Here is a 71,921-nt window from a genome sequence, read left to right as displayed (position 1 = left end):
CCTGTAGCTAGAGGGAGCAGATGGAAGAAATTCCAGAAACAGGCTTTTTTCTAGTTGTATGCTTCAACAAAACACTAAATATGGCAAGGAAGCCTTTTCCTTCTTTAATTTTATATATCAAATGAGGGTATCAGGAAGCCATAAGTGCCCATTTTAGTTTACATTCAGCTATGGAAGCCACCACAGCACAATTTCCTACTACCACTTTCATAACGGCCAGTGCACTAACTCTGTGATATTTTTGCTATAACTACAGTGAATCCCATCAACCAGTGTGATTGTGACTAATGTAGGATCCTGGGGTTCAATCAAGTCTCCTGCTGTGGACCTGAAGCTATGAACTCAAGCATAGTTCACAGACACAAGTCTAGAGACTATTACTTATTGATCCAGACGTAAATGGATACAGACTTACATCCAGACAGGCTGCAAGCTGCTGCCTGCAAGAACTACAATGCCCCTTCTAAACCAATACTACTGTCTTTTTCAAAATACTTTTCTCATAAACCTCACATTCACTAGGATATTAGCTGCTAGTCTCGATGAGGTCTCTTACAACTGCTACTACAGGAGAGTTAGCTTAAGAAAAAACTGTGGTATGGTGAGGAATATTCTTTTCCCCATGCTTTTAAGAGTATGAAATTGGCTGGACAGGGTCAGAAGAATGATCCATCTAGCCTAGGATTCAGCCTTCAAAAGAAGGTACTTTATGGTTTGCCAGAGGTAGCACTTTATATGTAGCACTTCTGGTCTCAGACATTTCAGTTTAGCTATGCTCGTCTTGGCAGTGACCTTCCATTTAGCAGGAGCATGAATGAACAGTAATTACCAGTGTCCAACATCTGATACGAGGACTGGTGTTTCTGGAAATCACAGAATCAGTGACAGATGAGATCCAATGAAACCCCTGCACCTCCCACATTTTTACTGCCTTTTCTCCCACCCACTGACAAAGCAGCACATCCAATGGAGCGGAGCAAGACTTTCTCCAATCCTGTGCCCGTGGCAGCAGTCAGACTTCAAGGGTGGCAGGAAAGGACAGTAATACCACTCTAGTTAAGGGGCATTTGGTAAAACACTCCAAAGAGCAATTTCTGGCACTCAAATCAGTACAACTAGTTTCTCTTGAGAAAATACAGTAAAATTTGGAAAAAAAAGAAAAAGGAAGAAAACAACAACAATGCCCAGGAACAGAGCAGTTAGCATGCTTGATACAGGCAATAAGAACAGCACACTCACTGCACTGCTTCCTCTAAATGCTCTTATGGCAGCCATCCAAAAAATAATCATTCAAGGACTTCCTGAGTCAGAGAAATTGTCACTATGTATATTGCAACTGTATTATGCAACTGTTTAATACAATTGTGGTGTACACAATAGGTATTTAAAACATATGTTGCATACTGTTGTATATTACTATTGCACATAACAAAATATATCCATATTTTACTTTGGTTGAAGTTTTCTTTCATGGATTTGTCCAGTCACCTTTTGAATTATGTAAACTTATGAAAATTTCCACAGCTTGGCTGAATACTGTATGAAAATTCACCTCTTTTGTTTGCTTTTACCTAGTCATCTGCTAGTTTCATGTGAAATTCTCTTGCTTTTGTACTGGATGAGACAGCTTCTAACGACAATTTATAATTGTCTTTTCTAGCCACTCATTTTCCTAGACCTTTCTACCCTTTCAGTTATCTCTGTCAGTCTACTCACTTTTCTATTTATTACTTAGCATAGTTCCAAAGTTCCATATCTTTGATTGTCCATATCACTCATCTCTGTATTTTTTCCAGTTTTGCTATCACCCTTGAGACAGAAGAACTAAAACTGTACTGAGCACCTCCAAGAGACACACTGTGCATATTATCTTCTGTTTAGTTTGCTGCTGCTTTCCCAATTATTTTTAATACACTAGTTGCTTTGTTGCTTAAAAAAACAGAACAATTAATAATATATTAGAGAAATAACAAGGAAATAGCCTAGATTATCCCTTAGCACCAATAAGGTATGAACTGATCTTGGCATCCCAAATGCAAGAGCAGCAAAGATGCTCAAGCTGCAAAGAAGTCACACATATGCTTATAACTTGTAGAAAGAATGCTGCCTCCTACTAAACCCTAAGGAACTGTTTTAAATGAGAGCTTTTATTAAAAATAATGCTTTGATCAACCTCATGCTTTTCTTGCCAGCATTTATTGCTCTATGGAGGGGCTATGACATTTCCAAGGTCCAGCATTTGAGAAGTATTTCATAACTTACTGCGCTGGAAGATCTAGATTAAGACTTTATAGTCCTCAGAAGGGGACAGCCTCCTAAGGAGCTTTAATTACCTGGCATGGAAGCTGGGAGATGTGAGGGGATCACTTCCTGCCACCGTTAGCTACCAGCACAGAAGGCTCCTCCAGCAATTCCAGGATTTTCATTTGGGAGAAACTACTTCTACATTTTATAATTACAAAGATCAAGACTGATTTAGTTTTGATTCAGCAAACGACCTTTGAATACTAAAAAAATTCTCTTAGCGCAGTGTTTTCCATACAGATTTGGTTGGAGTCAGCACAAATACATGGCACCATTTGGAGGACAGGCCCTGTGAGAAGGCTTCTTCTCAGACTTTTATGACTTTGACAGGTAATTAGGGTTTGAATTTTGAGTCATGACAGGCAGAATATTAATCAGGAAAACAAGAAAATGAGTATGAACAGATTAGCATCAACCAAACGAGAGCAAAACCAGAACTGCCCTGGTTGTGTTATCAGAGCTTTAGCGAGAAATGCTGAGAATTTTTACAGCATACATAAGAAAACTGGGAAAAGAGAAGTTATAAATGAGATACAGAGATAAAAGAGATAAATGTGTCTTTTGAGAATGACCAGTAAATAAAAAAGCAGACAGAGAGGAGAGGACTAATTCAGAACTAGGTACGGGTGATCCGTAACATTGCCAGTACCACATTAAACTTGATTTAGTAAAGTTATTCAGAGATGCTGATGCTGAAAGGAACACTTCCAGTTCCTGGGCCTCATCTACAGAACAGATCTGTTGTGGAGAAAATAGAAAAAAGTAAGGTTTAACAATATATGCACTTATTCACATGTCATTCTACATTTAGACTCTAAACTAACCTATCATGGCTCCATACAGATCCTGCAGCACACAGTTTTAAAATCACCTTTTCTGAAGAAATTTGGAACATTTCCATATAAATACTGCAGAATCCCATGGAACTGTCTGAAGACAAACTTCCCTTACCTTTGAATCAAGAAGTTCATTTCAGATCAAGCTGAGAGTTCGTTATTTAAGTAATAGCTCTCTAGACCTTGCAAGAATGAGGTGGGAAAGAAAGGAAACTAACCCTATTGAAAGAAATCAGCATTGGTGGAGTCTCTGGTCATATAGGACTTGTGCATGGCCTTCCTTCTTTACTGCACTGTAGCTTACTTCCCAACCCCACAATCTCTGAGAGAAGCATACTCTACTCAGGAGGAGAAGGAGAGAAAAGGTCCCTTGTTATTCTCACATTTCCATTTTTCTAATTGAGCTTTTTACTACTGTGTTTTGAGAGGGGTGAGAAAGATTGATTTATGAGACAGATTTTTTGCCTTCAGGCATTTAACAAACAGGTTTCCAGCTGTACACCTTTGGCTTTAGCTTATTCAGATAATTTTAGCTTATGTCTTTTTCTGAAGATGATTCTTGGCAATGCCAGTTGATGATTCTGGGACTCTTGGTAGGTGTGGCAAGGCAAATGACAGAGACAGTCTCTGTGCCACAAGCATTTCTGGGTAAGTACCAGACAGAACACGATCCAGTAGGTAAAACATACCTCACCCACATGAGAATGGGAAGTGAGAATTTAACACATTTTCTTTTCAAGAAATTTTTCTTGATGGCTCATACCTCATCCCTCCCTTCTCCTCCCCTCCCTCTTCTCTCTGAAGTACAGGTGTCTTTTCTACAAATAACCTCAAATATTCACAGCTAGAGCTGTAGACACAGTTTTCCTCAAACTAGAAGCTTTTACTCTATAATTTTGGAATGTATTCATTTCTTTACATGAATATCAGTATGGATTCTTATCAGATAATAGGACTAGAAAATAATTAGATTTCATACAAAACCTCCAATGGGAAAGCTCAGATCAAGAATCTTCTGAAGTACAATTTTGTCCAGTTTCTTGCATCTGGATCAGAAGTCACACGATGGCTTTGAAAGTTAGAAATGACAGGCTGCAGGGGACAGAGAATTGTGTTAATGTATGTTACACTTCTTGGTTCCTGCCAACTATAAACTCCTCAGCCAAGCCCTTCTGTTGGGAAGCCTTTCTGTTGGCGTATACACGGAAAGAGCAAAATGAAATACTGCTTTCAGGAGGGAATGGCACTTCAGGTATAAAAAGCTTCAGAGAGCGACCTTTGCTCTGAGACTGCTTTGCCCCTCCACGGTTAGGGCTGCCAGTACTAGCAGTGTCATGGGGTTGCCCTGCTTGCAATGCTGAAACTCTTAGGAAGGGTAGACAAAGAAAATTTTGCCTGTTTCTTCTACTTTCCCCACATGATCTGCAAAACTTGTCCCTCATCCTGATTATACTGCCGTGGTCTCAGCCTACTGGTGTGAGTACAGTCACTGCAGTGGCAACTTGTCTGTAAGAAAGCCCTCCTCTTTGTAAGCTCATTCAGGTTGGAGCATTGCAGGCACCATTTCAAATATGTAATTGTATATGAAGCTACCAGGCCTTTCTTTGCTGAGCCTCTTTTGAAGCATGAAGTAGCATCATTATCTGAAATGCAGCAGGAGATATGCTTTGCTCCATCTAACTGATACAAGAGAAGGCAAAAACTCCCAATCTGGCGTCTAATGTGAAGAAATCTGAAAACCCTGAAGAAAGCCCCAGTAGTTGCACAGAAGTGCATTACTGCTACAACAGCACTAAGCCATATATAAGGAGATACTCAACTGTCACATTCCAGCTCTGCCCCTCTTAACGCTCTTGAGAGGATAACACAGACAGCAGTGCTGACCACTGTCTTGCTGAAGGAAACTCCTGTGAGTGAGTACAGGGAACAACTCAGAGGTAATAAGGAAAGACGTGGAAAAGAAGTTTCACCTTTGCCAGAGTGAGGAAGATATGACCTTACATAATGGAGGAATGATCTTTCCCCAGAATACAAGGAAAGAGAAAGAAATATCTGCAAAACATCTTTCTGCTAGACTTGGTTTGCCCAGTATATTTAAACAATAAGTAGTTTTGCAAACTATTCTAGCTAGTGTGACTGAGCTCTATGGCCCTTGATATTAATAACTTGAGTACTATCAAAAGTAAAATTTATGTTACCCATAGTTGAACTGAAGGTGGTTTACAGAGTTTAAAATGAGAAGGGAGTATTACATTACCCAGTTTGAACCCCTAGTATTTCACAGATCATTTCACAGCTGTATCACCCAGTTCTTCTATTACTGTGCTATCCTGTGTTTGGCTAAACATATTTTCCAGCAATTTAGCTAGGCTTGAATCCAAGAAACAGAGAGCTGGAAAATCTACCACTGCTTTATTAGCTTAATCCAGTGGTTAATCAGCTTCACTGTTAAAAATTTGTGCGTAATGTTCCATTTGAATCTGTATGACTTTAGTTTCCAGAAACTGTTTTTGCTGTGGTTTTCCCTATTTCATTAAATTTAAATGAAGTCCCTTATTAATATTTTCTCTTTAAAAGTGTACTTAAAATTGTGTCATGTCTTAGGTCTTCTTTTTGAGTGAACTTGTGTCTCACTCTAAAGCCATCCCTGCACTTTCCTTAAATGTCTGTTGTGAAGGGGGTTTTGCATATATTCCATTTTTTATAAATCTATTTTAAACCAGAAAAACTGGAATTGTTAGTAGTATTTCAGAATCAAGTTTCACCAGTGTTCTATAAGAAAACGAACTTGTCTCCCTAACTGTGAGTACTGAAAGTGACATTTTTACTGAGAATCACAGCAGCAGTTTTTGGTGTGATGCTTGATGCTTGCACATTGTGACCTTTAAATCATGTTCACAACCACGATCTTGCAGTGAAAGTTCACCATTCCGTAAGCTTGGCCTGAATTTCATGTTCGTAGCTTTGCACTGTGGTAAACTACATTTTCTGAGGGTGCCAGGGACACAGCCACAGCCTTATGGTAATTTACCACACTATGTATCTTCATGCAGTCTGCAAATTTCATCAGCTCTTTGTATTTACTTCCACGTCATTGATTCAAATGTTAAAAAATAACAGGATTAGTAAAACTCTATGTAAAATCCCACTACACGCATTCATATTCAGTTATGACTCTATGTGGACAATTCATTACTGGCATCTGTTTAAAAAATCACTTCCCAGACTATTATTGCACTATTCCTTTACTGTTCATACACAATACTGATTTTTATCAGAATGCCAAATTTCTTACCAAAGCCTAAATAAATTACATTTTGTACTTTTCTCAAACATACCTTACCTCAAAAAATACAGTTTAAAACCAAAACAAAAATCAGTTTAATTTTAAAAGGCCTCTTTCCTATGATGAAGAATCTTCATTGGCACTTACTTTGTGTTTGATATCCAACTCTTTAATAGCTATAATTTATTTTGAGTCTTCACTACTGAAGATTTATATACCTGTGACTTACATCAGGATGACCAGTCTATACCACTTTGAGCCATCATCCCTGTTTCTGGAATACTGATGCAACAGTCTTCCTGTCTCTTGGAACAGCTGTGTTGTTCCAAGATATATTAAAACTGAATTTCAACAGACAAGAGCTCTACCTGGCCAGCTCCTCAGGTCTCTGGGTATAAATTATACAGGCCTGTAGACTACAATTTTTTTCTCTTGCAGAAGTTTAATATCGTCCTTAGTTGCTATGGAACTGGAAAATACTTTTCATTTCCTCATATGATGGAAAAAAAACATTCTACATTTTCCAATTAATTAACAAAATATTTATTAAACTTCTATTCTTTTTCCTTAAAAACTTTATCATCTCCATTTAGTAGGGAACCTAAGAAGAATTTCTTTTCTAATAATCTTCAGCTTCTCATTTCTTTTATGTGATGCTCGCATTCTCTAGCGATTTTTCTGTATCTCATGACTGTATATGGCTCCTTACCTGTTTTTCATTACATAACATTTTTTATTCACAAATCCTGAAGTGGCTTCACCACTGTGCCAAGATTGGCTCTAAGCCAAAGTTGTCCCTTCTGATAGATTGGAACTGTCTTTTTAACCATCTAAGAAATTCTTCTTTTAAATCAACTGGGGTTTTTTGCTACACAATTTTGCTCACAATTTCTTCTGGTTTAAAAACTAACTGTGATACCTATGCTGTGCATGTTTATGCGTAGTACATGTTTTTATAATTACTGTTTAGGGTAATCTTTTTTCCACAGTGACTGTAATTACTGGTCCACCAATCTTTCACTCTGTGATTAATTCTTCTTTATCATAATCTGGCACTAAACAGTGCAGCACCTCTCATGTAAGGAAATTAGTGTCTCAATTTTTAGAAAGTTTAACAATGTCTCAGCACTGGTGGTCTGAGCTGCCCCTCCTTGGTGTTCTACACTTTTAACACAATAGCATGATGTATTTGTTATAGAATAAACTGTTGAAAGATCAAAAGTTTTGTTGATCTGCCTGACTAGGACATGCTTGAAGGACCATTACTTTAAGTACAATCACTTTATTATGTGGGAGTAAAGAAGCACATATAACACTAACAAGGCTAGACATGGGTTAAAGAGCAACTCTCATGGATTACATTAATACACTAAGTAGTGCTGACTGTCTTGCCTGTCAGCAAAGCTACCAAGAAATTAAGGATATTATATACAAGCTCACGTCTGATGCCAGTGGATATAGGCCAAATACAGCTGCAATTGGTCATGTCATTGTGAACATCTGACACACACTTGTAACAAGAGATCCAGGTCACGGGCAAACTAGGAAGGCTAAACACAGTAAAATAAATTATTAGCCTTCAGGGATATCATTGCAGTCAGTAGTGGTGACTGATTTTTGTGTTAATGATTCTTTTTCTTTTTTTTCCTACAACCAAGATGGATCTTCCAGACACAACTTGAATAAGTAAAGGCATTGTGATTTCTTTGACAGGAAGGCCTGAATCGTAGAAGAGACTGTCAACAAATAAACGGCTTGTAGGTCCAAATTCTGCTTTGAGTGGTATTTGCATCGCTATGTGAGAATTAGCAGGGTTGACTTTGTTCTTACCGATTTCAGTGTGGCTGCTTAGGCTTTAAATCAGAGCTGAATTTGGCAATTAGCAGTCCTTCATATTAGTAGTAAACAAACATATATAGACATAGGGTCACTTTATTAATACTGTTTTAAAAGCAATCAAACCAATAGTGCCTAATTAAAATAGATGAAAAAGAGGGCAGAAGAGCAGACTGTAACATCTGGATTCTGTGCACCTAAAAATCATAATACAGACAGTTTCAGCAGAGCACAATGATCTAAACTTCCAGGTTGTTGATTATCTAAACCACAGCATTTGCATTTTTCACCTCCACTAATGAAGTCCAAAATCTGCATCTCTGTGTTTTTTAGCCTGAAGACTGTCAAATAGCTTTATCCTCAAAGCATTGGCCTGAAGCTACTGGCTCAAAGCTACTGGCCCTCCTCATTTCAGGGTAAAGAAGAGTAGAGGAATCTCTTGGTGGAGTGCCAGTGCCATAGGGAAGCAAAGAGGAACAGACTGACAATTTTCAGACTTCTACATGTTTCTAAACATGACTTAAAATTGTCTGAGAAAAAGCAGCTGAACAAGAATAACCTGGTCCTTAGTCAACTTCCACACATTACTTGAAATAAAATTATCTTCACCAAAACTCTTGTGTGAAGAATAATTTATAAGAAAATAATACCACCAGAATCACTTTCTTTATTTCACAGCATTGTACAACAGCAGCTATATGGAGGAACATTTAGAATTAGTGAGAATTTTTTTATACAAACTATTCTGTTGAAGAGAGAATAAGTCATAATTATCCTTATGTTAACATATGGGGAGGTAAACAAAATTCCTCAATGGTTTGAGCATGTTCAAATTGCATTTTGAACTCCCTACTCTGCTTTCAATAATTTAAATGCCCAACTCATTAGAGAATGGACAAAATGGTCTAGAAAACTGAAATCAGAAGGCAGAAAAATCTAGGTTGCACATTTTTCCCTTCCGAACACAATCCAGCAAATGATCAGTAGAGTCTGACTGTGTGGCACAGACCCCTATAAGAGCGCTCATAAAATAGTACAAAAATGGATGTTGAATGCTACAATTCATTAATCCTACAAGACGCCATGTATTTAGAACATTAAATAAACTTCATAATTATATATACAAAGTCCTTAGGAAGGACTTGTCCTTAATTATCTCAACATTTAATATGCCAGGACCCCTCAGCACTTTTCCCATGTTTCCCATATAGTTATCCATGAATCCCACTACCTTGTAAGGTAGACTGCAGACTCCACAACTCATTTTCTCCTCTAGGAGAGTACCTATGCCCTTGGGAGCTGAAGAATCCTACTTTCATGAAAGTCACTTGCTCCATACCATTCATAATATTTATCACCTATCATCAACTCATAAAACACCTTACATAGCAAGCCACCACTGCAGTTCAAACAGCTTGGCTTTCCTGTGCTGAAGAGAGATACTGAAAATGTGCAGCAGTCGGGGTTGCACTGTTCAAGGGGGAACACTGTGCTCTACTTTAAGGAGGTGCTCTCTTTCGAGTGCTATGACTTGAAGTAACACAGTAACTCCTTCAAAAAGCTCCATGAATATTTGCTTCTACCTGGAAAAACTTATGGAGCTGATTGTCTCCAATGTACAAAGCAACATAATCTTCACTGATTTTCCTGTACCAGAATATGCAACCAGTAGCATTATTCAGCATAGCCATTAAGTCCGCAGTGACCAGATTAACTTCTAGATTTCTGTATGCCAATAGCTGCTCTGCCCAGATCTGGACAGAGTCTCAGTGTCTACTGAATAGTACAAGCCATTGGCCTCAACTGGGAGAAGTTCAGCCTGTGAATCACAACATTATCCTTCTGGCTGGAACAGGGAAGAATTACGCAGAAACACATGTGCCTCAAACAAATGTGTTGGCACTCTACAGGAATTTCAGGGTTCACAAAAAGCTTCTGAAAAAAATACATGGAGCTCTTTTGCCTATAAATGGCTTTTGATGCTACAGTACAATAAAATCTCCGATATGCCTCCAGACATACTTGCATCAGGTGTATGTAGCTGCAATGCCAATGCGGTAAAAAGGCTGTAAATCGATACAAATGCTTGAGGTGAGGTTGCATGAGAGGACCAATAAACTAAATGTTTGAGAAAAATGTTTCTTGTGAAGCAGCAGTCCCAGGGCACCTAGTAACTAACCAAGGAGCTGGCCCTAGATCTCTGAAAGAATAAAGGCAATTAGAATTAAAAGATATAAGCAAATGATTAAGCAGTGTTCTGACAGCTGTTAATGATTCCCTTTTAAGCTGAGGGCTGGCCTCAGATTCCTGTATTTGGAACCAGTTTTATCCAGCTGGAAGTCTGGGTCCTGACTCCTCCAGCATTGAACTGTTTAAACATCCAGCTTTAATACAACGGCTCTGAAAACAGATGCGTCCCCAAGGACTTTCCAGTAGGCTGTTAATCCTGGATGCTTGCAGGCAGGCATTCAGGTCCAAATTAGACATGTTCTTGGTTGTCAAGATGAAAGGCAGAGAATAGCTGTATGCACACAGTACAAAGACAGCATACTTGTCTAGAAAAATGTAATTCCTGATCCTAAATATAAAAGTCTTGTAACATCAGTCTGAGAAAGAAGAAATAGATTCTTAGGCACAGATTCATTATTTTCTGAGGATCTAGCCATGCTTCAGTCCTGCAGAGTGCTAATTCCTTCCCCTCTTCCCTGCAAAAATGAGTCCTTTTTGATCTCTGACAGTCTGAATCTGATCATACTGAAGTCCCTGTATATAGGAATTGCCTTTGTACCTGTATTTGCCAAGCTTTTCAAAAAGAACAGGAATAAGTTATTGAGCAGAATACAAAAAATTGTTAAGAAGCTGCTTCTTCTCTCACTTTCTGTAAAGGTGAACGGTGGGCTAGAAAAGCATGTAAATGAGTAGCCTACAAATCTTACTCTCTGACAATTCTTAACACGCAATTTCATAAACCAGGGCTTTCTTGTGACTTTCTTGTGTCAGGAACATTCTATGCCTCTGTCCTTCCATTTCTCCAAGAATGGGTGCTCTATCCATCACTGCAGTACAAATCATAGAATCATAGAATGGTTTGGGTTGGAATGGACCTTAAAGATCATCTAGTTCCAACCCCCTGCCATGGGCAGAGACACCTTCCACTTAGATCAGGTTGCTCAAAGCCCCATCCAGCCTGGTCTTGAAAGAAGACAAAGGGATTGTGATTCTCTTGCTTTGTAGGGAATGGTGGCTTAAACAGAACAAATCAAAACAAAAATTCCCACCTTCATATTGAAAAACAAAACATAAACCCCTCCATGACTGTGTAGAAGAACTGTCAAAGTTGCTACTTCATGGCTTCAAGGAAATGATAGAAAAATGTGCAAAAATAGCTCCAGTTCAAGAAATTCATTCCTGTTAATGGATTAGAGCCATCCTCATCCATGAAAAGGACTCTCAAGTGTGAAATGCATCTTTTAGAAAAACCAGACACTTTTGATGACATTTGTATATGAGAAATGTGTGGCATTAAGTAAAAAGTAGAATATAGATATTTTGCCATCCAGATAACTATACCAGGAGTAAAATGACACGTAAAACCTCCTTATTGAGAACTATACAAGAAATACTTTACTGCTTGATTAAAGGGAGAAAAGACTCCTCAGAATACCACCGTGTGAGTAACTCTGCGGTAGGATCAACCCCAAGGCATGACTCCCTTCGATCACGAAAGAATGTCAGCACGAAGGCCAAAAAATGTGAGCAATGTTACCAACTGTTATAAGAAAGGAAGGCAAAGATGCTGATGTACAGATACAGGTATGTGTGGCTTGTATTTGGCAGCCACAGATGTTAGCAACAGATGGAGCAGCTAATCTGACGTATTTCCCTGCCAGCAGAGGACTGCTTCCCTTATCTAGAGCTTTGCTTCCATCTAGTTTTAACTTTCTTAATAAGCAAGGCTCTTCCTATTTCTACTGGAAGAGAATATTTCATAGCCCAGAACTCAGCTCATTACTTTTTTTAATTATTTTTGTAAAATTATCCCATTATTTATGTTTACCGCTTCATTAAGCAGAGTGACTATGCCTACTTTTGCTACAGTTAGCAATTTTCTTCTCTGTTATTCACGCTTCCTTGGCTATAAGGAGAGAGATGTTATTTTAAAGTAGGCCTAAATCGAATGATTTAGATTGAGAAGGAATCAATCTGTGAAACAGTAATAACTAGAATTAGCAGATACTGACCTCTGACAAGGTGATAACTGTTCCATACCACAAAGGCATACATCATGACTCATACAGAATAGGAGACATTGCAGGACACGTTCAAGGATGCTGGCTCTGCATGGGGGGAGGACATCCAGAATGACACCAATCCTGCTCAGCTGCTAAAAGCAACAATCACCTACCCATTCACTGTGAATGGAAATCACCTAGACTAACAAAATGGGCTCCAGGTAAGGTCTACTTCAGCAATTGAAAAGGGCATCAAAGAGATTTGATTCCGAGATTTAGAAGTGTTCTAGTAACTAAAGCTCTTGGGAGCACAGGAGCTAATAAGTGTCCAATGTGAGGTTCAAGGCATATTGTAACTCCTGTCCTGCACACTTTCATTCAGCTCTATTTTTGATTGGTTTTATTACATTGCGGATGCTATTTTTATTTATAAGCTGATTCATTTATGTCTAATTAAATGTAAATCAATGAAAGGAGAGACTTATTTTCAACAGACGTATTTATCTGTTGCCATGGGACAAAGGTAACCATGCAAACTGAGAAAGAGAAATACATGAATAGTGTAAAAAGGGATGTTTTTAAGATCTGTTAAGATTGGCATTGATTGGTTGCACATGTATCTGAAAAACAAGTTTTAACAAACCGACCACAGTAGCTTGAAGTCATTTGCTTTGCTCTTCATGGTATGGCTTCAGCACTCATTGTTACCTGGAAATTCGTATCAGTGAGCATACTGATCCCTCTACACTTGGCCTTCCTTTGAGAGGAGAGCTGTTTTAAGTCTGCTGACCTTTAAACCTTTCCATGACTGTTACTGTGCAATCTGACTTGAACCCCGAGCGTAGGAGGAATAAATGGGGAGAATGCTAAGCAGTAAGAGGTACAATAAAGTAGAAAAATCTCTCTTGACTATATACTCACATTTTGATTCCCTCATCAAATGATGTGTTTCTCAAGAGATGCACTTTAAGAATTACTGGTTCCCAGCTTCCTCCAGCAGTCTTCATTCCCCCATATCTTTCAAGCATATTTCACAGCTGTTTTAAACACCCAAATGCTCTCCTCGAGTCAACTTTTTCATTTTATAACAGAGCAATAAGGCTACAAGATACTCTGCATTTAGGGTACATTTTCTTTCTAGGGATAAAACAACACAGGAGATATGAATTTCATAGTCCCACTTCTCACAGAACTTCTTAGTATGGCCTGAGCTCTTAAAACATATGATAAAGGCAAATGCAGTTCTGTGTAAAGACATGTAAACAGACTGAGCGAACAGAATTTGTACCTTCACTCATAGGAAAATGCTGAAATAACTTTCACAATTTGAAAGTATTACTGCAGCTGTAATCATTAGTACTCTCTTGGCCTGTAAGTAGGACAGATCAGCCTCTCCAATGATGATTACCTTCCTGAATCTTATCCTGTATCTGTTTTTTTTAAGATACGTTTTTTCCTGAGACAATTAAGAACTGGATGTTAAGAACTGGCACAGAAATCTAGAACATTAAAATGAACTATTTCACAAACACAAATGAAAGAGACAGCAGAAAATTACAAAATCTATTTAAACAAGCTGTCAGCCTAAAGACAAATGAACTTACTACGTATCAATAATCAGATTTGGCATCACCTCTTAATTGCACCTGGGAAGGCAAAACATGATGCAGCTGCTCCTGGCTGGATGGCAATGACAGAGAGATCAGTGACAGAATTTCCCAAATATGACCTTCTTTCCCAAGAGATGGGTGCCAGAAATGCAGCCCAAGGAAATGAATACTTCGCTTGATTTTCTTCTTCCCACCACAATGTTTCTCTTTTCTGAACAAACCAGGCAGGGGGAGGGTGGGGGGGTTGGTGAGTATGGGGAGGGAAAAGCATCGATGGCAGCTTTTTAAGAGGGCTTCATTTGTTAGTTCACTAATTGTCACTAATTTAATTCCTGTTCATGTTTCTATGCCCTCAAGCAAGCAGGTGATAAGGTTCTGGGGTAAAAAGAACTGCATAACACTTCATTACAGTCCACTAATAGGCTCATTAAATATCAAATCGATTTGTTAATTACTTAACCCCCTCAATATCTTTGTAAGGGGTTGTTCATTGTTCTTTTTTCCTCAGATGAGGAAAATGAGAACTAAGGAGTTGAAGTATGTTTCCAGGCACACGCTCCAATGAGATCCCTGTGTGTTACCAGGGTGTCCAAGCTACAGCCCAACTGATTCAAAACAAGAGGGAGTTTTCAGCAGAGCTTTTGCTTGGAAACTTTCACTCCACAAATCATTTTCTCATTCAGCCTTGAACTCCTTCAATCTCCCAAAGTCTGTGCCAAACCTACCTGTCTCAGTGGGGCTTCAGAGAAGTGGTGGGGAACTCTTCTTCTGGGGATTTAAAGGGTATCAGCCTCTTATTTCTTATTTGTATTTTAATTAGATATAGTGTGGATATGTGTGGAGAAAAATGTTATTGTTTTTGATTCATTCTTACACTGGCTTTTATTTTGGCTAATGTCAGGAGCACTTAAAATTGCAAGTAGGCATTCTTTCAATATGCATTAATTGATAAATAAATAAAAATTACTTCAACGGAACTATAATGTGAAAAAACCCAAGCATTCACTGACAAGGTCTGCATCAAGGAGCTCACATCTGAAGAGATAAGAAGCAGGAGAACAACAGGGCTACATGTAATTTTTACACGTTTCACTACTGGCACAGATGCAACGTTGAGTCCTAAAGAGAGAGTCTTGTAAGTTGTCCCAGCAAGGCTATGGCAGAGATGAAACAGACACTGAAGCAGGTGTGGGAAAAGTAAGTCTCCACTGACAAAAATGAAACTCTGTAATTCAAGTTTGAACAGTAAATCTAGGAGTCATCTTGCCCATATTAAAGGTGCCTGGTCAGTCAAAGGCGATGAGGACAGTTATTCAATTCACTGTGATTTGTCTGGGACTATACCATGTCATTACCTATTCTGACAAACGAAGGAGAACTGTATTACAATATGATCAAGGGTGAAACAGAATGGCTACACCTGTAAACAGCATAATCATTTACCTGAATGACAGGAAAAGGGAGCTGTGTCAACCGCCAGAGAACAAATGGAGTCAGCACTGCTCTTTAATATGGGATGAACCTATGTGTGCCATGAGAAAGGCAAGCACCCATGAGAGTAAAAAGGTAAAAAAAATGAATGGGGGTAAACAGCAGGTGACCAAGGAGATGGAGGTCAGTGGGACATCTCTGCACGAGTGAGGAAATCCAGTGCCTGACACAAGAGGAGGAAGTAGGAGGAAAACTAAAGAAAGGCATGGTAGTTGAATTACAAGTAATTTTTTCTTGGAATAAAATGTAAGGCCTTTTCCGAAAAAAAGAACTAGATTGAGGAGTGAAAAATGGCCAAGATTACAGATACAGCATTTACATTACAGAATAAAGATGTTACTCAGGAATAACGTATTTGTATGGCACAAATGGGGTGAAGGTGGCCTTAGCTGCTCCGATGAACCTTGTAGCACAGAAGAAACATCCGAAGAGCTATGCAGAAGTGAGCCAAGGAGAAAAATGATACCTAAATAAAGAAAGGACAAGGAGCAGTAAGCTGCAACCTACAAGAGGAAGAGAAGGCTTAAGGCAATAAAAGGGTAAGTGGGAGAGGAAGTCAAACTGCACCCCCATGTCCCCACTCCGCAGCTGACAGAGGTTGGGGAGCTGCAGCCTGTGCAGAGGGAACATGCACAGCCCAGAGACGGCACTTGAGAAGATCAGCGGTGGGAGAGCTGGGTTAGTGCAGCCATGACAGGGCGAAGACGGGACAGGGGGATGAGCAGCTGACTGGGCCAAAGCACGCTGGTGGCTGTGACATGCGCACAGAGGGGTCCTCTGCACTACGTTAGACACGACCCCTTCGTGCCGGCGGTCCGAGCGCAGCCCCACTGCCAAGCCCCCCAGGAAGCCAGCCGCCATTAACGGTCCCGCCCCCTCGGCACCTCGGGCACGTAGCACCGCCTCCCTCCCCTCGCGCCCGGGCACGCTCAGCCCGCGCACGCGCGCTGGCCGCGCCGTGCTACCGGCGGGATGGCGCGCGCGCGCGGCGAGCAAGCACATGCGCGGTGGGCGCGAGGGGCGGCGCCTGCGCGCGGCGCGTGCGGCGCGCGGGGCTGAGGTGCGCGGAGCGGGGTCGGTGGCCGGCGCCCTGCGGGGCAGCCCCGCCGCCGCGCCCGCCTCCTCCGCCTCCCCTTCCTCCTCTTCGCCGCCGCAGCTGGCGGTGCTCGTGATGCAGCCGTGCGGCGGCGAGGAGGAGGCGGCGGCGGCCGGAGCGGCGGGGGGGGTGCTGCCACTCCCGGTCGCCGACCCGTCGCTGCCGCCCTCCAGTAGTGGCGGCCTCATGTTATTCTACGAGCTGGGGGTGCCCGGCGAAGGCGAGGCCGAGGCAGAGGCCGGGGAGGAGGCCGAGGCGGCGGGCGGCGAGAGCACGGCCAGCCCGGAGGAGCTGGAGGAGGAGGAGGCGACGGCGGCGGCGGCTTCGAGCGGCGAAACGGCGGCGGCAGCTGCGGGGGGCAGCGGCTGCAAGAGCTGCACCTACCAGGGTTGCAGCGAGACCACCACGCAGGTGGTGAAGCAGCGCAAGCCCTGGATGTGCAAGCGCCACCGCAATAAGATCTACAAGGACAAGTACAAACGCAAGAAGAGCGACCAGGCCCTAGGGGGCGGCGGGGCGGCCGCCGCGGCGGGAGGCCCGCGGGCTGAGGTGAGGCACCGGCGGCAGAGGGGGTGCGCCGCGTCTGGCCCTCGGCGGGCGGCGAGGGGCTTCCCGTGGAACCCGGTTTCCGTCGGACGGCGTCATAGAATGGTTTGGGATGGAAGGGACCTTAAAGCTCATCCAACCCCCCTGCCATGGGCAGGGACACCTTCCACTAGAGCAGGTTGCTCAAAGCCCCGTCCAGCCTGGCCTTGAACACTGCCAGGGATGGGGCATTTGCCACTTCTTTGGGCAGCCCGAGATGGGACCTTCCCGTTCAGAGGAAAGGGAAGAAATCTAGTACAGACCTAGAGCTCGCTATTTCTCCAACACTGGTTCTTTTCTCTTACCTGGTACAAACTGTAGCAACTTACAGCTCCACCAGAAGATTCCAGGAAAGCAGTTCTTGCCAAAAGATGCTTTGCTGTGCACCGTGTGTTTATTTCACTGGATGGAAGATGAAAGTATAGATCTAAGAGTGATGTCAGTCATCTTGCCCAGTTGGTACTGAAAGATAGGGTTTTAAAGTCAAAAAGGCCGTTGGGTATTACATTATATTGTGTATAAAAACCGGTTTTGTAGGTTCTTCAAGATACTTGTTGAGATAGATATATATATGTATAAAATGGCAGTTAAATATTTAGACCACTGGTAGGTCATACTTATTTTGTTAAGCTTAGGTATATTGCTTACTTGGGGAAATATTGTCAGTGGGAGAACTGATGCTAACCTTTAACTTTTTAGTTACTTTTTTCCTACGGTTTGTGGCTCAGCCAGGATAAAACAGTTTCTGATGGTCACCTGTACTAAGTTAGCATTTAAGATTTTGTATTAATTATCATCTAGAAAGGGGGAAATTATTTTATTTTGAAGATGCTGGCTGGTTTGTGCTCGAAGGGACAAGTATAAAATAGTGGTTACTTTTAGAATCAAAAAATCATGCCTGACACTCCTGCTAAACACAACCCTTTTTTGTCAGCACAGCTGTCTCTGGAGTTATGTGGCTGGGAACTGATATAACTGCAAACTAGCAATCAAAAAACTTCCCCTTTTTCAGTTTGTTTGTTGTTTGTTTGTTTGGTTTGTTTGTTTCATATAAATACAATGGTAATTACGTTGGGTGTCGCACCAAACAATCTTTTTTGTCTAGCTGTAAAAGCTGCCATGAAGCAGGTGCATAAGAAAAAGGCAAGTGTAGGTGATGCTGCTAGGGAATATGTTCTCAGCTTTTTTCAGCTCGGAGGACTTGCTGATATAGATGTGGGTTTTCTCATGTATTTTGTATCTCTAAGTAATGGCTGTCCCATATACTTTTTCAGACTTATTGTTGAACCTTTGTAAACTCTCAGCATCCATTACATTCTGATAGTTTCTTCTATCAGAAGAATCTTGCTACCTGGTTTGAAAGATCTCCTCACTGGTTTTGAACCTGGCTGCTAACTTAATTTGCCGGTTAGCATTTACATTAGAAAATACAGTAAACAACTAATTTGTGTTCAGTTTGTGACACTTACTTGGTCGGCTTGCCTCTTAAGTTGTTTCTTTCCCGTAGTCAAAATGTGTAGCGTGCTTATTTCCAAGTAAAAAATTTAAGTACTTTTATCATCCTTATTAACATTCTGTGAACCTTCTCTAGTTCTTTTAGCTACTTCTCTTTTAGGCAAGAGAACAGAAACTGCACACAGTATTCAAGATGTGGGTGAATTCTAGATTTATATACTGGCAGGACTTCACCTTTCTCTCTTTCCTAGTAACTCATTGTGCTCAGTTCATGATGTGTATACACAAATACTTGTGCTGATTTAGAAAAGAGGACTTTGAGAGAAGGGTAAAATTGCTGCATTTTGTAGTGATGAATTAAGACTTTTTGGTCAGTAACACAAAATAGTGATCATTGCATGTTGGAAGAGAGTGGGCTTGCTTCTCCCAGTTTCTGCAAGTGCAGGTTGCTTTGAATGTTGCGGCATTGAAGCCTAGACTTGCAGAAGAAAGCAGGATATTTAGTGCTAAACTTCCTGCACTTTTTTGCAGTGGTGTCTATCAAGACCCCACAAGATACCATTGTCTTGTAGAGTCAGAGTTAGATTCCCAATAGAAGTTTAATTTTTCACTTCTGTGGGCAGGATTGAAGTGAAAGATACTGGGATACTTTGTTGTTGTTGTTCTTCCTTGAACTGTTTCAGGTAAATGGAAATGTCAATAAGTTGTGAATTTAATACACACAGGATTCGACATTGATTGAAATTTTCCAAACTATGAATGTTTTCTCTACAGCAGATTGTAGAGCTACGTTGTTTAGAAGACATTTAGTTTTGCTATTAAAAGTATTACTGTCATTCCTACCCTATTGCATATGTTACATATCATTCACTTCCTTCAGAGTGAGATGTTGTGAACGACTTCTTTTTTAAGAAATGTAGTCAAATAAATTCAAACCATTAACTAGCCATGGTAACCTGGTTAGTTTTGCAGTTTAGAAGACTAACTCAGCTGCAGTGCTTCACTGTGACTGGTGAAATAGTGAAAGAAGAGGCTAATTCTTGAATAGATCCATTTCTGTTCTTGTGCTGCTGTTTTCCTCTGCAGATTAATGAAGCAAACATTTACTCTTGGGACTTTCTGTGGTGAAAAGTAAATGTAGCATTATATCAGGGTTTATAGCCTCAATTCTCTGTATTTTCTTCCATGTGCAGGATAGTGTTGAAGGTTCAGTTTCTGTTACAAAACAGAGAGCCGGATCCATTGGAGATCGCCCAGCAAGACCTACTCTTTTAGAACAAGTATTGAATAAAAAGAGGCTGGTAAGTTTTGTTTTCTTAGTGGTTTTGAACTGAAATTAAGTAAAGACAGCGTAACAATGTTTAACTGTCACTCTTGCAAAGACAGAAATCAGTTTAATGATCCTACACTACATGTGCATATTTCCAAATTTGAAGTGCACTGCAGAGCAGATGTGTGTCTCAGCTTCTGTGTAAAACATACTAAGATGACTAAATTTAATGATTGCTGCCATGTTAACTGAAGTTGAGGTTTTTGGTAGTGTTAAAGAGATGTGGTTATTCCTTTAGGGTAAACGGTGCTTATAGTATAACAAATGTTTTTAACTTGTTAAACCAACTTTTCTGTAAAGCTCTACAATGCATGGGCTTTAGGTCTGATGCAAGCTTTAATTACTGTAGTGTGTTTTAAAAGTTGTAGACCTATCATCACACTTAAAATTGCGTGTATGTTGATAAAGCAAACTGTGTATGCAAACAGTATGACTTATAATGTTTGCAGACTGCATGAATGGTGTGTTGTAAGTTTTCAAACACTTTTGTGTTTTGCTCGTTTGAGTATATTTGAAGAATTAAGCCCAATGAAGGGAAATAAGTCAGTACTTAGTGTTCCTTTGATGGCTTCATTACAACTTTCTGTTCCTGTTTTTTCCAGTCTCCTTTCTCCAAAAGCTGATGGGACCAATTGTATTCTCTCTGTTAGCTCTGCAGACCAATTTAACAAGCCTCATTAAACTGCTGTAGTGTTTGTTCAGAAATTTGAAAAATCTTTAAAGAAACTGGGTCAGTCTTAAGTATACAGCTACATACATTTACTTTCTTGAATTCTTTGTCAATGATAGCGCCTATTTAATGATTGTGTCTAAGGCTGAGAGGAGTATGTGCAGCTCTTCAGTTTGTGCAAGAAGAATACAACAAACTATGGAATTTATTTTTCACATGTATTGTTCTTCATGCCCCTCTTACTGAATTGTTGTCCCTTTTCCTGTCTGTTTCTATTCATGTGGCTTTTAATTAAATTTGAAAGCTATTTTATTAATGAAACTTTTTTTTTTTCTAGAAATATAACATCCAGAAGCTCTTTACATAGATGAGAGCTTTTGCACAAATTATGTGAAGGCTTTTCAAAAATTGTGGTTTCCTTGCAGTATTCTGGTGAAGTGAGATTCAGATTCTCCTTGATCTGGTTCTTGTTTTTCTCTCTGCTTTGATTTGGTTTCTCTCATTCAGCATTATTTCTTCTAGAATTTCTTCTTTGTTTTGTGCATATCTACACAACACAAGGCCTGAGGGTTACATGGCGACCTAGAAAGATCTCGCACAGCCTGTTGCATCCAAGGCTGTTCCATGTCTTGCGTCCTCGCACATGAAAGTTCCTGCATGTCACTGGCAGCTGCCTGCATGTTTATCACTTAGAAGTGCCAAGTCCTTTGTGCTTGCTCGTAAGTGTCTTGCATATGGCTCATCTCTGTGAGGAGAGGCTTTTGTGGCGGTCCGTGTGTGCCTGGATATGCAGCTTGCACTGGATAAAGATGTAGGAAGCAGAGGCAAGGGGCTCAGAAGCAGCAAGTTGTGGATGGAAGAGCCTGAAGCACTTTAGTGTCATAAAACAGTGCCAGATAAAGAACTATCCTGTGCAGTGAAGTGACTTGGTAAAGCAAATGTACAGTAAGGAAAAGGTGGCTGTGCTTCTGTTCAGTGAGCTAGTTTGTTGTTAGTAACTGCTTTCAATGGCTGATTCACTAATCTTGCCTGTTCAGTGTTGCTGTAGGTATGAGTTGTACGCAGAATGGTTGTCTTCGGTGATAATCTCAGAAGAATTGCCCCTAGTAGCATAAAGTTCTAGACCCCTGGAAGTTGCTGGTCCTTTTGAATATAGATCTGGATTACAGAGTTGCAGTACCTCTTTGGTTGCGTCGGTGAAGTGACCATGCATAATGAGCAAGCAGGATAGGGAATTAATTCAGCTGAAAAATAACCTTTTTCTACATTAATTTTTGAAAGGATCTGTTCCCAAGCTGATTTGCTGTTTGGCCTTGCAAACACTTGTGCTGCCACCATGCAGGAATGAGAGCGAACAGCTAGAGCGGGATCGCAGACTGCAACTGTTCAGGCCAGGAGCCAGATGCAAATAGTTCTAGATACAGTTGTCTTTTGACTGAAGGCAGAGGGGTTTTTTTAACTCATTCCTTATGGCTGGACTGCTGTTTTGAAATGTTGTGGAATTATTGAATGCCCAGCAAACACTGTATCATAGAGTATCTCAAGTTGGAAGAGACCTGTAAGGGTCATTTAGTACAACTCCCCTTGCAGGACTACCTAGAGCTAAACCATGTGACTAAGAGCATCATCCAGATGCTTGGACTCTGAGAGACACATGACCTTTGCTGTAGAATTACAGTATTTTATTTATTTATTATAGTATTTTGAGCTATCCGCAGGGGGAAATTTAGAACTCAAAACTGAAGCACAGTTGAAAAGTGTTTGTTTCAATATGTCATAGAATCATAGAATCATAGAATCGTAAGGGTTGGAAAGGACCTTAAGATCATCTAGTTCCAACCCCCCTGCCATGGGCAGGGACACCTTGCCCTAAACCATGTGGCTCAAGGCTCTGTCCAACCTGGCCTTGAACACCGCCAGGGATGGAGCATCCACAACCTCCCTGGGCAACCCATTCCAGTGCTTCACCACCCTCACTGTAAAGAACTTCTTCCTTATATCTAATCTAAACTTCCTCTGTTTAAGTTTGAACCCATTACCCCTTGTCCTACCACTACAGTCCCTAAGGAAGAGTCCCTCCCCAGCATCCTTGTAGACCCCCTTCAGATACTGGAAGGCTGCTATGAGGTCACCACGCAGCCTTCTCTTCTCCAGGCTGAACAGCCCCAACTTTCTCAGCCTGTCTTCATACGGGAGGTGCTCCAGCCCTCTTATCATCCTCGTGGCCCTCCTCTGGACTCGCTCCAGCAGCTCCATGTCCTTTTTATGTTGAGGACACCAGAACTGTACGCAGTACTCCAAGTGAGGTCTCACAAGAGCAGAGTAGAGGGGCAGGATCACCTCCTTCGACCTGCTGGTCACGCTTCTTTTGATGCAGCCCAGGATACGGTTGGCTTTCTGGGCTGCAAGCGCACACTGCCGGCTCATGTTAAGCTTCTCGTCAACCAACACCCCCAAGTCCTTTTCTGCAGGGCTGCTCTGAATCTCTTCTCTGGCCAGCCTGTAGCAGTCAGTAGATTACTCTTGTTTTCTATTTCTATTTTGTGTGTGTGTGATGACGTGTATTCTTTACATTCTGCTTTCAGGATGTGTGTTAATGCTGTTTCTGGTTACCTGCTGATGTCGTGGAACAGTTTCTAAATGTTTTTTGTGAGCATGCTTTGTAATTTTTCAGCATTTATTTGAACTTTCATTTATATGGGTGTACTGGTTTTGGCTGGGATACAGTTAATTTTCTTCACAGTAGTTTGCACAGGGCTGTGTGTTGGGTTTGTGATTGAAAAAGGTGTTGATGACGCAGTGATGGTTCAGTTATTGCTGAGCAGTGCTTCATCCCAGTAGGGGGTAGTGAGCAAGAGGCTGTGTGGAGCTTAGTTGCCTACTGGGGTTAAACCACAACAATGGGTAATGTGCAAATTGATTTAATGAAAAAATATTATCATATAATCACTATGGCAGCTATTTAATACATGTAAGTTCTTTAAAGTCTGCTTTCTCTTTCTTGCAGTCCTTACTCAGAAGCCCAGAAGTAGTGCAGTTTCTACAGAAACAACAGCAGCTGTTAAGTCAGCAGGCTTTGGAACAAAGGCAGCAACAGTTTCAAGGAGCACCCCGGTAATTGGAACAGATCAATGGCCTGCAGATGAGTCTCCTGCCGAGGGAGGAATAGGGTGTGTATTTTGCAGAAATACAAAGAATCTCAATGTTTAAAGGAAAGCGGAAGTTGCTGCTGTTACATATTTTACTTGTTTCTTGTTTGCACTTTTGAGGTGTTGAGTTGCTTGGGTGTCTGCCAACTTGTGAGTAAATATGGAGGAGTCTATTCTTTGATTCTTTTTAAAATTAATTTTAATGTTTAGGGTTTTAATAGAAATTTGTTTATATCAGTAATGTTTAGCTGTACACCCTTTTCTTACCAAAGTCTTCCACTATATCAGCATTCTTCTATATAAGGATTTACTGTTAAACAAGTCACTCTTTGATGACAATCATTGAAGGAAGTCAGTTACTTTCTATGGAAGTTGTGAATTTGAGCTGGTCCAGTGGCATGACCTAACAGCCATTGCTCAGGGATGTGAGAAACTTTAGTGCAAAATTCATTCTACTGGACATATGGCGAAGACAAGATGCCATCAAGAAGTTGATCCATTGGCTCAGAGAAGTGCAAATCAGGTGATCCTCCTGCTATATATTCATCATGTACAAGTTAAGTAGGTTTGAAATCATTGTCTGTGCAAAGCATGTGAAAGAATTTGTGGTTAAAAGTTCCAAAAAAGGTAGATGTCAAAAACCTTGAGAAGAAGTAGGCGGAACGTATGCAGCTGAAAGTTTGACCTTGTTTTGCGGAGTATTCGCAAGGACCAACCTCTTATACGTGAAATATAACTTAATTACAGGTGAGAATATAACTCATTTTTCAGTGACTAAATTAAAATCTAAAGCTTTTCACTCAGAATAGCAAGTGCATCCAAACCCTAAAATGTAATTGTTCCTTCCCCCCCCCCCCCCGCCTTTATGTAGTCTGTTTCTTCTGAAAAAGTATAGTTAAAATTCTCCAAGACAACTGGTATCTCATCAGCTCTAGTGCTAGACTTTCCAGGTCTTCAGCCAGTTCAGGTGATCCTGCAAGTGATGGGGTTAAGACTCCAAGCACTGTTATGTAAGTGTTGAATCCCACCTTTTGTTTTCAAAAGTGAAAGTTTCATATTAAACCACATTTCTGAATAGAGGTTATCTGAATAGTGTAGGCGCTTATTGAAGTACTACTTTGATATTGCAGCAGTTCAATCCGCTAAATGAAATCTCTTCAGGAGTATTTGTTAGTCTTATCATTTTTTACAAGCTGTGCTTTGTGTTTGTATAGAACTTGTTCAGTAAGGATTTATTGTATTTAGCATTGTGCAAGTTGTTCTTTAAAAAAGAAAAACTTTGTATCAACAGTTCTGGACCAATAACTGCTTGAGTAAAATCTTTGATTTTCTTTAAAAAACAAAACCAAAGTCTGTCTTTTTTTTTTATTCTATTAAATTTGTATGTTGGATGTTTTGCTATACTAAAATGGCTAGCTCTGACTAGGTGTAATTAAAACTTTCGTGATCCAAGGCTATTGTTTTAGTTTTAAGTAAAATCACTCCGGTTAAAACCTGACTTCTGTAACAGTACATGCTTACTATGTCTCTCTTTTTATTCCTTGAGCAGTTTGAGAACCTGCACAGCTGCAGGTCTGTCTCCAAACTAATGTCTGTCTGGTCCACAGCTGGGTTTCTTTGCTAGGGCAGCATTACTGCTCACAACTGCCTGTTGGATCAAGGCTGCCTCCTTCCATATTAAGATGATCATCCCCTCGAACCTTCAAATATACCGCGGGATATGAGGAATACATATACTTTATAACATGCATACGTTATGGAGTATTAATTTCCAATCCATTTTATAGTGTCAAGCATCCTATTCTGCGGGAAGTATTGCTTCATCCCATTACTGACTCGGTGAAATCAGTGATTCCTCTCACCGAAGACTGACTTGTATGAATAAATGCTTTCTAAATTGTCCTGGGTTCAGCTATAGCAGTCATTTTTCTCCTGCTTAGTAGCTGGTGCAGTGCTGTGTTTTTTAACTTTCAGCCTGGGAACAACGCTGATAACACCGATGTTTTTAGTTGTTGCTAAGTAATGTTTATTCCAACCAAGGACTTTCTCAGTCTCATGCTTTGCCAGGGAGGAGGGGAAGCCGGGAGGAAGCAGAGACAGGACACCTGACCCAAACTAGCCAAAGGGGTATTCCATACCACAGCACGTCATGCCCAGTATATAAACCGGGGGGAGTTACCCGGAAGGCCAGATCACTGCTCGGGTCGGGCTGGGTATCGGTCGGCGGGTGGTGAGCAATTGTATCCTCTCCCCTTGTTATTTCACTAATCGTTATTATCATTGGTGGTAGCAGTAGTGGTTTTGTGTTATACCTTAGTTGCGGGACTGCTCTTATCTCAACCCGTGGGAGTTGCATTCTTCCCATTCTCCTCCCCATCCCTCCGGGAGCGGGGGGAGGAAGAAGGGGGGGGAGTGAGCGAGCGGCTGTGTGGTTCTGAGTTACCGGCTGGGCTCAAACCACGACATAAATGCTCTGGTTCCCAAGGTCACCAGTGATCAGATGAGGACCTACATCTCCCCAGGGCCAATCTCTTTCAAAGAGAAAAATCGGAGACAACAAGGGAAAGAGCTCTTAAATCCGAAATATCTTTATTAACAGTAAAACACAAGATGTGAATAATCCCTTTTACAATAGAATAATTCCAGCCAGAGAAAATTAAGTTGTTGTTCAAACATCAGACTAAATATGTTGACTTCAGAATGCCTCAAATGCATCAGGAGGAATGCTTGTGAAAATGTCCACTTGATGATTAGTTGCTTTATCTTTCTTGATACAACAGGGCATAGGCCAGAGTAGTTGGGCTGGTGGGAGGACTCTGAGCTGCCCTGATCTGAGGCTCCTGAAACTAAATATGTCTGAGATTTTTCATGCCCAAGAGGCAACAGTCCAGGTAGCATTCTTTACGCAGCGATCTACACTGTTTTACAGAGTATCACTAACTGTGAATAATACTTTCTTGTAGGTGGAGCAGACGTTTTGCTTTCATTCTGATGAAAAAGAGAGGGCAGAATTGTTCACGGACAAAAGTGACGCTATTAAATCTATCTATGATTCATAGTGCTTTTCTGCACCAGACTGTAGCTTGTACTTAACACAAAAACCTCCACATCTTGCTCAAATCCACCATTTTGGCCCCTTGACTGCATTGAACGTTGCAGCCTTATGGCTTCACTGATGCACACAAAAAGGCCTCTTTCTTCACTTTCTTGTCTTGCTTCTCAGCCCCATTCATATCATTCAGCGGTACTGAAATGAGGGATTAAATTGCTAACACTGACTTATCTGCTGAAAGTATGCTGTGGTACTTTTAATTTGTACTTAAAAACTATTTTAAATAATTAAAAACTCCAATTGCTTGAGTTTTTAAGCAAAGAAAATTCATTTGAATGTGCATTATCTCTGCTCATCGTTTGTTCCCTTGCTCTCTTGTTTGCAAAGCTTCTCACGGACATAACTGTGAATTAATCAGATTTAACATACACTTTAGCATCAAAAAACACTTTGAGACATGATGTGCTCACTACTGTGAAAGTGCAAGGGGTCAGAGTTTATCAAGGTTTTTCTAGCTTTTCTTTGCTGAGGAGGTCTGTGTTTAAAATTATCAACTGGTTGGTCTATTTCTTCTATGCTATTCATATGCAATATTATTTGAATACTAACACAGAATATAAAATAGCAGCATCCATGGATAATAAAAACACTATGACTGAAGATCTAAAAACTGTTCACAATTAGCTGCAACCATTCACATTGGCTATAATGGAAGAGTAGCTGACTGGAGGGTGTACGTAGTGGTTCTGTCTGCATTGCAGAGACATGGTCTGCAAATTAGATTCATCTGTACAGGCACCAAGTTGCAAGCATGGCCCAGCTGCAAATGGAGGTGTCCCCTCGGCAGGACGCTCATATGCCTCACCTCCCTGGCAGGGAAGCATGGCATCAATATGGCAGTACAATGTAAGGCACACCCGGGCAAGCTGTTGGAAAGCCCTGGGGTGATCAGGTAACAGGATTCTGGCTGCTCCTGGCTGCTCTGGAGCTTCTGATGAGTGGATGGTTGGTACAAACCAAAGGCTGTGTTTTGTGCTGGTGCACAGCACGGAGAAATGTTCGTCTGCACTGGAGACACAAAGAGATTTCTCTTTGCTGAACAAAGACTAAATCCCCTCTCAGGCTTTTGGTACCTCCCAGGAAGGTACTCCCAGAGCTGCCACTAGGAAGAAGCCTTGTTTCACTGACTACAGTGAAGCCTCCAGGTTAAGAAGCTTTTTATTCACAGATCTAAAGTCTCCTATAATCTCTCTCCCTGCTGCAAGATGGCGACCAACCCTTACCAGGCTCTTTTTTGATGGTGACCTGACCTCGTAGTCACTCTCAGGGAAGCACACTCGTCTCTTCTTAGTTCCTGTTCTAAATATGATTTCATAGTTAGGAGTCCCTGTGAAGGCTCCTGCTGATTCCTTCTTCCCAGCTACACATAAAGTGAGTTGCCTTACTGCAATTCCTAGGTAAATGCTCTAATAATCCGTGTCTTTCAGTCATGCAGTTTCTGTTCAGACTGCAATTTTCTTTGAGGAGCACACAGTAGAAGTGCTTAGAGTGCTCTTGAATGATTGTCCCAAAGCTGAACTCCTCATTAGTCCTGCACTGAGGCAAAGAGTAACCTTGCAAGTGCAGTTCCCAGATGCAACCACTCTGCTCCCCAGATCACACAGGAAACCGCTTGTCCCAGCATATCTAATGGCTTAATCAGGAGGCTGGCACACTCAGCCAGTCTGTGTGTACAGGAAGCACCAGATTAAGGATTATGGTACTCCAAGCTGTCCCTAAACCAGGCCCTGATGACTAGTTTACATGTGAATGTCAAAAGCCTGAGTGAACACAACGGCTACCTAAGCATGTACTGTCTTATACCTCCAGCAATCACCACTGAGCATATCTGGTCACATGCTCCCTCCTCCCCAGTCCCTTCATGTTCTCAGTGCACCTCTAGCTACTCAAACCGACTATGAGCTAAAAGTCCTCTACAAAAATCTTCTCCGCCCCTTCAGTGGGGTTTCCACTCACCCAGAAGGGCTTGGGTTTAGATGTTCAAAAGCCATCCCTCCAGGCTTCTCCAGAGCAAGGAGCTCTCACCTTTGGCTTGGAGAGCAGGTGGGACATGTTACATTCAGTACATTTCTGACTATATAAATCTATATTCTGGGCAGCACTGCTCAACTTTGAAAAATTGTATTACCCTATGACTGATTATTGTGTGGGGGTTTGCTTTACTATGTGAGTTTAAGGGGACCTGGGGCAAGAGGCGAACAGTACAGAGGATATAATGTTTCTTTCCTGTGCTGAGCACCATGTAGTGCTCAAGTATTCCTGAAAGCTATAGCTGCACCAGAGAAGTCTCTAAGAGCCAAAAAACTTTGCTTTATATTTGAGACTTTTTTGAAGTTACGGAATTTGTTCAAGCTTCTTTATAAATCCTTTCTATCCAGCCAAGAACCAGTCATTGCCCAAGCTGCCTCTGCAAATCCAGCTGTTTGTGCAACTCCTCAGTCACTGATGAGGCTTTCTGATTCATAGAGCTTATAAGAAAAAGTGAGCATTGTAAGCCAGAAAGAATAAGGGCAGATTAGATAAAGTTACAGGCACAAATGCCTGATTTTCTCCATTTTAAGAGTTCTGTGGTGCAGATGATATTTACAGTGAGAGATGTTTGCAGTGTTGATTTTATGCTAAGGGAACATTAATACCTCACAACTCTGTCCTGCACTGAACTCATGCAGAAATAGCTGAGGATAAACATGCTTCATCCTGAAACTGTCTCTCCTAACAGAGAGTCTCTGCCTGTGGCAACCAGTCATCACTGAATCTCTGCAGAGCCCCACAGAACAATGTGAACTGGAAGCGATCTCTGCATGGCATCAAGTCTGACACCGTGCTCAAGGCCAGGACCACTCAGAGAAGGCTGCTCAGGACAGTGAAAGTCTTGACTCAGTACCTTCTGCAGACATGGAATTTCATTGATTCCACTTGATGTTACTTGGGGTCACAGTTTCCCTTCGTGTTGCTGATACATTATCAGGAAGGCAAACCTTAAAATCTTCATGAGGTGTAGACACTTGTGGCGTAGCCTCTGATGGGGAGGCAAAGCACATGCTGCACGTCTGAATGCTACAACCATTGCTTATGGTACCTGATCAGCTGTTTACAGTGCAAGGTCATGGGGCTGAGCCATCCAAGCAGCAGTGCCACGGAATGGCTCCATGCAGCCAGTGTGCTGGATTTGCTACCGTCACCTCTGGATGCAAATGGCACATTAATACTGGTGCTGCTGAAGAAATGGCAGCAATTAAGCAGTCTGCTTGTCTTGACCACTTAATAGGAAAACAAGCGGTCTCCGTACCATGATGAATGTGCTTTATGCCACTGCCTGATCAAACTCTCACTGCTGCCTGCTGACGCATGGTACTTCTCCACAGAAACCTTCGAGAGGGTTTGAACTGTTGATGGCTCAAAAAACATTTAAAAAACTCTGCCTTCAACTAAGTAGTCTCCCTGTAAGTGGTTTTAAATCTCTCAGGAAGACTATCTCCAAATCTTGAAGTATTAATGAGTACATTTAAAGGCTTTAAATTGACTACTGGTTGATAGGTTCATGAAGACCTTTCAGCAGAAAATGTCGCCCTCCAAAACAGGGAGACATTAGAGAGAGATACAAAGTTACACTGCTGTAAATTATGAGAAACCTGAATTTTTAACTGAGCTCATATAATTCACATATACTAGAGAAGCCTGTAAGAGAGACTTTGTTCAAAAAGAAAGGGGAATAAATGGCTTATAGTCTTCCTTTTTATCTTGTATGTGGGCAGGGGTCATCTTCCTGTTTGTTTGCCTCATCTACTGCTACCACTTATCCCTTGTGATGTGAGCTCTCCCCTTCCCTTGGTAAGAAGCTGTCAGCTGCTGTGTGTTTGCACAGCATCTCATACGGTGAACAAAGCCCCTAGAGGCCACCAAAATAGGAAGAAGTTACACCGTGATACCAGCCTTCCCAAAAGCTAACAACTCTGAGATGGCTGTTGGCCTGGGTTGCCCAGAATCAGGTGCTTCAGTCCAACTTTCAGCAAATAGTTAAATTTGCTGAAATTCATCTCATCCTAATGCAGACATTTTAAATAGGACAGAAAAAACATGCTCCAGAAATGCCTCTTTACTTACTAGTAAGGGAGTATTAAGGTGACTACCTTTAATAAGATGTAGGTATGGACTGCATTAAAGCCAAAACTTATTGATATGAGGATTACTATAAATGTAGACATACAGAAAATTAAAAACTGCTCTGAATTTACCAACTGCCATTTAAATAACACAGACACTTACTGAGAAAGCATCACTATTCTGGGAAAGCCATCACACCTTCCCTAGGTCCCATCTCACCTGCTTGTGGTAATGTCCAATGTAGCAGTCCACATTTGAGCTGAGTGGCCCTCAGTTCCCCTGATAGTCAAAGGGGAAGACATAAGCATGCTCAGAGAGCAGTATATTTCACCTACTTGAAATGCCTGCCTTATGATGAAATGAATGATGCCCCAGAGGAATCTGCTTCCCTTCACTGCCCATCCAATTTTCCTCTGCAGCATTGGCAGGAAACGATTCTGGAGCTGCCCAAGAGCAGATGCACCTCAGAACATCCCCCTTTGCTATCTGTGAGGAAGATGACAATGCTGGGAATGTCTAAAAACAACCCCTAGGCTTCTCTCTGTATTAAGAGGGAAGGAGGTTTCAGCCTAAAAGGCAAGGAGGAATCTAGGATAAATGACAGAGCTAAATCCTGGACCGGAGAGGTGGTTTTCTCTGTCCTTAGGTCCTAAGAAAGCAAAGGGATGAGCAACATGAAAAGCACAGAGAAGTTATTGGAGAAATGGTGCAATAAACATGCTAAAAAATGTACTACCAATACTTCAGGACAGTGACACTGACGACAGAGGGATCTGAGCAAAATGTCTTTTTTCCTAACTGATCTCTCTCAAGTCTGCTAAACCATAAATGGCACACCTGGACTTTCTGTGTAACATTATTGTTGGAATTCATTGCTGCAAGAGACTGAAAAGCTTTTCTATCCCACGGTGACACTGCTGATGTCAAATGGTGATGGAATAGGGTTCTTCGTATTTACAAATTTCCTATACAACTTCCTATTACTGCTCAGACTTAACAATAATGTATCCTCTGTGCCCTATAAATTCTGCAGGCAGCTGAAGATGCATTTAAATGAAGTAACTCCGCTAGTTTACTGATTCTTCTGCTCTGTTCATAATTACCACTGTTACAGGTACTTCACAGCATCTAAAACATATGGGAAGTCTTTCTAGTGAATGATATTTCCTTTGGATTATGTGATGTAGATGAAGATTTCAGGCATCCTCTTCTAATTATGCACTAAAATGTGTAGCACCAGATATTGTGTGAGAAGAAAAGAAACATTCTGTAAAATGTTTGGTTTTGGTTTTTTTCTCCTCAGGATAATTCTAGTATGTTCTAAGGAGGAATGAGATTGGAGAAGTTATCACTCTTTCTAGCCCTTAAAGCAAAACAATTTTCAGTGGACTGTTATACCTGAAAGAAATAACCCTCTACCCCTTAAGGAAGGTAGTAAAAAGACCATCAAAATGTACTAAGAGTATCACCTGCCTCCTCAGAAAAGGTTACAAAGTGAACTGCATTTTGCAAGGCTGGCTCTGTGGATGCAGGTGAGGGCAGTAAGTTTCCTTGCTTACAGAAGGACCAAAGACCCTTTAAGAAAGGTTCTGCACATAGATTCACTCTTGGCTTATTCGTGGCTTGTACTGCCTCACCATCCTTTGCTGTGAGGCAAAAGCGCTGCAAACGCTGAAGCCTGTATCTAAGGTGAGGAACCATCCATGCGGATGTGTGAAGGGACTGTCAGGGAAGCCCTCTCCATCAAACCCGAGCGCTGCAGTCAGATCCCAAGGATTAGCCCAGCACTGGGGTGGACATAGCTGACTCCCGCCTCCTCCTCACTGCATCCTGTGAGCGTGGGGCTTCTTGTTCCCAGTACAGAGACTATCCCAAGACGAATGATAAAGTAATTATTCAGTTCTTCACTGCACATTTCATTTCTCTTCCCTGAATCACAGTTCAAGTCCCTTTCGGACGTACCCTTGATATCAGCACAGTAGTCTAACTACAGACAGTCTTAACTTTAAAACAAACTACATCAATACTGTATAATGGATAGGATTCAGTTTACATGCCGGATACGTATGCAAGTATGTATGTACTTTGCAAAAAAGCACTGGAATTAATTAGTTTTTAAAGTTACAGGCATATATTTCAAATTTTCTTTCTTTTTCTTTTTTTTCCTTAGAAGCTTGTTGCTTTTCAGTGCAACAGTACCGTACACTACTGTGTCAACAGTATCAGACTACTTGGATGTGTCCAGAATGCTCTGATAAGGCTCCAGTGCTGAACGCGTCCCGAGGGCTCTCTCCTCCTGCCAAATCCTAGGGGAGAGAGGGGTGCCTCAGCTCGTCAGAGGATCTGTTGTCCCATCGTGCTTTGCAGTAGGGAGACAGACTGGAATTACAGTTTAGTCCTTTGGTTCACTGGATAAAAGTCATCTCTATGCATAAGTCCTGTGCACCACCTAAGGTCCTCTTTTAAGACCTGACATTAGGATGAAAAATGGATATAAATGGTGCAGAGATCAGACTTTGGTTGCCTGCAGAGGGGTGAATTTCACCTACTAGGAACAGCTACAGCCAGGTTTCTGAATCTGCATGAAAGTGCTGACAATTTGCACCGTTTACTGGCTTGGCTGGGGAATGAAGATGCTCACAGGAAATGTCTGACACTTTTGCAGGAATTTGGCTTATTTTGTACTAGAGAACAGATATGCTATACCTGAATTTCTAACCTTACTGTACTGGCATCAGAGTAACTAGAAACCACAAAACGTAACATGGAAATAAAAAAGGAGCGTAGACTATGTATAGGTATATTTACATCTACATACATCTACATATAGAAGCTTCTGTTCACTGGAAATCCTATAAGCCACTGCCTGCAATAGCATCCATCCTAAGGGAGTTCTAGAGATGATTCTTAAGAGACTGAGGAGATGGGGTTATGAGGTGATCCCATCTGTGTCAGCACCTTATCCAGCCATTGCAATGGTCCATGCAGGTGGATCTCAATCCAGCAGGGCGTGCTTGTAACATCTTGGCGATGATACTCTGCTCCCCAGCCCTATAAAAGCATGAAAAAGGACCAAAAAGTGAGGTTTCTGGGTTTTTTTAGAAAGAAACATAAAGTCATCACAACTGCAGTGCTGACAGTCTAAAACACAGCCACAGGCAGTCCATCACCCAAGTTACCAGGATTTAATGCTTTGTCCTAGGCATAATTTTCTCTAGAAACTTTGCTCCTTTTCAAGGTCATTGTTACCATAGTTATATGGGAACTCTATACTATTAGATATTAAAAATGCTACATTTTAATAATGCTATTAAATGAAAATGTTACACTTCCAGGTGCTGAAACCAAATAGCATGGAAAGGCATGTTTCCAAGCTTAGGTCGCTGCAAACAGCCCATAGCCAATGGTCCCTGCTGCTCACACCCCGGAGACGTGCCCGGGAGAGTCTGCCAGACTGCTGTCTCGCACAGACAAAAAGCAGGGCAGGCTCTGTCATAACACTTTAAGAGGAACTGGGAATGACCCTGGGCACTGCTTCATTTATTGGTAGAGATGCATCCTACGAGTCTGAGACTAGAAGTTCTAAGTATTCATCTGAACCTCTGGAAACTTGTGACAAGGTTCCTATGTACCATATGTAACCTATGTGTAGATCTTTCCCATAGTTTTTCTATCCTTGAAGGTGTCCCTGCCCATGGCAGGGGGTTTGGAGCTAGATGATCTTTAAGGTCCTTTCCAACCCAAACTGCTTTTCCCATGGGAGTTCCCAGCTGCCTGCTGTAGGAAGTCCTGCAGTAATTTCTCCAGCTCTTTCAGGGAGATAAGGGATATGTAGTGTCTAACAGAAGATGGGGTTGTGATTCTGGCAGGGAGAAAAGAGAACCAGAAGTCCCTGGGCCTCAAGCAAGCACAGTGTCTGCTTGTGAAGTGGGCAGCCTGATTTCACAGCAACACAAGACATCCAAGTCACAGCCCAAAGTCTCAAAGCTCAACAACTGTTGCTGTCTCACTGCCAGAGCTGAACTTGGATTTCCATTGGGCAATATGCAAAACATGGTCCCACTGGAGGAGGAGCCTCTTCATTTGTGGGCCACTGATCAGAAAGACTGAGCCTTACGTGCCATAACGCTAGTCAGGGGGGGTGATATTCATGTCATGAAACAAGGACATGGAAGTATATGAAGACTGACATCTGCCAGAGGTGCGTGCATTGTAGAGTGCTGAACAACTCAGACAACTAAGGCTGCTAGAACCCATGTCTCCAGACAATCACCTGCAAAACTAGGATCAACACCAAAACTAGATGCCATAATAAGTAGTCTGGATAAAATCCATTGCTACTTAATGAAGAAAATGGGCAAGAAAGCGGAAGAGTAAGATACGGACCCACCAAAGCCCAAAGAGTACTTTTGAACAGGCGGCATTTTTCTGATCTGCAGTGCACTTATCAGGCTAGAAAGGGCCTGTGTTCCAGGCACCTCAGATTAATGTTCTGGGAATGTTTGCATAAAATCTTTAAATGAGCCCAATCAGACTTCTGAGGTTGTGAAGTCTCAAGCACTCAGCTGCAGGGAAAATACACAGCTAGAAGGACAAGTGCCATAGGAGCTGGTGCGCCTCTGTGACTGGACAGAAAAGCTGGAGGAATGGGAATGGCAGGTTGGAAGCACAGCCTGCCTGGTTTGGAGAGCCCGGCAGTGCAGGTGGCTGGGCACCTCCCTCTGCTGGCAGCTCCAGGCAGGCAATCGCGGTGCTGCTGCCCCAGGCTGCCGGATGGAGCTCCGGGCAGGGGACATGCCAGCAGGGCAGCACCCCCGTGCCTCACTCGTGGGCCGCAGGTAGCCTCCTCCATCCCCAGGGCTGAAATGATCCCGGAGGTGAAGCTCTTTTAATGAGGGAATAAAATGAGAACCAGTTGCAAATCTGTGGTGGTGTTTTGCACAGATGGTGGGAAGAGGATACTGATACCCCCACGGGGAGACCAGAAATGCACCTTCTGGCACAATGGAGATCAGCTGAGCAGTCCTGCTGCTCCTGCCAGTCCTTTCCAGCTCCTGGGGGCAACAGCTCTCTCCAGCCCAGGCTCCAGCCACTGGGCTGCCTCGTGCAGTGAAGCACAGCCAAGGCTATTGGGTTGTCCCCTCAGCCCCAAGACCTGGGGAAATGTAGGAAGAAGGATGCTGGGTTCACACCTCAGCTTAGAGAAACTTTGTGCTTCAGCTGCCTCATCTGTGAAGAGGGGACGACAGCCACTCAGTGGATGGAAACTGGTGTCTGATCTCACTGATGATAAACTCATATTTGCCTGAGGGTGAGCTCCTCCTAGCTGCTTCATGGGCACAGGAAGGTTATCAGAAAGGACAAGACTTTCATGTCTCTCCGTCCCATGTCCTGCCTCCAGAAGATTATATAGTCCCAGCAAGTTCTCATGTCTTAGTCCCTGCCCATCCCTGCCTCCCAGGTGGTAGCTGAAGCATCAGTGGGGTAGGAGGCAAGGCTTGCCTTGTGGGCTCTAGGTAACCAGAAGCATCTGAACACGAATCAGAGGAGAAGCCACAGGGCTGTTGTGCACTTGAGAGCTTTTGGTGCATGGCTCTGACAGACAACATGCTCCTCTGTGCACTGCATATCCAACACCCAGGGACATTCCTGTCCCCAGACTGAATACACCAGGGCTCACACCTTAGGAGAGAAATAATTGGAGAAGACCGAGTACAGGAAAGAGTTTTCACAGGCCAGGAAGAAAGAACCAAGATGAGATTTGCAGAGCCATTTTCCAAAGGTCATGGGAAAAGTTTCCAAATAACTCCTTGTACTGATTTTCTGGTGCCCGAGGCACTATAGTGGCTGCTGTTGTTTCAACAAAGCAAGGTGATAATACAGCAGCAACATTATTTAGTGCATCAACATCACCATTTGTGCTGCCATGCTGCGCATGGAGGCAGATAACACATCAAAGAGACTGCCCCTGAGTTGCTGAGATAATGAAAATATTGCATAACTGGCTACACTGCCTTTACAAACAACATGCCCATTCACGTCTCCCATTAAAGAAAATGCTGCTTGTTGGGTTTCTTGCTTTCTCGTTTTCCCTTAACACTTTTGTGTGAACAAGATGTCAGTTCCTTCTCAAGAACAAAGTAACAGCGTGGTCACGGGCAGGGAGATTTTGGCTTCGACTCTTGCGAGAAGTTACAAAGCACTCTTAACGCTCTCATAGAGTTAAGGAGAGACGTCCCCAAGAATGAACAGAAAGAGTCAGATCAGAAAGCTGTGTGGGACTCAACTCATCTACTTTTAGAACATAAGGGAACTGGGCTCGAGCCTCAAGCAGTTTTGTAGTATCTTAGATGTGAATTCAATCAGCTTGATTCAGTCATTTGTATAGAACCACACCTGCAAGGCAAAGGGACATACTCAAGCCACTTCTTATGGGACCTAGCAGGATCAACTGGCTTCTAATGGTGCAACTTCTCTAGTTTGCAGGCTGAATAGTCCCCTGCAGCATTATAGGAAGTAAGTCTAGCACATCTGTAAACAGTCTTGAAATACTCACCATTTTCTGGGTTTTAGATGCTATGACAGGCACCTAAGTAAATCCTAAGTGCAAAAAGGAGTTAAGATCTCATTTGGGTGAGAAGGCCATTCAGAAGATTTAAGAAACTCACTCTTAACACTGATAGATCACACACAAAACAGACTTCAAAGTTCACATATGAATGGTGACCTCCTGTTTCTTCCAAACAACAGAGGGGAGGTCAGATGTTCTTTTGGGGTTTGTATTCTGCTTGCAAGAAGCCCTTCTGGTCCTGTGGCTGGCCAGAGTGAATGTCATCAGAAATTAAGACAATCTCTTGCCAGGGATGACACAGGTGACAAAGAATAACAATTCCCAGCAAACTCGGTGGGGGCTGAAGGAGAACCCAGTGTTTCTTTATTGAGACTATATTTACCTGTCTATAGTAATGGCGAGACTGTAAATTAGTCTACAGACATAAGGACGTTCTTTTCAGATCTATGGCTCTACCAAGCTCTATTGCAAATCAGTAATAATAGAAGAGATCGCAACTGCCTAAGATATGTGCTACATTTACATGTTGCTAAACCCCTCTAAGTAGAGCTCTTTATGCAAACAAGGGGGAAACATCACCATGCAATCTCTGCTTATTTTCCACAAAAGCTGGCTATGGAATACCTAGTTTTTGGAAACTAAGAAATTTCCAGGTTGACCACAAAAGCTACTGATTTTAAGCACCTAGAAGTTTAAGGCAGTAGTGGAAAACAGGCAGTCTGAATTGTTTTTTACAAGATGGGTGTCTAAATCCCCACTTGGGAAGGATTTGATGGGGTCTAGTATTGCACCAAAGTGATGGGATTTGCCTTTCAGAAATGCAAGAGAAAACAAAGAATCCTTACTTTAACAAAGCTCATTCGAATAGTACACATCTTGGTCAGCTCATACACCACTTCGAAACCATGATTGACTGACTGAGCCAGCAACTGGGCAAAAAGCTGGTTGTTGAAGATCTTGAGGCTGCAGCCACTGGGGATCTTGCAGACAGTGGCTGGGTGGAAACCATGCTGGTAGTTACAGTTACGGCTTTGCACAAAAATACTGCTGTCACTGACACATTCAGCATAAACTTCCCCACCAACATAGTAAAGATGAACACCTTGAAAAAGGAAAAATAACATGTATTATTTCTCCATTATTCACAGCACGCTTTGCACCGGTAAGTCTTACTGGTGTGGGCATACAAGCCCAGGAACCAGTGCCTATACACTACTTTTCAAAAGACAGTAAACTGTGTGCATATCCATGTAACTGTACAATGAACCCACCAACATTAAGAGGAAATTGTCATAAACACTATTTTGAGGTACTGGTCTAGGAGAAAAAAGTCTTAGCATGTGATGTTCTTCTTTGTTTCTCAGTGGAAGGTTGGTTTACTTCTTTAACCCAACAGCACAGTATAACAAGACACACACATACACACGTAAGTATCAAACAGATGTCAACCATACACAAAAAATGGATCAAAACTGTAAGAGAAGTGACAAATCTGTTATGCATTACACATCTAAATGTATATTCACTGTTGAGCACATGCAGGCTGACCAAGACCAGTTTCATTGCATGCTAGTTTTTTACTACAGGATCCTATCTCATGCAGTTGAAACACAGCATGGTGTATGCTTAAAATAGCTTTTCTGCATTTTGCTTTACCCACCACATCAAAACCACGTATTTGCATTTACATGACATGACTTACTCATCAGATCCCGTTCAAAGTGACCTTTACCAAGAAAATGACTGATTTCCTTCTGGACTTTCAGTGCCCAAGTAAGTGACTTACTGACACTAACTCTCAGTTGTTTTCCTGTGCCTTGGGGAAATGAAGATGGAAGCATTTCTATCCATTCAAAGACTCTGGTCCCTCCAGGATGTTGCTTGCATGAAAATATACCTAAATTGGTGAGAGAATTTATCTTAGCCCAATTCAGCAACTGTAAAGTTAGGGATCTTGTGTAAGCTGTGTAGATGCCTTCCCTAGTTGATAGATGATGAGAAGCACTGTGACCAGATGACTCACTCCATCCACTACAAAGCGCAGGCTCACAGCCAGCTTGAACTGATGGAAGTCTATGCAGGTGCTGAAAAGGCTTGCTCATTCCTTGCCCCTGCTGCTTCTTCCCACACCCGCTTTCATGCTGTCAGTGATGGCTGGGGATTGGGCAGCCATCCAGATTGGGGAACTGAACCAGCTAATAAACTTAAAAACAAACAAAACAAAACAAAAGAAGATTTATTTGAAGTGAGATCTTCATCAGTGCAAGCGTGGCAATGGGGACCCAGACTGCTTAAACTTGTGCATGAAACCACACCCTGAAGGGGGCCAAGTCATCCTGTGAAGATGCCTAGACATTCACCCTTCCCATGGCTAGATTAGGTGAGACGAACCCCTCCCATGGCCAAGAAAGGTGGGAGAACTCAGTTCTTTGTTCTCATAAAAACCACCACTAAAGGAAAAGAAAATCCTCCTTTCTAGTCCCAGGTATGGCAGTCAAACCCTTACATACAAATGCACATGTTCACTGAGTCTCAGTAGCCTGCCTGCAGAGCTAGTGATAACTACACTTTAATAACTCAGTTGTAATTAGTTTTGTTCCTGTTGTCTTTCATACAAAAAAGACTGGTTACATATTCCCAGTCTGTTCATCATTCTGTGGTCATGACAGCAAGGGGCACCAGCACATCCTTAGGATAAAACCAGCTTCTAAACATAAGTGGGAAAGACTTGAGGAAAAGCAGGTTGAGTGGGAAAGGAATCTGGGAAAAGTACACTCTCCCATAGACTTCCAGGATGACTCAGATGGGAACCTTAAAGTCTGTCTTCAAGCCATCACTTGACTTTTACTTCTATGCACCCACGAGATCTCAAATTAGACGTGAGTAGCGGGGGTGTGGCTCAGAGCACATGGTAGTATTGCCCTGGGAACACGGGTGAGATGACAGCTCATTAGACCATCTGTCAGCTCCAGTCCAGCTGCACCAGACATCATGGGGAGTTGCACACTGTGACTGCTATTACTTGACTTATGTCTCCTTTCCCTTCTGTGGAAGGTGGGTAAAAGAGAAGGACTGAAAACACAAAGGTCCTAGCTGACCTTAATGGAGTCCATATAACTTTCTGAAATCACAGAATCATTAGGCTTGGAAGGGAGCTCTGGAGATCATCTAGTCCAACCCCCCTGGCAAGGCAGGGCCACCTAGAGCAGGTTACACAGAAACACGTCCAGACGGGTTTTGAATGTCTCCAGAGAGGGAGACTCCACAACCTCCCTGGACAGCCTGTTCCAGTGCTCTGCCACCCACGACGTAAAGAGTGAGAACACAAGGTAGGGAAAGAAGAATAAGGATATAAATATTCACCACATTCCAAATCTTCAGGTATGGCTACTGATTTAGGGTGACCACATTTCTGGGTGCTAAAGTGAAAAATTTTAAAGGCTGGATTTTTAAGTATACTGAGTAACTCAACTTCTGAAAAAAAATGAATGATTTCAAAGGCATTGCCCAAACTCTGTACTATAATAAGAAAAATGCCAAAGTCACTTCTGAAAGCATAGGCTACAATTTGCCTTTTCCTTGTGGACCTTTAAAAGCAATAAATAAAGGAGTAATAAAATGTCAGTGTGTATTTCCATTCTTCCGGTATTCATTCACCAGAGGCAAGCATCCTCAAGGAAGGATACACATTAATAATTGTAGAAAGCCAAATCAAGGATCCATATGTTTTAGTGGGATTTCACTGCTCTCTGCAGAAACCGAAAATTCATCAGTCTCCCAGCATCCACATCTTTTTGATTCTCATCAGAAGTCCCCTTTTTGTCCTTGAAGTCTGACTGCTGAAACAGGTCCAATTGCTAGTAGATGTTGCATTGTGTTCTGGATTGTTTTTAGCTTTGATGTGGTATTTCCAGGAAACCGTTTCACGCTGATACACTAGATGACAATTCAATCACATATCCTTATCCTACTGAGCTAATCTTGTTTACTCACTCTTTTTTCTACCCTGTTAACATGTGACAATTGCATCCATTTCAGTAGCTTTCATCTGTCTAGCGTGCCTTTGAACTACATACTTTTGGAGCTGCTGTGTGCTCTTCAGCAGGCCTGTACTGGTGCCACCTCTACTCCACTTGGACATGTTTTTTTAACATTTGCATAAACAGGGAAGTGCAGTAAAATTAAGGATCTCTGATATAGTAAGCTCCTCTCTGGGCAACCTGCTCCCTTCCCTTGGGCAGATTCCTAGAGTAAGACTTTAAAGGACTTTTAACCAATGAAGACAGATCTTCAGATTTGAATGGATGAGGACCATTAGCATTCACCTCACTTTCTGTTCTGTCTCTTCCTCTTTTGGGGCAGAAGGTCACAGGATGTAACGTCCTCAAATGACAGCTTTAACTGGGATCTTTTGTCAGTCTTCTTTTAGGGCTGGGCTCAGCTTTGACCTACACCCCTCTGGCAGCTTATACTGACAGAGAAGCTTTGCTTTATTTCTGAGTAAGTTAGAACTAGGTGTACAACCCATTTCCACCCCTCACAACAAGCTACTATGATAGACACTTGTAGCATCATACTGGCTTCACACAGTGCATCTGCAACACAAGTGCTTTCCTTTCCAGAGAAAAGTGCAAAAGCTAAGTACAACATCTCCTGTGCTAGCCTACAGGTTCAGTGTTGTTTGTAAAAACGATGCCACATTCATCTCAGAGCTTCCTGGTATTCAGTCATTCAACACTAGACTATCAAGAGCCAATTAAAATACTGCTCTAGGCCTGGGAAATGAGGTGAGGTTGACGAGATAATAGGAGTGGAACAATTAGAGTTAATTAGCCCAGTGGGAAATCCATTCCCAGGCAGCTACTGGTGAGAGGCTGGGTTGGCAGGATAATGAGTCTAGACTGGATATACCAGAACGGGCAAAGCTCCATCTACACAGAGAAGTGGCCTGTACAGGGCTTCTGACTCACCGCCACAAGCAACAGTAAGTTCTGGGAGAATAGCAGGCCCTACACAGCCCTAGTGAACTGGGATGGAGTGTGTGCAGCCACACATATCCAACTATGGTCTCCTTGTACTTGCCACCAGTAGTATATGACCCTGCATGCACAGGGTATACGTACACCAGAAGTGGAGCATACAAGAAGAACTGCTGAGGGAGAACCCAAGACTTAGTTTTACTAGTGAGAAGTTGACAAGACAGGGAATCAGACTGATAGGGAGGAAAAAGCTACAAAGGCAACCCCAGAGTTGTAGAGTTCTTCAGCCAAGTAACTCAACTACTGTTTCATCCATCTCCCTTTGTTATTTGGTGGGAGGAGAATAAGCCTGAGGCACCAGCAATTATCCTTTTAGTGGCATTTCAATGGCAATATTCCCAGTTGCCAGAAGCCCTAATAAATAAAATGAAAATACATACTGCTAAATTAGAACACACAACTATAAACAACATTTTTCTCTTCGCTGGCCAAGTAAATAGCTTTGGTAAGGAGCTACTCTGCTGATTGTTATCCAGTCAGAAAAGAATCAGCAGCTTTTCTTCTATTTCAGAAGTAATCTCAGAGCTTAGGTTTTAAGACAAGCACATCTGACAAGTCAGCTGGGTTTATTAATGCAATGCACAGTTCTTTCAAGCTCTGAATATTCCTGAGGAGAAGGGATTTTCTCTTACCTTTTCCTATGTGTCTCCTGGTGTTTTCTATAGTAGAGTTGCGGTTTACATTTGAGAGCAGTCCCAAGCAGAACCTGTTTTTGTTATTTGAGGGATCTGTAAATCCATCTATAAGGATACTTCGAGAGGAAGCCTGGAAAGTCTCCCCTACCCGGTTGTTGAGTTCATAGTAGGCAACCGAGCACCAGTGTTGCGGTTCCTCATAGCAAACAGGCCGAAAGTCTGTAGGAAATAAAATTAATCAGCTGCTCAGGTCCGTACTATTTTTTAAACAATCATTCCCTGTTTTCTTTCCTTCCTCTCTCCCTCTGTCCCATTCTCCCCCTCCTTAGCTCTTCATTTAAACAGTCACTTATCATGCTTTATCTCAACAGCAGCTTCTGTTTCTTAAGTTTATGACTGAAGCCCCAAACATGCAAAGCGCTGGTACACCAGCTTAACTCTAAGCCTCTGAGGAGTCCCACTTGTTCTTAAAAGTGATAATACCACTGCATTAAATTGAGCGCATGCAGACATTCCTTGCTGAACTGGGGCCCAATCTCTACACTGAAAATAGTAAGGGATACATCTGCTCTGCACACCCACAGGAGCTAGGGGTGACAGATGGGCTCAAAGCAAGTCAAAACTGAGCCAAGCCTTCAGCCTAATACTAAACTCTGAAGTTCAAAAGTAATCAATCATTCCCCCGTTTTTTTGCATGCTTTGGGGCTTTCCACTTCCATGTGAGGCTAGAAGCAGAAATGTCAGCAAGGTCATTTCTTTTGGATCTTCCCCTGCCCAGGTTTTCTAACTCAGAGACAGAAAAAGACTCAAAAATGTAACAGAATCTCTGAGCCTCATTTGTCCTACAGGAGTTAGTGGGAAACCTTATCCTGCCTGTCCACCACAGGCATGTGAGCTCCCCTGCCCCCAGAGCACCTCTAAGCATAACCTCTAACAAACTTCTAACTGATACTCACTAGGGCAATGATCAGGGATGATAAATTATGGTAAAGAGATTAAAGTATCTCAACAACTTATTTAAAAGTACTGGTACCTGATAACTAGTTATTATCTGGCCATTCTGTGTATTCATCTGTAATTAGCACTGTCACCCTTGTCATCCTTCAGCTCCAGTTCTGTGATACATACATGTTCCTCACTGTTTCAGACAGCTGGCATTATTTTTTTAATGTGCATGTGTGTGCACTGTGTTCAGTCCTCATGCCATAAAGGACATCTGTTTCGGACTACAATATGCTGGACTAAAAGAACAATGTTGATTTTTCCTTTGCAGTAGCAGGAAGGCAAAAGAAAATCCAGCTGAGAAACTCCATTTCCCCTTGCTGCTCTGCAGCAATGGGCTTTGAATGGTGGAGGCATGACCTGCCAGCAGTAGTCTGGAGGTAATGGAGACCATGCTGGAGAGGTCATGAAGTTGCTTTGAGGGGAGCAAGGAAGATCCCAGACCCTTCTACTCTGATGACTCATGACCTCTCCCAGTAAAGCATTTTTATATGAGGACAAAGAGTTTGGCCGTCCATAAAAATCTCTCTGTACTTCAATAGAACATGTCCTTTTCTTTTCTAGCCAGCCAGTGATGTAACATTAATACAAATATGGCAGTAAGAAAGGTCCTAACCACAAGGCTTTAAAGTACTTGAAACCCAGAACTGAAGGTGATAAAGAAATCAGTTCTGATATTTATAGTGCTCTTGTGTGTTATATTGCCTCACTATTCTTGATTTGATATCTTTGTCTTTACAACGTAGATAACAGTGTTTGCTTTCATTAACAGCTTTCCAAATGTAATCGTTCTTGAATGCAAATAAAGACTAAACTCTGTAACTTCACACATAATTCACTAAATTCTTAAATCAACCTATTTTGCTAGCTAATGGATGGGTCTAGTACACAACCTTACAGCGAAACTATCTGAAACCTATTATGACAGATCACTGAACCTTCTTGTTCAAAGAAAAATTTCTTTGCTTAACAGTTGTTTTATTTTTTTAAGAATAATACAAATGGTTATTTACTTTCAGCTTCTCCATCGGCAGATTTACCTCCATTGGGCAAAGACAGCACTAGTTGACTTTCAGCTATTGCATCCATTGACCGCCCATTGTGGGTTCCTGGAGGTTCTCTTGCATGGTAAGGTGGAGGTGGAGTTTCCACTATTGCAAAGAAGAAAAGAAAGAAAAGAAAGAAAAGACACCTAAATCAATACAGTGGTAAATTCTCCCTGGGTTTTCCTAGTGAATACTTAACTTCTTTAGCATTGTTTAGCTAAGAAGGGCAGGAAACAGCACGAATCTGAACCCGACCCCCTTTCAGTCTCCTGATTAAGACCATTACATGTTCAGGGAGGATGGGAAGGAAGGCTGTCATGTTGGACCTGCTGCACTTCAAAGAGAGAGGGACAATCACAACTAGTGCCTCAGGCCTGGACCGGTGTCCAGTCAATCTCTCCGTTAACACCAGTTGTTACCCTAAGAAAATAATGCAGTTTGATCTTTCAGTTCCAGACTTCTTTCACAAATGGAAAACTTGAAGAGGATGATTTAAAAGCAGAAGCTTCAATTGATCCTCTGGGAGAAAGCTCTCTTTCTTCACAGGCTATTAAAAAAGCCTATGGAAAGCCTTTACGCTTTAAAATCAGACTTGGCAAAACTTCCTCTAGATTTGTCCTTTATACCTTTGTCCTACAAGGGAAAGCAGTCCCTCTTCTGGTTTGTTCAGTTTCCCATCAAAGAGCAACAGAATTGGTGAAAAAACATGGAGAAGAGGTATCAACCCACAACCTGCCCAGCTCCTGATTTGTTTCATTTATGGCACAGTAAGCTAGAAAACAGAAGGTGACTCTAATAGTGGGGATTCTCAAGAAAGACAGAAGGGTTTAGAAAGCCAAAGAAGAAGGGACATGTTGGAAAATGTCAACATTCACCGCATAAGCACTAAAACATATAGCTTTATTCATTTGAACAGCAACTCAGTGGGCTTATATGTAAAGTATAGCCATATACAAGCTTGCAAGACTGAGGGTCTTTTTAAGGAGACCAAGGTTTAACTTGGTTCCAGGTTGAAATTTCCTCTTGTGTTTGGGGTCTGTTGGCTGGCCCTCAAAACAGAGCAACTTCACCCAGAGTGGATAATTTGGACTGTTTTGTAAGACAAATATTGAATCTTCCAAGTAAGTACTGCACAGGAATGTTATTCTATTTAAGAATTGTTCAGGATTTAGGAATTTCATACACTGTATGATATTTCTAACATATAAAATGACATAACCCTCCCACAGAAAATGCAACAAGCTAGAATAGTAAAACAAAATCAAGAAAGAGTGGAAAAGAATTCAAGTCAGAGAAAGGAATATAATGTGGTCATACAGGTATTTTGAATGTCTACACCTAAGTCAGCAACCATACACTCTCTTTATACTCACTAAAGAAAAATAGGCATCTGCAGACATGGTGCATCTCATCTACTTTAGACATATACGTTAAGATGTAATGCATCTTGTTCTAGGAGTGCTTGTTTTTCTCCACTGATCACAGAGAGAGTATAAACAATTGCACAAGATATAGAAATGTGCATTGTTGACTTGGTCCTACCAAGCCCACCCAAGGTTCTTGATGTAACTCCAGTTTGCTTTAGATAGTCTTCCATCCCTGATTGTTACACAGGCAAATTATGCTTATCAGCATGCCGTGTGCTGTGATATACTGAAGCTCAGGTTGAGCCACTTCCATTTTTCAGTAGCTTTGCAAGGTCTCAAGTTCAGTTAAATGCACGAGTCAGAGTCATTACATAGTTGGAATGGGCCTGATCTACCTGTCAGGACCAGCTCCACTTAATCCAGCTTGATTACACAAAAGTGAAAGAAAAGATGGGAGAAGACAAACAAGTCCTACTACTTGATGGAAAGCTTCAGTGTTGCTAAACATGATTTAATCTGAAGCATAGATCTAGAGAAGAAATGAATGAAGGTCCATTCAATGAATGGAGAGGGAAGGAAAAACACGTTCAACACATCACACTGTTGAATTGTCCAGCTTAAAAAAAAGTTCAAATACTAAAAATACCTTGTAAAAATAAACACCTTTCTTTTACACTTAAAATCAAAATAGGCATATCACTAAGGACATGAATTTAAATGCTTTGTAGTCGAGCCATTAAAACATTTAGCTACAAGATTCTGACCTGAATTAATCTTTGTGAAAAAGCTGAGATGATTGAAACTATTTCAGAGTTACAACAAAATGCAGAAATGAATCTTAACTATGTTTTGATATTAAAGCCAGATCTCAGCTGTGTACATGACATCTTCTTGGTTTATTTAACAGCAAAAGCATAGTCAAATCTCAGGTAATTAGAGCAGCACTAAGTGAGGAGTTCACAATGCAAACAATCTGAGTGACATAACCTTAATGACCTCAGAGCTGTGGAGATAATGAAACACATTCCAAAATTACAGGAATTTGCCTGGTGGCTTCAGCAAGTGTTGGGCCTGATTGTTAAACACCTTAATTTCCTGTATAAGTTTATACAGTCAGTGGGATCACCATACATTAAAAAATATTTCTACATACCGATTTCCTGATTTTATCCTGTCTCCCCTGATGGAGTTTCTAGAGGTCCCTAGCTTGACAATCTCTATTACAGGCGCCTAACTTAAGTCTTGCAAGTGTTCTTTTCCATGGACTGTATTAGAAGCTTGGATGGGCAGCTTTAGGCAGAAGGTGGCCTGGCACACCTGTTCCTCTCCTCAACTTTCCCCTTACAGTAATCATGAAATCTCATCCAGCGGGATGACTACAACTCTTAGGCCCTTGAGCATCACTCAGAAGGACTGGGAACCAGTATTAAGAGACAGTCAGAAGAAATCACGTTCCAAATCCATCCTGTCCAACAGTTCAGTCTGTAGCTACAGCTGCAGGGGAAGCACACAGAATTGGCACCTGACTCCAGGCCATGGCAAGAAACTCAACTGCCTCAGTCAGGGTGTCTGAAAGCTCATTCTTACCCGTGAGTTGATAGGGACTTCCTGGTCCGGAAGAGCTTCCTGGTGAGTTGGGATAGCTGATGCTGTTAGGCGACTGAGAGAACATGTGGCTGGGTGATGATGGAAAAGGAGTGCATGGAAGATGCTGGAAAGAATCAGGATAGGTGGCATTGTGCGGCATCAGTGGCTCGCTGTGCAGAGAAGTGTTTCGAAACTTGGCAAGAAGGCTGAGGTGAGGGTTAAACTCGCTGTGTCTCGGAACGAGTACAGGAGGTAGGACTGAAAATAAAAATGAGAACAGAAAAATAAACCTGGTTATAACTGCATTCTTGAAAGTATATCTCTTTGTAAGTTAAAAAGAGGAATATTCCATGCTGCCCAAATATTGCTGTCTATATACAAGTTATCGAAAGGCAACAAACCTGTCCAAAACCAAGCATCAAAAGCAGATTTGCAGTCAGTTGCAGCAATTCCATATGCAAAATATAGACTCATTCCTGATTTGAGCAAGGTACTATAAAATTCACAGGTAGGGCATGCACACACAGTCTTCTTTCAGAAATGCAAGAGATGGCACATACCTCCCTTTCAAAAGTTACCTATTCCTTCTGTCCTGAAAGACTGAGCATGTCAGGAGTTTGCTAAGTACTATCACCAGCATTTGCCAAAACCACAGCCAGGTTTAATAACAATTAACAGTTGTTTGCAATACACTGTACATTTTACTACCAGTGTTTCACAGATGGGCAAAGAAAGCACAGACCTGGAGCTAGACACACAATTTAAAACCTTTTCAGGTACTTGGAAAGGTTGCCAGCCAGACAGTGGGATCTTTAAAAGGAAATGTAAATGGCAATTCAAATATTGCAGCAATACTAATTTAGCTCTTGCAATATAGTTAGAAAAGATCTAGCATGAGGAGGCAAATGTCAATGGTTGGTACTTAAGACATGCAAAATGCAGGTCAGAAAACTGAAATACGTATTAATCCATGCAAATATTGGTCTAATAGAAGATATCGCCTCTTTTCATAAACTCACTTCACTTATATCTCACACCATCAGTGCTGTTAACAGCATTGCTGCACTGAGGAACCTAAGGTTGACCCAAATAATTTTGGATACTGACATATCAGATAAGAGAGGGTAATTGGAGTCAAAACATTTTGGGCAACCCAGCTACAGTGAGTTACCTATGAAGATGCAGCCCCTAGGCTGGAACACAAATCTTGGTACCCCAAGATTTCTCTATTAGTTACTAACTCACATAGTGCCTAATTATCTTAGCTAAGGCCTTAAACGTATGTAGGGGGAATTAATCCCCAGTTGCTATCGTGCAGATCTAAAAGCTACCTGAGAAGATAAGGAGGCAATTTGAGTTATTGTGACAAGGATGAATTATCCCAACACCAGGAACAATTCAGCAGGCTTGTATTGATTGACCTCATGTCCAGAGTTCCTCTGGCCTAAACACCAGCAGCACATAATCTTTCAGTCTTATCCTTACTGGCTTATGGAAACAAACAGCAGTGTGCACTCTTGGTTATAAACGCTGACAGGAATATATGGTTTGAACATGTTTTAACATATTGTTTGGTCCCAAAAGCTCCGTCTAGGTAAGGCCAATTCTTTTTAGGAAAGTTAGCCAACACCTTTGAATTACAGCGACCTCTCATTTATCCAGCATAATGAAAGAGTGGAATAATTGCTACAAAGCAAATAATGTACAGATAATGCAAAACATGTGCATGAGAAGAGGCTGCAGGAACACCCTCATTGGAGTGCACCCTCAGTGCACAATGACTGCTCAGAGAGCTGGGGCAGTTTAAGCAGGCGGAGGACCAGTGTCTGGTACCAACAGGAGGTTTACAACCTCTTGCTTGATGTAGCACTATGCTGCAGCTGGGGCAGGGTTAAATCCTGCTTCTGCCTACCCACTGGCATATACCATTTAGGAATTTGCACGTTACTCATGAATTGAAGAACTGAGTCCTGAAAACACACAAAAGATTGGACCAATGACAGGGGATCACTCCAGAAGTTATCTTCTTACCTGTCTCGAAATACAGGCACTGGGATACCTGTTAAGAGACTATATGTAGACCCTTATCTGGCCCAATGCACTTCTGGCCAGCACAAGGGTGGTGTTCTGGAGACTACTTTCTTTGCTTCTGCCCCTGATATGCCCCTACGTGTGGAATGAAGAATTTGCTGCCACCCTTTTAAGTCCTTTGGTAGAGAAAAGTATTTCTGCTTTTTTATTGCTTCTTCAACTGTTTGGATTTCCTAGACTTTCCAGGTAGGACTCACAGAAAATACAGGTATTCACATGTGAGATGCATTGCCCAGTCCTCCGTGGATCTCTTCATGGCCAATGGCAAGAAATAGACTGTTTTACTGCTCAGTTAATCTGCTCTATATTGGGACAAGATAGATACCACCACTGCAGAAGTGGTTTTGGTGAGCTGGATCCCTCCCATCCCATGCTCCTGTGAGCAGCTCCAGACTGGGCGCTGCTGCTTCTGGAGTTTTCCTCTGCTGTTCCACAAAACTGGTATGATGCTTGCCAGGTCTGTTGCTGCTCAGCCAGCTCTGACCAGCAGCCTTAGAAACAGGGAACTGGCGATCCCTTTGCATCCAGCAGAGGTGCTGAGCACAGGATAGCTGTGCTGCAGCAATGCTATGCAGCATTGGGAGGTTGGCATCTCGCTGCAGGTACCATTGTTAAGTGGCTATCCTCAGCCCTGTGAGAACTCAATGTGACTTCTCTAAGTAGAAGCTGAGATTCTGGATGTGTGAACAGCACTTGTCAGGGAAAGCCTTTGACTCGCCCTGAGTGAGTCAGCAAGAGGAATTTTCAAGCCTTGAACTCCTTCCCAGCTCTGACCAGGGTACTCTTAATTTCTGCTCTGCTGCACAGTTTTTGCCACCTCATTCAATCTTTCCAATGACTGCTCTGTGGCTGCCTAGAGGGCTAAAGCCTTTGTGGTGGTAAGAAATTCAGAGATTTTCTTGTTTGTAGCTAAAAATTCCCCAGAGGGCCGCCTTCTCCTTGTTCTTTTGGTAACAGATGTCACTCTCTAGGGCTTACCACTCTGAAGGAAATATGACCAGAGGCACGAAACTGAGTGACTGAGTGCACTGGGACCTGTCTGTCCTCACAATTTACCTGTATTGTCTCCAGTCAGTGGAGTCCTTTTCTTCTACCTGCTATTCTCCATAGAGAGTCAGAGTTGGATCCTTCCTTCCATGCATGCCGAAGTGTTGATAATGTTTGTTCAACTGAAGGCAAATATTGTCATGTCTCAAGTCCTGTCACTGCCTTTCCTGCACCAGGCTTTCTCCTATTCCCTTTGGTTGCAACAGTTCTTGCTGGAAACCTGGCTATGCCCAAAGCCTGTGACACAGGAACGTGTCCAGGCGGGTTTTGAATGTCTCCAGAAAGAATGTCTCCACAATCCCCGCAGGCAGCCTGTTCCAGTGCTCTGCCACCCTCAATGTAAAGAAATTCTTCCTCATGTTGAAGTGAAACATCTTGTGTTTTAGTTTATGGCCATTGCTCCTCGTCCTGTGCTGGGCACCACTGGAAAGAGTCTGACACCATCCTCCTGGCACCCGCCTTTGATATATTTATATGCATTAATGAGATCTCCTTTCGGTATTCTCTTCTTTAGACTAAACAGGCCCTAGATCCCAGCCTTTTCTGTGGTGATTTCACTGCTGCCACTTTCTCGCCAAGCTCATTTCTTCTGTCTCACCACCAGCTCTTTGCAGCACAGCTTCTAACTGCCTCTGGCCTGGAGCTGCATTACTGCTATTTGCAGTGGTGTAAGTTGTACTTCCTTGCTGCACCTCATCTTTAGTAGGGAGGTGAGCTTCAGCTTCTAAGCTGTCCCTATAAGATCAGATGGGGAGAATACAACAGCCCAAGAACAGTTTCTATGGAGAACTGGCATGGCACAGCTTGAATCCTCGCAGCTGTGCCTTCTTTCAGCTCCAAAAAAAAAGGTAACGTCCAAAGTGCCCGAAGTCCCTCCTGTGGGCGAACCCCTGTGCCCTGAGAACTGCTAGTCCATGTGGGTCCACATGGGTTAAAGCTGTGCCTTTAACCAATCCAGCAATATTCAGACCTGCACCTTGGCCCCAACTCATTTACTACTAGAGATGTAGCCAGTCTGCTGCACAGACAAACAATAGAGACATGTTCACAGCTGAAACCTTCTGAGTTTCAGGGTCAGAACAACAAGCTTTGGCAGCCATTTAGCAGCTGCTGGATTATCCCAGTACTAGCATTTGTTACTTGGCACTGAACAGATCAGAAGAGAATGGTTGAAAACAGCCCTGCACAGTGCTGTCAGCTACCGTGCTGAGGAATCTCCATTAACTACGCTGGAGTTATAGCAGAAGAAACGAGAAGACACTAAAGACTACAGCCTTCAAAGACAAAGATACACAAAATGAGCTATTTTATGAGCATCTTTTCTTAGATTCTTGAAGAGTTTATTTTAGCAAGGCAGGAGATCAGCTCTTTCCACTGAAAACTGTTGACAACTCACTGCAGCTGTAGAATTTTAATTGTGACAATGTTTACAGCAGTTCGGAGATACAACTTCAAAATGACAGCTCTCCTGCTGCAGAGGGACTATCAGAAAAGGGAGTAGCCCCTGTTGTTTAACAAGTGTTAACAAATGTCTTTCCCTTATTTCATCTGTGTGAAAAGAAACATCCCACAGTTCACTTATCTGATCCTAATGTCACCTCAGAGTAAAGTTCATGCCAGACAAAGAATAATCACAGAATAATAAGTATACACTTACCAACCGTACCCATTAGTAAATTAAATTACTGTGATTTTTGGCAGCAAGGGAGAGTTAGGTTAGACATTAGAAATCATTCTGGACTGTAAGGATTGCAAAGCAATAGATTCACTTGCCTGGGGAGGTTGTGGAGCTTCTATCACATGGGATTTTAGAGGTCATTAGAAAAAAATCTGTCAGGAATGTACCTGGTAATTTGTTTTGGTTTGTGAGTAGAGGCAGAGGAGAACAGGATGATTGCTCCAGCTGTCTGCCAGCCCTGCTTTCCAAGATCCCTATAGAAGTTAACACTAAACACCATTATTTTTTAACAGCTGTTTCACTGACACAAAGCCCAGTTAAATGACCCTTCAGTGAGGTTCTAAGTTTTCAATGCTGACCATGTACAATGTAAAGAGGATCATCAGTGGAAAAATTCAAAGTTTTATGGGAACTTGTGGCATTTATTTCACGTAAACTACCCATTTAGGTAAGTAAATCCCACTGAAGGCAGGCCACCAGGCATTTTAGGAAGAATCAACTGATTGGGTTTCATATCCACAACAAAATAAGCCATGTTACTGCAACTGTAATCTTTAAAGAGAGAGATAGTGATACATTTTCCTGTGGATTAATGAGTCAATTGCTGGGTTTCAAACAATGAGACATAAATCTAGCCAGGGTGCTAAGCCTAGCCTAGACTTCATGCAAGCAGACACCAGTTTGCAGGGGGAGGGCTCAGAGGGCAGCCAGCACCCAGGTCCATGGAGAAGAAGCTTTCAGCACCCTGGACAAGATCCAGGGGCCCTCGGGGGTCCAACACAACACAGAGCTGGTGGGCAAGGTGCTCCTTACTCCCCGCTTACTCCTGACTGCTGCGACTGTGACACCATCAGGCAGGTAAAGACCCAGGGTCCTTCCACCAAATGGAGCCTGCCTTTTCAGATTTCAGAGCACAACTCGGTAGGATGCACAAAGACTAGACCTGCTACCAGTGCAAGAGCTAATAGAGAGATGTGAATCATCTGCAGATGATATAATTACCTGGGGTTTCCACCCGCCGGTAATGGTAGGGGTTAATACACACTTCTTTCTGTTTTGAGCCAAATGGGAACTCACAACATTCCAGTGGTTTCAACTCATGGTGAGATTGCAAATCAGGCCAACGCCACACTCTGCAGTATATGACATGGGGAAGCCCCTTGCGGTGAGACACCTGCAGTCTACCATCCAAGGAACGTGGGATCGTGACACATTTACTGGGCTGACCTGGGCAGCTCAGAGCCCTTTCCAGCTCTTCCATGGCACCTTTTTTCTTCTTTAACTTCTTCACCAAGGAATCAACAGCTTTTTCTGCCCACTTTTCCTCTTCATCTCCTTGTTTCCAGCCCAGCAGCCTTTTCACTGCAGGGCTGGTAAAGGAGAACAAGGAACTGATAGGGGTGCTGGAGTGCATAAGAAGCAGAGATTACACACGAGCGTCAACGGAAGCACAAATTGCTCTCCTGCCTTGCAAGGCTTGCACAGAGTTTCCACAATATTGAGATGGATGCTTCCTTCACGGAAAGGTTCTTCCACACATACGTTTCTGTAGTCTCAGGTACTGGTTACAAGTAGTCCAACAGAGTGAGTCTCAGAACTTTCCAAACATTAAGATACTGCTGATGAAGCCTGGAATAGCAACACAATACATAGTTAGGCTTCACAAACCCCTTTAATTGTTCCTTCAATAAAATCTTTTCAAAGAGAAATGATTCAAAATGTGTATTTCATTTTCGTAGAATCATAGAATGGTTTGGGTTAGAAAGGACCTTAACATCATATAGTTCCAACCCCTCCCTGCCATGGGGAGGGATGTCTCACACTAGACCATGTCACCCAAGACTCCATCCAACCTGACCTTTCAATGGTTTTCTGTTTGGTTTTGCTGTTTATTTTGGGTCCAAGACTTTCTTCCCCATTACCCTCCACACTCATTTTAGAGTTGGACTTTGGAAAGCAGTCACTTCAATTTGGGTTTAGAGTTTAAAACACTAGCCAAATTGATGCAGGGTAGGGGTTATATTTACTATTAAAAAAAAATGTACCCCTTTTTTTAAAAAAAATGCTGGTAGCTGTAGGTTCAGCTCAAACATCCTCTACAAAATTAAATCTGTAATATTAAATTCTATGGAAGTATACTGAGTAGAATATTTTTCTGACTTCAACTCTCTCTCTGCCTCTCCAATATCACTCGACTGTTAAGAGTTGTATAATATTAACTGAAAAATTAATTTAAAATTCAACTACTCCCAGATTTCACTTAGTGCCTTTGAAAGATCTATCACTTTTCTCTAAGCTTATTTACATTTTCTCACATGCCAGAGAAACACCTTGTTTGCCTAGCCAGACTGCTTTGCTGTCTCCAACAATTCACAGTTTTTTGGATGAAAATCACAGAGTTCTGGACACGGTTTGTGCTGGATGGTTCCTGAGTTACCTCTGCTAGGACTTGCCACATCTGACAAAGTCCAACAGAAAGAGTTTAGTTCTTGAGGTTTTGGGGTTTTTTTCTTTTTTTTTTCTTTTTTTTTTTTTTTTTAAATGTAGCTGGAGCCAGTCCAATTTTAGCTGAAAATGACATATTTCCACTGACTAGAACTCTGAGGAATAACGTCTTTGTATGTCAAGCTATTTATGCTTTAATTATACTCCTTGGACCCTCTGTGCATACCAAGTCTAAAGGTCTGAACTACACAAGGTCACTTAAAGCTGGAGTGGGGGCAGCTTCTAAATGGATGCCTTTGGAGAAGCAGCTCCATGACTGTCCTAGTCCACCCTTGAGTCCTTCTTGTCCCCCACCAGTAAAGGCCTGCACATAGTCCTCAGCACTGCTTATATGCAGCCACTGAGGAGACAAGAGAGGTATTGCCTGGTGTTGGGAGCAGCATGGCTTCACAAACTGTATTATTCTGCAGTTTCCTTAAAGGCACAGCTCTTGTAGAGTTGCAAGGACACCTGGGGACACTGAGTGCAGGCACAAATACAACATATTGAGATGGGAGGTCAATCCCAAAGACTAGTTCCTTGTCAAGACTCTGATACCCTCAGCAGTCTGATACCCTCAGCATCACACAACTCTGGAGCATGCTGCAGGGTAAGCACATGTGGCCCAGGGTATCAAAATCTCTTAGACAATGTGCAATGTTTGCTGAGGAACAGTGACCCCCTAGAGCTGTTCTCCTCCTAGACCTTCTGTTTTGTTCTCATGCCCATTCCTCTGCCCAATTGCATTACCCTTTAAGATGTCCAGCACCCTGAGAAAAACAGATACACGCAAACATAAGGAGCTTCTCCCTTATTCCATGAGAGCAGTAGTGATGACGGCAGGGGCTCAAATTCCCCAAAGCCTTCCAGAGAGCTAAGGAGATGGAAGCACTTGCCTTCAGACAAGAGAATGGATAAAAGTGGCTCTTTGGCATGTCACAAGCCCCAGCAGAAGCTGTATTGCCCCAAGAGATTCATATTCCAAGCACCAGTGAACAGGACACTACATGAAAATATGAACAGAGGGACTACAAAACTGGAAGGAAAGGCAGGTACATCTTTCTTCAGGCACCCACCACAGCATCGAGCTCTGGCTTATGCAATTTCTACATTATCAAGCTGTGTGTATGTACAATTGTCCTCTGCTGTCAAGAGAGGCTCTTGGCAAAGCATGGCAGAAATCCTCCCACTCGCACCATTCAGCAATCAATGATCAATTCCACAGAACAGCCCAAACTTGTCTCACCATGCAAAGAGAAACTTCAGATTCAATTTTTCTCCCACTCTGTATTAGCAAAAATCCAATGACCTGGAGCATTTAACTGGGTAGTTACTAATGCCTCTTAGTCAAAACTGAAGTCTATTCCAAACGCTTAGAGGGTACATGTGAGAATGAAGCAAGGTCAGAATGATCTATCACAGGAAAAAAACCCTCAAGCTGCCGGTAAAACATAATGTGGATAAAATTTAGGCAGGCAGCCTCCAGCCTTTGTGGGAGCAGGCTCAGCTTACAGAGCCCAGTGCCAGCCCCATCTAGGCATCCCATGCAGTGGAGGTGTCTGTCGCGCACCGCCCTAGAAAGAACCTGTGGATGATCCACCACCACACTGCTGTCATTGCTCAGCAGCACCAAACCCCATCCTCACGCGAGAAAATGAAATAATGCTGGGATCTCTGTGGACCAGCCCTGAAAGCAGCAACAAGAAGTGAGGAGAGCCTGGGATGAAAGCCCATGGGACCACTAGTGGTGTAAAAGTCTCTGCTCCAGGCTGAGAAGGAAAATGGCTCACACTTCTTATCTGAGGGGGTCCCCCAGGCATTACTGTGTATAAACAACTGCTCCTGATAAGTTAATGCAACATTGCAACCATCAGATACGAAAACATACATGTTCACGTAAAAGTATTGTCCTGAGATTTTCTTTTCCATTTTGACCAAGGTTTTAAATAAACACATTAATCTCGTTCAGTCAAATTAAATAACTCAGCAGTGACATCAGTATGAGCCTGAGCACTATTGTTGCTAGTGGGAGAGTTGCCAGGACTATGTGTATAAAAGCAAAAGCCGTGCTTTGCAGACCATGTGATGTAGTCTCAGATAAGTACATTGCACAATTTCCTACCACACTCTCCCCAGTTTCTTCTTTTCTTCCCCAAATTCAACCAACATACAAAATATAAATGGTATTAAATAAACAGCCTTCAAATAATATTATTATCAGAACATCCTAGTTTAATGTTATTAAACTAGATAATACCACACACTGTTCAGCAGACTAAGCCCTGTGTTGCTGGGCTTAGATACTCCATTATGAAATACCTAGGCAGCTACAATGCTCAGGGCTGTAATGACAGAGATGTGAATTCATAATTTAATTCTAACAGTCTTTCAGGACAGCAGTTGCTTAAGCTGTATGCCTTTTGTAACAGGCAACTTGCCTACCCAAACGGAAACTTCCAATATTGAGATATTTCAAAACCACATTTGATGTATTTTCTGTGCTCATGCTCCATCATGTTTCTCAGTGCTCATCACTTTAGAGTGGCGGAGGGGAGGGAAGTGTTACAGTTTTGATCCATATCCCCACTACATGTATCAAGCCCTGGACCATGCCATAATGGAAGTTCCAGTCTAGTCACCTTTATCTCCCTCAGTGACAGTATGATGTGCTATCATGAGTATAAATCAGGCACCATTCAGGGTACATCCCTAACACAATTCCCTCCTCTGGGACTAGAAGAAAGGCTTTGTCTATCTGTCAAGTAAGGGACCAGTGAACTCCAAATGCAGTTAATCTTCCATGCTGTAAGTCTTTATTCCATCACTGAGTTTAGCCTAAGGCTCTTCTTTAGCGAAGAGCCAAAAGACACTATGGCACGGACCCACCCTTTTGTATCTGTGGCCTGCAGGAGAAAGTGGGACTGGAAATGCTTCAGCCAAGTTCACTGGCTCCCTTCTCCCTAAAAAGACAGTGCTTACCTTAGCTGTAGCTACACTAGTTCTGGGAAACATTTCCGGGCACAGGAACTTGATAATCTATAGAATGAATTATTAGCACGCTATCTGGAATGGCTTTTGTCCATGCCAGAAGCACTCTCCCAAATAACTCTTGTGCACAGTTCAAGAGTTGGCAGGGACCAGGGTCACTCCTAATAAGAAGTCTACACAGAGCCACCCTGTTTTGGATGGTGAGACAGCCATTGCATAGAAGTAAGCCTCTCCATCCCAGCTGGCCTCAAGGCCAAGAACAGTACTCGGCATGTATAATTTATTAGTATGGAAGCAACATGCTAGTAGAATTTACTTGGCCATATAAAAATGTCCAAATTGTTGACACTCCTATCTGTCCTACTCACCCTCAAGTCCCTCAATACCTACTTGGGAAAAACACACATGTACATGTCATGGACCATTCCACCTAAAAATAAACATCTACACAAAAAATAGCAAAATCAGGTACTGCAAACAGCTAATGCTGGGTGAGATGAGTCTCACCTCAAGTCTGAATGACTGCTAAGCTAAGACTCAGCAAAATGGACATGAAGTAGAAGGGACTAGAATACTTTCTCCTATTCCTAAGCTTGCTTTTCACCCTCCAGTGTAGAACTAGCCAGCAGGTCCTCAGATCAGCAGGAGAAATGTGTTCCTTCAGGAACTTCACTGCAGTAACTTCCACTGTGCTATTAAAGAGGCTGAAACATCAAGAGCAGAGAAAAGCAGAAGAAACACCATTGTTGTGGGCTTACTGTTTCCTAACTGCTGAAGTCAGTAAGAGGGGTTCCAGAGCTCATGCAAATTAAACATGCCCTCCTCTGTGTCTCATGTGGCAGCATGCTGACACCTCCACTATGGAAATATTTGGGGAAATCTGGATTTCATTTAATGTAAAGAGGATCCACTGTGTCAGGGAAGACACACCACACCTCGGTAGAATGCCTGTGCAGGCCAACATGCTCATGTAGTTCCCTTTAATCCAATTCCTATGGGTGCAGCAGGGGAATTGTACCAGTCCTTGTCACATTTCATTCTAAGCTTTATGCGGAAGTCAAAACGGAAAACCTCAGGTATGCTATCGAAAACAGGCTTAAAACTCAACTGTGCAAAACCAGTGTACAGCCTTCCCCAAAAGCGCATCTGTGCACGTGTGTGTAAGCACAGGTGTACACAGATGTGTGTATTCACTGGTCTCAGAATAAAGCTCCAAGCTGCTGCCTCCATGCGGAGCGCCTGCCTCAGTTAACTGAGCTGTGAGAAGCATGGTTGTCAGTTTTGGAAATGGCTGACATCATCAGTCTCTGTGTCACTGCAACAGCTCAGTAAGGCCACAGAGGGAGATTTCTCAGAGGGTTGTCTAGACATACGCTCTGCAGTTCTTGTAGATGCATGCGGCTGGGAAATGGAGTCGTGAGACATCTATAGCCAGAAGTCTGCTGCTCGGTGACTAAATCACAACAGAATTGCAAAGGAGAACATTAATTCAGTCAAACAACATAAAGAAGAATGCTGAGAACATGCACCTGGTTAGTTATTTTTACCTAGCACTGATTTGGTTACCTCTACCTACTATGAAAGAGAAGCATGCAAGCTCTCTCAGTGTAATTGAGTCTTGATTTGATTCCAGATGTGCCCAGCTGGCAGCAGCCAGCATGCACCCAGGGCTGGCAAAGAACTTCCCAGGACACATCATCACTGCCGCTCACTATGGGGATCCTCCACACCTTATCAGGGGAAAGGGCTTTAAAATAAACAAAGAAAGGTGTGTCTACAAACACTTGGGCCTCAAATGAGCCTTGGGCCTGCTCACACACCCTGAGCTTGAAGCATCAACCCTGTCAGCAGGGATTTGCAGGCATGGCAGGAGAGAGCTGGGCAGGAGAGGTTTCACACGTGCATTCACTGTGGAAGTGCACACCTGAGCTGCACAGCTACCACTACTGCTGCTCCAGCAATCAGCTCATGGCTTGGGAACGGTGGCCACACGTTACTCTTGAGGCATGTAAATCACTTGAAAAGACTCATGTTCCACTCATGGCACCCAGATCACCATTTGGGATCCCCCGGGGCTTCTTGTTATGCCTGGGACCCGCCAGACAAGGGTGCTGTTATGAACCTATCTGAAACCAGTGTCTTCTGCACCCAACAAAATAAGTGAATGAATTATTCATTACAACGTTACCGAGTCCTTCCACAACCGCAGAACCTGACACTCAGGGTTTTAATTAAATGGGATGTAAAGAAGGTTGTTCTTTTTTTTTTTTTTTAATGAAGAAACTAATTTTTTTCCTGGTTTGACCCTAGACTGCTCCATTTGAAAACAGCTGCAATGATAGGATGTAAAGTGCTTGAGACTCAAATTTATCCACGTTTCACACAGCCCTGGCAATATCTCATTGTTTATTCCTATAAGCTTGACTGAAGAATGCAAACTTCTGAAACTCATTTTCTTGGGTATTTCTCAAGATTGTTCTGAAAGCTATTCTACATTGAACTTTATGTGAAGCCATCAATATCAAAAAGCAAATCTCACAGTGCTTCATGCCTCTCCGGCCACTGTGGAGTCCTCACTGAACTCACTGCCTCCTGGATAAAACAAGGACAAAATTTGATGCCAGTGCCTAAAAATCTATGACATCCAGATAATTCCTCCGAGCTTGTGGAATTGCTCAAATATTACCTTATCTACTCAGCATCGTTCAGCTTCTCTTGACAGGAATAGCACATTCTCATTTGATATAAAGAAGGAAAGATTCAAATATGTAAGCTGCACACCTTCACACAGCTACATAAATTTCCATAGGCGAAACACTGTGGATATGTTTAAAAGGCATAAATTCCATCACAAAAGAAAACGAAATACCCATCTCACTTTTGGTATGCCCATGATGCCTGACTGAGAAGGGACATACCAGTTCCTGCAGTGGGACTGCTCTGGGTGAGCACATGGACAGATGCTTCAACAAAGCTTTGTTAGTGTGACCTAAGATGGAGAGAACAGAGGGGCATGGACACAGTAACAGTATGCCAATGTGAAAAAGGATGCTCAGGCAAGATAGGGGCAATCTGTCTTTCATGTGCACTTGAAGAAACAGGGAGAACATAATAATAGGATAGCTATATGTTGGGATAGTTACCACTGCTGGAGGTCTCTGAGTGCAGATTACACAGCCTTCTTCGAGAAATTTCTTCAGTTTATTTTCAAGAATAACTCCACTGGCCTTGGGGAGGAAGAAAACCCCTTGAGGTGTGCCCTTCTGACTCTATGTCCCCTACTATGACCAAGCAAAAGAGCCCTCGTCTTCAGGTGCAGCACTAGGCTAGCATGACTACACTGGCTTTGGCCCTGGGCTACTTGCATCCTGCTGCTCAGGGTAAACCCAGACCAGAGGGCTGGATGTTCTCACTGATTTTTGCCTTTGAAAATCTCCCACAGTATTTGAAGGCACCCCACAAAATTACCACAACCAAAGTCTGTGCGAAAATATGAAACTGGACCAATTTATCACTGTGATCTCTCTTTGACTGCACTTCCTTCCTTGGTATTAATTTTTAAAGGAAACCAGCAACTGTGATGTTTATATGGAGTGAACCACACTGTATTCCCTGGCTGGGCCACACCGAAGCTTCTGAGATGCCATCCCACAGGGACACATCCTCTTCTCTGCCTCACGCCCTGCTCCTTGCAGGCAGGAGGAAGACCCATTCACCCAGTCCCTGCCTCATCCCTTCCTGTAGCTGCCTTGCTCAGGCTCAGACCAGCAGCTCTGAGGTAGAGCCCCTTTCTCAGATACCCTCCTCCCACAAAACCAGAGGCTAAGGAGCACACATGCCATGGGGGAGCACTGAGGATGTGTTTGTGGGAGAAGGCAGGAGGCAGTGGGATATGATGGGGAGGTGCATCAATCTGCCATGTGGGGCAAAAATGTCTTCTCATGGGTTTGGTTATCCCCATTTTATAGACAGTCCTACATTCCTCACATACCCACCATTCCCAGAGAAACTGTAGCAAAGCCCATCAGTGTTTCTAAAAATGGAACAGTTGGAAATACGCAAAAATAGAATTCCTGCTTTTAAAATAAACGCTGACTCTTCTCTAATACAAAGCATGCAGCCAAGTGCCTCCAGAACAAACACTTCACAAAGGAAGAAGGGGACTAGAAAAGAATTCCAGCTTCATTGCTGGCCTAAAGTTTATATCCACACTAATCGGATCCTGTAATCCTCGTTATCAATCACTGGCATTCTTGGAGCCATTCCCAAAAACCCATTTTAGGAAAAGGATTTGCTTAGAGTTAGACATTAAGAATGTTGTGAATAAGGATACATCTAAAGAACAATTACTTCACCAAGGACGTGGCGCTCCAGACTGATGGGACCTGTCCTGAAAGTTTAGTGTCTTAAGTTGTTAGAAAGGAATGCACTTTTGGAGCTCTAGTTGCACATTTACAGTGCACACAGGGGAAAAGGATAAAGCAAATGTTGTCCTCATGTTGTATGGTAGCAAATCTCACCTACCTAACAGGAGACCTGAAGGCCAGCTGGGTGAGGTTCAGCACGGTGCCAAATAACTTCATTTTCCGGGGAACACACAGAACTGATGGGAGGCTGGCTCCTGCTGGCAGATCTGCAAGGTCTGATCCCAGCAATGGCAACTGGTGCCTGGTTCTCCCCATTCAATGACTGCATCTCACGCTTTTGAGATCTGCTGCCTAGTTGTGCCAGGTATCTAATGCCACAAAGTCAGAGATAACCTGTGACACCAGGAGTCTGCTGGGAGTCTGTTGCCTCTAAGCACCGCACGTTGACAGGCACCCCCACACGCTCTCCTGGCTGTAGCCTGGCACAGAGGCTCCCTGCCTGACACCCAGGACCCCAGAGAGAGGGAGAGACATCTGGGAGGTCTGCCTGAAGGGTTACTTACTCAGTTATGGTGTTAACACAGCAAGCATCTTTTGCAGAAGATTTAACATCACACAGCTTGGCAAGTGAAATATAGATCAATAAATCATATAGCTAGATCATCAATAAAATACTCAAAAGGAAAAACTTCCAGAAGGGCTTCCTCTCTGACTGACAGAAGGCCTGGAGAGGGAGCAGCAGCTCTGCTGACCACTTCTCCTTCCTCCCAGGTGAGAAAGTCTGGCCAAGTGCATATAGGGGGATACATTTCACACACAGCAGGCTTTCCATATACATCATGTTAGCAGTTTTCCCTAGAATCACATTAGCATTTCATTGTGTTCAAACCATATCACATTCAAATCTGTTTTCCCTAAAAGGCTTTCATTGTGCATCACTGTGGGAAATTGCTAATGCAGTGACATATAGGTTCTCCTGCATGATCATCCACAGTAATCCGTGCTAATTGAGCCCTCAGTGGTTTGTGAAACCCTGCAGGGGGAAGAAGGGTGGAGCATCCACAGGGCCTGTGCCTTGGAGAACTGCAAAAAATATGAGCACGGAGGACAGGTAAGCACTAATATTAGTGTGGCTTATCCATCTAAAGATCTGATTCAGTGGCAGGGATTGCCTTGGACAAGGGGCCAATGCTCCCATACAACAGCACTGAGGCATTTTCCATGAAAAATATCTGGATATGCTTGGACTCTGTATGAAAGTTGTTTCACAACAACAGGACTAAGAAAAAAGGAGCAAGAACTTGTCTATCTAGTTCCCTCCTGTGGGGGAAAAAGAGGAGACAGCTGGCCATTCCCAGTGACTTCAGCTGAAGATGTGGGTGCTCGGCTTCTCTGTAAACCAGAACACTTGCTTATGAGATTAAACAGACTTCATATGGCTACGTTTGAGCCTGGAGTATAAAACGAGGGCTGGATTCTCTTTAGCATGTAAGATGACATGCCATACTAACAACCAGCTTCAGAAAACACTGAGCAAAAGGCAGAAATAGGGCCCTGAGTCTTTAAAAGAAACATATCTCTCTTCTGCAAACCCACCCCAGGAGTCCAAGGAATACCCCACCTCTCCACAGCTGTTTCTCCTCTTCCTCTCCCCTCCTAGCACTCAGCTCTGCCCCACATGGCCTGTCCATCCCAAGCAGGAAGCCTTGGTCCCAGCATCAAGTCCTTTAGGACATGCAGCAGACCAGGCATGGGAGCCGCAGGCTGCTGCCTCACACAGGAATGAATTTGGATTTCTCTGCTCTAGATGTCCCTGTGAAGGCCTCATGCTCTGTGTGAAGTAATTCAAGATCTGTTGATGAAAGAAAGATAAAATAGCTACCTCATATGTACTGCAGGGTAAGAAACTGCACATTGGCAGCTGGGTCAGAGTAATTTGACAGAGACAAGAAGGTTTGGATAGCCCAGCAAGTAACCATAAGGGAGTCTGAAAAGCCACATGAACTGCTTGCACCTCCAGTTAATTCTGTGGGATCGCATGCCGCTATAGGCCTCTGGATAAATGGTTTTCCCTCAGGTGCCTCGATTTCGGCATCCGTCATACAGGTACCCTGACTGGGACAGCTTTGTAAAGCACTATGAGCTCTCCTGATGAGGAACCCTGCACTGGAATGCTTCAGAAAACAAACATAAAAAGAAAACCCTGATTTTTTTATTAAGGGAAGATACGGCACAAAAACATGCAAAAAAAAAAAAAAAAAATGGATTAAGTATTGTTGAAATGTATTGACCTCAGCAGCAGGGTTAGTTACATTATAAAGGATTCTTCATCACACAGAGCTTTGCTATTAGCGGATACAACTTTCTGGAAAGGGTACCACCACCAGTTCCTCACAGCATAGCTGCATGACTGAGGGTACCACCAGACCAAACAAACAGAATAACCGTGATCAAGAGACGGCCAATTTGGCTCCTATTGTAGCCATGTAATGAGGGTGAAAGAAAGCCTGAAGCAGAAAAAACTGTAACAACCCATGGGTCTGCTAATTTTCTTTCCTCCTCATTTGTCTCTTTCAGTGGATGGCGAGTTTGAGGCCAATAGTTCTGGGGAACTCTGGAAGCGTGGAACATTTTCAAAGCCTAAACAAAGACCAGGCGTATAGAGAGACTCCAGAACGGGAGTCTGCATGGAGACGTTTCAGAAAGAAAAGCAAAAGACGCAGGATTTTGGCAGGGGTCATGCTGACTGGGAGCAGAACGTAGGTGGGAGAAAAGAGCTTGTTGGGAAATGGGAGGTTGCAGTATCAAGCTGGAAGGTTGCCACAGTGTGGACTAATGCTTTGGCAGCTGCAAACAAAAGGAAGGAGGAATGTAAAAACTAACATCAAGAAAAAGTGTCAAGAGATCCCTGGGAGCACCAATACCTGTGAGGAAACAGAAGAGGCAAAGATGATGCTAAGTTTGGCAGAGGGAAGGATGGTGATGCCACTGACAAGGAAGAAGAGTGGAAAGGAAACAAGTTCTAGAGAGAAGGATGCAGGAAAGAGAAAGTATTTGTCCTCACAGAGTCAGAAACCCACCTCGATCTTAATGCTGTCACAGAAAAACTGAAATTGATTATCAGATTTTCTTCTTCTGTTTTGTGTTTTCATGTAGGGGTGACTGTGTAAACTGAGAAATTAACTCCACTCTGTGTCCACCTCCACCATGCCCTTGCCCAGAGAAGCCGAACCTCAGAGCAAACTGTTCAGCCTTACATCTGTCTAAGATATTGCAATAGTTCTTGCAGAAACCTGCAAATGGTCCTGTAGAACGATCTGTCTAAAAATCACAGATATCTGCACAAAATTTGGGCAGACGATGTTTCACCTGCTTCAATTTAAACACATATATGTATTCGGATCTCAGTCTGGGCTCTGATCCCACAGTCTGTTAGATCCACTCATCTGCAAAAGCACAGCAAGGTTTTCAGCTGATATAATAAATACACAGGGCTCTAGACTCTTTAATTCACTTCCTCATCTGTAAAATTCCCACAGTATTAATCACTCAAACATTACAGACAAAACATAAGATGGGAAATAATTTGGGATATTTTTGAAAAATTAATTTTATTATACTGTGTTCAGTCTAATGCTTCCTTACAACAAATGTTCTCAAAGACAGTAATAGGACAGCAATGATTCTCTCAAATTGTCATTGCTATTACTATCTTTTGCTGTTAATGTACAGTAACACTAATGATTCTTTATACCTGCCTGCAGCAGGAAACCAGGCAGTCTACCAGAACAACCTTTCCTATTTATGTTTGTGCTGTGCTGTTTTCAGTTAAAATATTTATGATTGGGTTTTTTTGTCTTTCTTCCCCATCCCTATAATTATTATTTGTAAGGGGTATAGTGCACAGCAAATGGAATCTCTGTACACTTTCACTGTATTTTTTGCAGCAGACAAATTACCCAGAGCACTTCCCTTCTGGCTCCCCTTATTCTGTTAAATTTCTTTGAAACAGGGTGCCTAGAACTGCTGATGCTGGAATTACTGTGAGCCAGTATCAGCACCAGTGATAAACTCGAGGTAGTGTTTTGGTTAGAGGTCACTTGTAATTAGTAGTCATTGTCCTTTGAATTTAACAATGGAAAAATAAAACTTTATAGAGACAGATTAGCTTGGCCATCAAAATTACAGCACTTTAGCATTCAGGAGAGGGGATTACATGACACACTATCTCCCAGGCTGATAACGCCCGATAGCTAAGGATTCAAATGCAAGATGCAGAAAGTCTGTAAATGAATAAAAGGAGAGAAAGGAGGATTAACTGTCCAGATGTTATGTGATACATTATATTCACACTTCTACACTCCTGTTTTAGTGGGTTAGGCCTCATCTTGTGCCCACTGAAGACAACGGGGCGGGGTGGGGGGTGTGGCATTACTACCAGTTTCTGTGAGAGCAGCTTCCAAACCGGAGGAGCTACCCCGTTTCTCTACATGTATCCCCACCTTCTGCAGATATTTGGCACACATGCACGTGCCTCTTAGCCTTGGGCAAGTCTGTTGATAAAATATTAATACTCAACTTCTTCACAAAGTTGTGCAGTTGACAGCTTTGTGTGTATTCGTTTCAGTTGCTGCACATAGATAAAAGCTTTTATCTCCAACTTGTACCAATTTACAAATCCTGATTACCATAAGCATCTTGATATAATATCCTTGACCCTTATTCCAGCCATTTTTGTGGAATTACCATTCATCAGCTTATGTGCGAGTTAACAAAGTGAAGAAGAAAATGTTTTTAGCTCCATCCCAAAGTGCAGACAGGAATGGGAACTACTGCCAAACTCATTAATGCAATACAAGATATCCTTCTTGATGCAACTCACTTTAAATAGATTTTTGGGCACATTTATTTTAGCTACTATGTCAAATTAACTCAACATTAAAAAAAAAAAAAAAACAAACAAAAAACCAAAAACAAACAAACCACAGATATCCTCAGCTTCTGCTTTAAAATCTAACAGGAAGCAACATGAACAAGCGAGACACTGGTACTTATCAAATCTGAAAGAAGGGAGTTGTCTGGCTGGATTAAAACGGATGAGGTTTGTCTGAGTGATGACATTTGTCCTACCATTGCTGAGGGGAAGAATTTTGCAGTGCTTTCTTCAGCTTACACTCCTGAAGATGAGAAGATAACTCCCACTGCACAAATGCATGCATGTATAAAGCTGCACATTTCCACACATCGGAGATACAAAGTACCAAAACTTGCGTTATCTGCAGTGCCCTTCCCAAATCACCACAAATTCGAATACATTCCTGAGCCAAGCACATCATTTCCCACTTCTGCCAAGGGAGAGCTCATTCACTGAAGAGTTGAGCACACTGGGCTGAAAATTCTTTGCACTAATTTATAAAACACAAATAATCAACAGCCACACACACGTGTGTGTGTGCACAAATCCATGTGTGTGTCATTTATTTTTATTCCCACTAATGCCTCTTTTAAAGCAGACCTGGCTAGCATCAAATAAATTTACCCATAAAAGCAAAGCAGGAAAACACAAAGTTACTGCACAATATCTGAATTGTTAGAAATGAGCCCAACTTTGTATTCCCTCCACTTAGAGCTGCCCTGGCATGGAGATAAAATGACAATAATTCATAACTTGCCATATCGAAGGCTATTGTTTTTGGAAATTTTGGTTACTTGCTAACAAGTAACGTTTTAACTTCGGGGCAAAAAAAGAAAAAAAGAGAGACCCCGTTTGTAGCTGTAATACAAATCCAAATCCCAGCAATTCTGCTCCGTTTTGCTTGGGAGCGTGTCCAGGAGCGGGATTTCTTGAACAGAAAATAACCTCTGAAAGGGAAAGTATTTTCAAACGTGTCATGTGGGTTTTTGTTGGGTTTGTTGGTTTGGGTTTTATTTTTTCCTCCTACTTAAACTAGAGGGAAAGAAACCCGAACAGCGGGAAGACTTGTCAGCGTTTAGCCATCCATAAAAACGTTTTTTCCCCCGCGCTCCTCCTTTCGCTCGCAGTCCTGGCGTCGGCTTGTCTCATCTCGCTACTGCCCCAACCCCAGCCCCCGCCCGCACGCCGACCGCCCCAGCGCAGCGGGGCCGCCAGCCGCGGGGACACCGCGGGGACGCCGGGCACACGGCGGGATGATGCGGCCCGCCTCTGCCGCCCCGGGACCCCGCGCCGCTCCGGGAAGGATGCGCAGCAGCCCCGGCGGGAAGTTTGGGGCGGCGGCGGCGGGACTGTCCCTGGTCCCCCCCGGCTCCTCTCCCTCCCGCGGGACGCGGCCGGGAACCTCGGCTCTTACCTGCCACCACCGGGCGTGGGCTGGGGTCTCGGCGCGCCGCGGGCGGGAGCGGGGCTGCAGCTGCGCGGCGGCGGCGGGGCCAGGGCGCAGCGGCAGCGGCAGCGGCAGCAGCAGCGGCAGCAGCAGCCCCGGCCGGCGTCAGTCAGGCGGGAGCCGCCAGGCTGTATTAGTGCGCCGGGCTGGACCGCGGCCAGCAGCGCCGCTGCCGCTGGCCCGCCCCTGCGCCCCCCCCGCGCCGCCCCGCGCTCGCACACACACATACATATACCCAGGCACACACAGGCAGGCACAGCGGACCTCCCAGCGCACCCGCACCCCGTGCACCTCACCACACGCTGCGGTCCCCCCCAGCTCACCCCATCTCAGGCGCGGAGTTCCCCCCAGCCCCAGCACACGGTCGCCCCCCTCGCAGAGCTCGCCCACGGCACAGACACTGCACACAGAACGCACTCTACACACAGCCCCAGCTCACACGCACCCTTGGCGCACACACACTCGCCCCCAGCCCAGCGTCCCGCCGGAGAGCAGCCGCCTCAAGCGCCGCCATTTGTCCGCCCCGTGGCTCCCCGCTGAAGGGGAACCCCTGCCCCTGTCCTGGCCGGCGCGGCTCGGGGCGCAACGGGAGCCCGGCGGCAGAGCCTGGGCCTGGGGCTGTGTGGGGTCGGTGAGGCTTTTCTGTGTGACCGCGGGGCCGCCTTGGGGCAGAGCCTCTGCTCGGTGCCTCCGCAGCCACCTCGTCGCCTATGGCCCCGAGCACCAGCCTCTGAGCACCCGAGGATGGCCACAGTGGCTAAGTGGGGCGCGGGGCAGCTTCACCTCCGTCCTGCACCGCTCCGGGTGATGCTGACCCGGCTGTTGGACACAGGCGACAAGCTCCAGCTGTGGGGAGAGACTGGGAAGATGTCTCTCTGGGGCAGCTGGACGGCAGCAGAGGGATTTGGGGGCCAGGCACACCAGGGCAGCCGCCTGTGTGAGGTGTCCTACAGAAACCCCCTTCGCCCGGTATCTGGGGCCGTGGCAGCCAGCCGCTGGGCTCCACCAACTGCCGAGGCAGCGTCTTCAGTTTGCTGCCCTGAAAATCTTCCTGGCGATTTCATGAGCTGGGCTCGTAGGACCTACACTTAGCTTTTAACTGCAATGCAAACAGCAACTAATATCATTTGTAAATAGGATTAGTAATACCTGCACAGGGTTTTTGAATGGTGCCATCAGTTCATGGGACTGGCCAGAGAACAGCAAGCTGCAGACATTATTGGTGAGCAGATGTATTTTCTGCTCGAGATACTACCTATTAAGCCCTCATATTACCAATGAGGAACCATTTCTAGCTACATAACGTATTGTATTAGCTGTAATAAGGAGGGGCTGAAAGAGAAACATCAGGGAAGTCAAGTGGCTTCAAAGACACTTAGAAATGAAAGGCACTCATGAAACTGGGGCTGTAGGCAATGCTAGGAAGACGTACCAGCTGAGCCTGACCCTGGTTGCATTGAGGGGGTTCCAGTGAAATTGCACTGAGCCTCTTGAGGTCAATCAATAAATATGATTAAAGATACCATCCTGCTGACATTTTCACCAAAATTTTTTACATTGTAAAACATGACAGAAAAGCTAATATTGTTTGAGTGGACATCAGAAAGCCACAATGGAATTACAGCTCCACAGCACAAATTTATTGAGGCATGTGTGTGTGAGGGTTGTGGAGGAGCAGGTAGATACAATGTAGCACCCTGAATACCTCTTCGGTATTTTGGCAAAAAAATCTTAAAATACTGTAGCTTCCCCACTGCTCTGTGAGATCCTCCTGTGGGAGACTTCTTGACAGATGAGTGGCAGAAGAGATGTTGTTATTTATGAATCACTGTAAATATTAATAAAGTGCCAATCGCACATTCTAACTCAGCATGACTTGAGATTTTGTATCCATAATGCTGTTAATTTTTAATTTACGCACTTAAGTCAACACACTGCAAATGCCATACCTAAGGGCTCTCATCCCCAGGTTCTGCTGGGTCTCACTGTGTCTTGTCCAGGTGTTGAAATCTCCAGTTTCTCATGCCTCTGCTCACAGTTGCTGCTGTCAGCAAATAGGTGGAAGGACAAGGTGGGTCTGCACAGCCTGGTGTGCTGTCTCAATTCACCTTGCCGTCTTCATTGGCAAGGTGAATTAAAACACCATTTCTGCTACTGGAGTGATCCCAACCAGTGGGGCATAGCAACAGATCCACTGCCTAGATTTATCAGCCAGTTCCTAAATCTTTACTTTGATAGTATAGTCAAGTTAAATAGGCATAAACTATTTGTGAAATGACTGAATTGCATTCATCATTGTATGGTACCAATTTTAACTGCACCATTTTGAAAAAGTCTAGCTAAAAGAGATCACGTAGGTATGTATGTAGATATAGATATATTACTAGAGTTTGATAGACTGCAGATTATACAGCAGGGAATGCTTTTTTTGCGTACAGTTATATTTCAGATCATGTGGCTGAATATATGCTGAGGTTACCTGTGTTCTACTAAACCTATTGAACAATGTATCTTCTCAGGAGCAGGGCTCATATATCCCACTTTTCCTTTACTCTTTCTCC

The 71,921-nt window shown here is 43.0% G+C and overlaps 2 protein-coding genes across 4 annotated transcripts; one reads left to right on the top strand and one right to left on the bottom strand.

Moving 5' to 3' along the window:
- The first annotated feature begins 16,566 nt into the window (after positions 1-16,566).
- RFXAP (regulatory factor X associated protein) lies at positions 16,567-25,781 on the top strand. The gene is made up of 3 exons (XM_030477687.1): positions 16,567-17,240; positions 19,925-20,032; positions 23,739-25,781. Exons 1-3 carry the CDS (start codon positions 16,596-16,598, stop codon positions 23,847-23,849), a joined length of 864 nt encoding a protein of 287 aa, XP_030333547.1. The 5' UTR covers positions 16,567-16,595; the 3' UTR covers positions 23,850-25,781.
- A 665-nt stretch (positions 25,782-26,446) lies between these two features.
- On the bottom strand, positions 26,447-69,465 carry SMAD9 (SMAD family member 9). Of its 3 annotated transcripts, none has more exons than XM_030477683.1 (7): positions 69,328-69,465; positions 54,162-54,788; positions 48,344-48,601; positions 45,357-45,494; positions 43,339-43,560; positions 38,513-38,769; positions 26,447-34,147 (listed from the first exon to the last, which is right to left on the bottom strand). In XM_030477683.1, the coding sequence occupies exons 2-7, from the start codon at positions 54,571-54,573 to the stop codon at positions 34,004-34,006; spliced, it is 1,431 nt and encodes a 476-aa protein (XP_030333543.1). In that variant the 5' UTR covers positions 54,574-54,788; positions 69,328-69,465; the 3' UTR covers positions 26,447-34,003. The 3 variants fall into 3 exon arrangements, with proteins under 3 accessions (XP_030333543.1, XP_030333544.1, XP_030333546.1); XM_030477684.1 differs by having other exon boundaries at positions 45,384-45,494; positions 69,328-69,464; XM_030477686.1 differs by having other exon boundaries at positions 54,387-54,788; positions 69,328-69,359.
- Between the last annotated feature and the right edge of the window lie 2,456 nt (positions 69,466-71,921).

The sequence above is a fragment of the Strigops habroptila genome, chromosome 2 (assembly GCF_004027225.2).
Source record: "Strigops habroptila isolate Jane chromosome 2, bStrHab1.2.pri, whole genome shotgun sequence".
In the NCBI taxonomy this organism is placed as follows: Eukaryota; Metazoa; Chordata; class Aves; order Psittaciformes; family Psittacidae; genus Strigops; species Strigops habroptila.
Note: the sequence above shows the minus strand (reverse complement) of the source record. Positions and strands in the feature narration are given on the sequence as shown.

Bases quoted from the DNA above. Each gene is read 5' to 3' on its own strand.
- SMAD9 (XM_030477683.1), bottom strand. From the start codon at position 54,573: ATGCACTCCAGCACCCCTATCAGTTCCTTGTTCTCCTTTACCAGCCCT. The intron at 38,770-43,338 runs GTAAGAGAAAAT...TCCTTTTTCAAG, and splicing joins CAGGAGACACATAGGAAAAG to GTGTTCATCTTTACTATGTT. The intron at 34,148-38,512 runs GTAAGGATTCTT...ATGCTTTTATAG, and splicing joins TTCGAATGAGCTTTGTTAAA to GGCTGGGGAGCAGAGTATCA.
- RFXAP (XM_030477687.1), top strand. From the start codon at position 16,596: ATGCGCGGTGGGCGCGAGGGGCGGCGCCTGCGCGCGGCGCGTGCGGCG. The intron at 17,241-19,924 runs GTGAGGCACCGG...TTCCATGTGCAG, and splicing joins CGGGAGGCCCGCGGGCTGAG to GATAGTGTTGAAGGTTCAGT. The intron at 20,033-23,738 runs GTAAGTTTTGTT...TCTTTCTTGCAG, and splicing joins TATTGAATAAAAAGAGGCTG to TCCTTACTCAGAAGCCCAGA.